Below are 72,089 nucleotides of genomic sequence, written 5' to 3' on the forward strand. Positions count from 1 at the left end.
CAATAGATGTTGAGAGTGTGTGTGTGTGTGTGTTTGCGTATAAACTATTTGAGTCCTTATGTAACAGATCTTCTGAGTGAGGGTCGTACTCAAAAAGTTGTGCTGAATAAAACCAGTACTGTGCTGAATTAAACCAGCACTGTGCCAAGAAGCCTCATCCATGCTGGGATCTGACTTAAGTAACAAGATCCTCAAACCTATGAACTAAGCTTACTGATGTCACAGGGTAAGAATTTAATGGGTTTGGAGAAAGTATTTTGCATGTAGGCAGAATGCGAATTTTTTGTGACCAGAGAGGGAACTCCATTTCCAATTTCACACTGTCTTCTAGGCCCTGCCACTTTCCTGTTAGGAGGTGGAATAGATGTACTCGCCTTTTGAACTTGGTTGGTCCTTTGTAACTTCTTTGATAGGTAGAATGTGGAAGAAGCAATGTTGTGTAATTTTCTGCACAAGATCATAGAAGGTAATACAAAAAAGGTGATATTCTACTATTTCCCTGAAATATGGGCCTGGATGGTCCTAAAAATAGTTCACGCTAATGTCATGGATATAGTACGCCAGCTGTCACTGGTTCTTCTTCTGTGGACTTAGGAGAGACCACTCTGTTTGCACTCTCCCCAAATCAAATTCATGGAAGGTCCGCTTCTCTAGGTACTTCCTGGATGGTTTCAGTAAGATGACACGGAAACCCAAGGAGTTGACTTTGACCAGTGGGAGGCAGGAAAGATCCAGCAGATGATTTGCTATCCCTTTTCTCATGATGGGTTATTCTGGGTGAAAAAAAGAATGTTCTCATGCATCTTCTCTAGAGACCTCAAATGACTGGGCTAAGAGTTTTGAGTTCTTGCAAAACTATGTCCAGCTCAGTAATCTTACTTATTTATATTTGTTCTGTATCATTTCTTGTTTTACTTACTTGATTCTTACTGTTATTCTCTATGTTTACACCACCCCAAGAAAGTGTTAATACATAAAATTTTGGTTTAAGATCAATTTCCTGGGGAGACCAGGCTAAGAAAATATTTTTATCTTTAAGAAGCTAAAATTCAGTTGAATATGTGTGTGTGTGAATACAACATATATAAATCGGTAGTTAAATCAGGAGATACTGACTTGAATAAAACTACTTTAATCCAAATCTCTACACTGTCTTTTAAAAGTTGTGTGACCCCCCGAAGCTTCAGTTTACCTTTATGAAATTCTGATAATTCCATTTTTTATCATTGTCTTAAGGATATTTAGGTGGCTCTATTTGAGGCACATAGAAAATTGATTGCAATATAATAAAATCTTAGCAACTTTTATATTCCTTTTTTACTCTCATTACATCATTATTATTTTGGAAAGATCCTAGTCTACATGCTGTCTTCCTATACAACGATAAAACTGATGAGGTTACTATTAGAATGCTTTAAAACGTAATGGCATTATCTTGGTAATATGCACTTTAACTGTTAACATTAAATTAATTATGAGCTAAATACAGTCATATATATGTTAAGCTACTCAAAATCACATGATATGCAAGTTAACATTTTTTATACTTTGTCTCTATGTATTTTACTACATGCATTGGAATTGAAGATAATCATATATTTAGTTATATAGTTAGTGCTACTGATTTTAGCTTCAAAGTCATATTTTCTTTCTAATAATCTTGATTTAATTTTTCTAAGTGTAATGTGCAAATCTAAAACTAAACTATTATTAATTTACTATTACAGTCTTTATCGGGGTACTTTTCTTCTATGGCCTTGTTTTTAAAAAATCACGTATCAGTTTTTATACTGTTTTCATACATTTGGTACATCTTATTCATTTTATATCCCTGTTTCATTCAGCTTAAGTCATGCTGCAATGAATTACCCTAGACTATGAGTAGCTTATGAAACAAAGGTTAATTTTTTACTCATGTTACATGTCCATGGTGGGTTCACAGTGTCTCTGCTTCATGTCTGTTTACTCTGAGAATTAGCTTCACAACGTAATCACAGTTTGGTTAAGGCTGGTCTTGTGACAAAGAGAAAGTAACTTGGCAAAATCACAAGTTGGCACTTTTGATTGACCAGAGCAACTTACATGGCCATTTTGTAGTTCAGTACAAAGGAAATGTACTCTTCTCTGGTATCACCACAATTCACATGATGGCACCTAATTTTTGTGCATGGGTAGAGGATAAGGCAGTAAAATTTTTCACAATTATACAGTCTACTACTCCCTTCTGCACACAAAGTTCATAAAATCTTTTCTCCAGGGGCACAACCCAAAAGTGTCATCAAAATTCTGCATAGGTTCAAAATCTAGGATCTCATGAACAGATATATATGTGTTTCCTCTATATACATAGCCTATAAAATTAAAGAACAAACTGACTACATATTAGGAGGAAGGATGTATCAAAGGGGAATCATGGAATTATGGATTACTTGCTACTCTCATTGTCTCCTCCTTCGGTTTTAGAGGCCTTTGTAAGGTATTTTTTTTTCTTTCTTCCTTTATATAAGGATATGGCCATGATAAGAGGAAGAGGATATAGTTGCATCACTCCATGATCTAAATATGCTGAATAATATTCAGTGGATTATTTTAGGAAAGATTTACAAATAGGGTCTTACCTGAAAACAGTCCACTGTGCTCCTAGCTCCATCCCATGAGCTCTGAGTTTTTTTAGTTTGCTGCCTTAGATGTCAGAGGTGGAGACAAGAGACAAATCATTGATATTATAAGACCCTTGTTGACATCATATCTAGAAATGTGGATACCTCACATTTTATTCTTTAAATATTTTATATTCTCACATTACAACAGGTACTTTTTAGTCTTTTCCTTTGTATATCACTTCCACTTTTGTTTTCCACAAGAGTCAATGATACCTTATTCAAAGAGTAAACATTCCACAATCCATCTCTTGCCTCAGAGTGGCCTTAGAGTCTCAAGAAGTTGTGCAATATCAGTGGATTTCCATTTCCTGAAATTCTATGTTTCAGGCACAGGAAAATGTTAGGATCACACACCAGGAAAATGAAGCAATGGAGTTTCATAAAAAAGGCATGAGATTAAGACCCAGACAATCCAGAGTTTAAATTCTGATTCTAGGGTTTGTGAACTTTGTGTCCATCTCATGGGTCTTCCCTACTGTACTGGTCTGATTTAAGAATAGTTATCACCCTATCTTAGAAGAATACTTACTGCGCTGTGGGTTTGGGTAAACAAAAGTAGCAATTCCAGCCATCTGCAACATAGAGGAATTTAGCAGAATGAGATAATATAATTAAACAAGAAACCTGTACTGTAATTATCAAAAACACTCCATCTATTCATCTGTAATATTACTAGCTTCCCAATAATATTCATATTTTTCAGATGTGTGCGGTTTCTCTGAGTCCAGACATTTCTACCTTCCTAACATCAGAGATGAAGTTTCAGAAGTTATATCTCTTTTGTTAAGGAATTCACCCACCTAAGTCTCCTAATCAGGTGATTGCAGTGAACTTTCTAAATTTCAAGTTAGAGTTCTATGGAAGTTGTCCCTGCTTCTCAAGATGAGTATAGGCTCCTCCTTCATTGGCTAGAAATCAGGTTTTGTAGCTACTTCTCAGTTGCTAACAAGTGGGGAAGAGATGGCAGTGCCACCACCAGGACCGGTGTTGGGATTTCATAGTGATGTAGAGAGTCTGGAATTTGTGCTTCTGACACCTTGGCAGCAATAGGAAATAACGCACATAGCACACAGGCTACACCTTGTGACAAGGTTCAGGTTCTACTATCTGAACTTATTACCCAGGATGAACAGCTAGTGAGAAAAACAGAACTTATTATCCAAGCCACAGAAGAGTATAGTGAAAACTATTCATGTCATTTCTCATATATTTTGCTTAAAAAAAATCACTCAGTCATGTCTGATGCTTCTGCCCCAAGGCCATTTTGCCTTGCTAATAGACTTTCCTGCTCTGGCCATAGGACAAAAATGGTGATCACTTAATGGCCAAAATGCTAAATTGTATCTTGGGTGAGAGGAGGAGCGGAAAGTATTTGTGCTGCGAGGAGGAATAAAGCACAAACAAATAAGCCCCATGTTACAGTCACTCATTTAATCTTTTCACTTGTACTTTGAAACCCTTACCTGGCCATGCTTTCAATGTTGTAAGGATATGGAGCTTCCTTTGCCAGGAAAAACAATCAAAGAAGGATGAGAAAGAAATTATTAATCATTTTGGCAAAATTTCAAAACAGCCCAAAATAAGTCTTAATTCAGGTACAAGAATACAGTTGTCTGTAATTGGATAGCTAAGGAGATTTACCATTGGCAGGATAATCAAGGGTTCTATATAGCCGAGTGATGAATTAGCAAAGCAGATGTTTTCCTGACTTACTAAACACTGAGGAGGGACCCGAAAATGCCTCAAATTTGTGACAAAAGAAGAAGCTTGGATCATAAAAATAAAAGAAGGGCCAAACAGGAAGTATATCCCTGTATTCCAATATAGGGGATAACCACATGAAAGAATGTGTACATATATTGGCATACATCACGTTAAGACAGAACATTATGGCAGGCATTCCTACAGTCATATAACCAACTTAATCTCCAAGGTGATGTAAGCGGGCATAGGAAAACATAGGAAATTAAATTTAAAAAATAGTGGTACTTGGGTGGCTCAGTCCGTTGAGAATCTAACTCTTGATTTCGGCTCTGGTCATGATCTTAGAGTGGTGAGATCCGGCCCCACACTGCGTCAGGCTCCACACTCAGTGGGAGTGTGAGCGAGATTCTTTCTCTCTGTCTGCTTCTGTACCTCCCCCACTTCCAAAATTAATAAATAAATCTTTTTTTTTAAAGATTTTATTTATTTATTTGACAGACAGAGATCACAAGTAGGCAGAGAGGCAGGCAGAGAGAGAGGAGGAAGCAGGCTCCCTGCTGAGCAGAGAGCCCGATGGGCTCGATCCTAGGACCCTGGGATCATGATCTGAGCTGAAGGCAGAGGCTTTAACCCACTGAGCCACCCAGGCGCCCCAATAAATAAATCTTTTAAAAAATATAAATAAATAGATAGATAAATACATAAATAAACGAACATAGTTATGGGTTAGAAGACTACTTGTTCATGGAAAAAAAAAAAAAAGAACGATGTGAGAGAATTCACAGCCCATATTCATTTATAATGTTTAGAGTTTGAAGCAATGTTTTATGTTAACTACCTGGTTGCTAAAGCCAAGAAGGAAATATGATCAAGTGAAAATATGTGTAATACTTATATTAAGACTAACAGAAAAAACCCTCCATAAAGAATCATAAATTTCTCAGTAGATAAAGAATACTGTTTTTTTTTCTTTCCCTACACACACACATATACAAATATATGTTCTCTATAACTCAAAGGATTTTTTGCTAGACCCCAAATTCATGTAGTCTATTAAATAGAATGAAAATTGTAAGATCCAGGAAATTTTGACATACTGTTTAAAAATTGATTTAAAACACCAAGTTTGTAGAAGTTGGTTTAAAAAGGTCAATTTATTAGATTCTCATCTTCTCTAAATGGGAAGTCTCATGAAAACCCTACAGCAAAGTGGCTCTATGAGGACAGTATTACTTAGTGATAATGCATAGTCATGCATTAATTTATTCTTTCATTCATTCAGCATTAATTGTGGGTGTGAAATACGTAGAGATTTATGCTGGAAATAAAAAAATATATAACCATAAATTAGAAATGTGCCATTTTAAAAAATGTCCCTTTGGCTTCAGGAGACTAGTAGAAAAAATTACAAGACTTTGTCATGTGTGTTAAGATGAAAATATGGAGATACTTGTAGGGCCTGAGACAGTACTCAATCTGGGAATGAGGGAAAAATATTTGACAGTGATCAATATATTATTGTGTTCTTTGTTTAACTTAGAATTTTCACAGTTTAGAGCATTCGATTTGATTATTATATTAGTCATATGTTATTTTTATTAAGTATTTTTACACTAATATTCCATGACTTTTACAAGTTCTTAGGTTTAAAAATTGCTTTTTAAATTTTATTCTCTTTGTTAAATATTTCACATGCAATAACAAAATATAAAATAAAACAAAAAATGCCTTTACATCTGTTTCTTTCATTAATTCATGATTGCTTTCATTTACTAAATTTGTCTTGAGACAAAGGTGAACAGGACAGGTCTTGCTTTAGATGACAAAGGAGGAATGGAAGGAGCCACTTGGTATAAGTAGGGAAAGTTTTACAATGTTAGTAATGTTGAGCCTTAAATATGAATAAAAATTTGCCAGATGACAAATGTAGAGACTATGTCCCAGGAATGTAAAGCTTTACAATAACATGAAAAATTATATTTTCACCATAATCCCATTTTTCTTATTTATGGCAGTGCTTTGACAAAGTTTTTATTCAATACCTTGTGATACTCTAGGGAGCAGACATATCCAATTAGCAAAGCTATGACTCTCATCTGTCTACACTGAAGTAATGTTAACATGTTTCTATTTTTTAAAGATTTTATTAAGTTAATTCATCTAAAAATAGTTTTTAAAAAATAATATCTCCATTTTACTGCTGCAAAGTGGATTGGTGTCTTCCTGTAATGATAACAAAATAGAGCAAATCAAGTCTGTTGAATACATGATATTAAAAGAGGTTGTAGGGGTGCCTGGATGGCTCAGTGGGTTAAGCCTCTGCCTTCGGCTCAGGTCATGATCTCAGGGTCCTGGGATGGAGCCCCACATCCATCTCTCTGATCAGCAGGGAGCCTGCTTCCCCCTCTCTCTCTGCCTGCCTCTCTGCCTGCTTGTGATCTCTCTCTCTGTCAAATAAATAGATAAAATCTTAAAAAAAAAAACTATAAAAAAAAATACAAGAGGTTGTATTTAAAGACCCATGGGCTGGTGTTACTTTTAGGATTAGCTTAGGTGTCAACAAAATAACACTCTGGGTTTCCATTATGTTAAATATGTCATGAGACAGAAAAATCATACATACTGAAAACGAATGGAGTCTCATGTTAAGTATACACACACACACACACACACACACGTGTGTGTGTGTGTGTGTGTGTGTATAAAATAAATAAAAAGAAGAGCTCTAAAATATATGTTCATTAGCAAAGGGAACTGTTAAAAAGAAGACCAAGTTATAGACGTGCTTCTTAGCTGCTGTATTGCTTTCATGGGCAGAGAATATTTGAATACCAATTGTTAGAAGTAGTAGAGGATATTTTCTGTGGATTCAGCATCACTAAGTATTATCAAAAAAATTGGGTGACATGTTTTCAAACTTAGAAGGAAATGCTGTACATCCTGAATTAATAATAGCTTAGTATTATTAAGGTATCTTTCCATACTTCCACATTTCGAAAAATAATTTTCATCTGCTTTATTATTCAGAATCACTACTTTATCATTCAATAATACATCTTTGTTCCAAATGAATTTTATGTTGTATAGTTTTTTTTTTTTCAATTTTGCAGAAGAAAAATGTTTCTGGTCATGTTTACAGATCCATTTTGTCATGAGGTAAACACCTTTAAGTTTTCTCCTGTCCTCTTTTACTCACCAGTCTGCACATTCAAATATGCTCCAAGAAATAATTTACTGAAGGATTTTGCAGTAAACTTTTCCTTAAATTATTGTAACTAAGATATACAGTATCTTTATCGTTTGTTATATATTCCAACTGATTCAACATGCCAGTCTTCATATTTCCTAACATTCTACAATTCTTTCACTTTTATGTCCTCTGTTTTTAAGTCCGCTCTTATTTTATATATTATCCAATCGATTTTCAGAGCAATAAAGAAAAAAAAAATCCATTCTATTAAAGCAACCACAACCGTATTGGCTTCTTCTTTTCTGTAGATTTAACTTAACTGCATAAAATTTCCCTAGGGATGCTCTGTTTTGTTTGGTTTATAATTTGAATAAATCTTCACTTTCAGAGTTACATAGATTTTTCAGTGGTTGAGGTTGACCATGGGAGATTCCTTGCCTCTCTCTCCCTGGTTCATATATCTGTCTCGATGCAAGTAGGTCTTTTGTGCTGCACTTGGTGTACAATCCACTCAATTTGTCCTTCTCTTGCTAGAATATACGTTTTTGTCCTTTCACCATGTTGGGAAGGAATTCTGATGATCCTGTGTGCAGTAGTCATGCAGACATCTTACTATGCAAGTGGTTACTGCTCTATGATAAATCATATACCGTTTATGTACTAATGGCCAACAAGAGTTTAGAAATCTCCATCTCTTTCTGTTTTCCCGTATTATGTTTGAATTCTCCTGCAAGTCATCTGAAAGCTTCAGTGCCTTACTTCAGATAGATTTTTTTTGGTAATTAAACAAATCTTATAATCTCTGTCTCATTCTGAGCCAGGCACATAATAGTACTAAACAATCACTTGTGATTAAATGAATGAATGGATTGTTAATATTTTTGTGTAGGTATGTTTGTAAAGCACACCCTTGAAAATCCCAAATTTAACATTTATGATTCTCAGCATTTGGCAACAAATCTTAAAATATGTTGCAATTTGTATTTTTGCACAGAACACAAATATGTTACCTCTATATTAACACTTAGCTGTGGTTAACCAGCCAATCCAATAATTTTTCTACTAGATCCTACATTTTTTATCCTCTATTTTCTTTTCTTTTTTTTTTTTGTGCCTCTATTTTATTTTCATATTAATTAGGTGACATGTTACTTTTTAAAGAAAATAAAGTCCTAAAACGAAGTCATTTGCACATGACTTCATTAATATTTAAGTGATCTCTAGTAAAATATATTTAATAAAGTCATGCCTTTTTGGGGCGCCTGGGTGGCTCAGTGGGTTAAAGCCTCTGCCTTCAGCTCAGGTCATGATCCCAGGGTCCTGGGATCGAGCCCCACATTGGGCTCTCTGCTCAGTGGGGAGCCTGCTTCCCCATCTAACTCTGCCTGCCTCTCTGCCTACTTGTGATCTCTCTCTGTCAAATAAATAAATAAAATCTTAAAAAAATAAAAAAAATAAAGTCATGCTTTTTTAAATCTGAAAATACAAGCCTAAAATAAAGAGTAACAAGTTAAGTGTTTGCTAATATAATCTATATGTCATTTATGACCTATTTATTGTATCTCATGTTGCCAGTTTACTCCACAAAGTTGCCAAAATGAAAAAACACTGTAAGTATCTTTTAGTTTACCAGAAACTAAAGAGATAATAAAAATAAGCTTTTTTAGACTTTGATTTTTAAAAAAAGCTTTATAAAAGATATTTGGAGGAAAAAGTTGGTCTGATATCTGACAACATACTATAATATATGATATTAAGATTTCTTTGTTTTATTGTGGTGTGGTAATTGTAGTGAGTTCTGTCAAAAATATGTTTATTTTTAGGTGTGGCATATTGCCATACTTGGAGTTGATGTTTGCTACTTTCTTTCCGATATTTCAGGAATGCGCATGCATACAGACACACACACTGTACAGACACACACACACACACATACACACACACTCACATGCGTATATATTTATATATGTCCACATGAATATATATCTCTATGTTCACAAGTACATAAATATATTAAGCAAATACAACAAAACACCAGCAAGTGATTTTATGTTTTGGGTGTGTTGGTGTTCATAGTGTCATTCTTTGAACTTTTCTATATATATTTAAAATTTTTCATAACAAAATCCGGTGCTCTCCTAATTTTATTAATCTATCACCACTACCCATTATATTTTCACATATCTCTTACCACTTTTCCTTTTGATTCTCTCTAATGATTGCTTCAAAATGTATCCAAATGACCCAAAAAACCTAGCTTACTGTGACTCATTCTATTTGGGAGGTACCTTCAAATTCATGGAGAATATTAAGGCTTCAGGCATAATCTCCCACAACTTTCATTTCTAGTAAAGATCATGACCCTGCGTATATTTTGAGTCTCTCCTCTAACCATCCTTTCCATCTAAGGGATGGTTTTATTTACTTAAAAGTAAATAAATAAATAAATAAGAACTGATTGTTTCCATTTATTTTCTTCTACACTCTGCCCGGCATGCTTGTCCCTGTCTTTCACCTCATTAAATATTTTATTAAAAAATGGAAATTTTGTTTACTTCTTCCGGAGTAATTTCCCAGAGCTCAGTCTAAAGTGTAAACAGATAATGCATAATGAACGATTACCATTTTTTAAATTGTTGTAGTTTACTTCATGACCCGTGATATAATGTGTCATGATAAAAGTTCCATAGGTACAGATTTATTTTTCAATTCACGCTTTTTTTTTTCTTTTAAAGATTTTATTATTTGACAGAAAGAGAGATCACAAGTAGGCAGAGAGGCAGGCAGAGAGAGAGAGGGGGAAGCAGACTCCCCACCAAGCGGAGAGCCGGATGTGGGGCTCGATCCCAGGACCCTGGGATCATGACCCGAGCTGAAGGCAGAGGATTTAACCCACTGAGCCACCCAGGTGCCCCTTTCAATTCACACTTTTAAGGTATTTTTATTTCAGGATCTTCAATCTGACATCCCAGGCTATCAGGGTTTGTCTCAGCAGCATTTCATTGTATGGATATACCTCAATTTATTTTTTTCATTAGTGGGTATTATAACTATTTCCCAGTGTTGTCTACTGAATAAAGAAAGCTGCTGCAAGCATTCATATACATGTCTTTATATGGGCATTTTTTTATGTTTCTTGGGTAAACTATTTTTAACTTCATAGAAAACTCCCAAAATGTTTTCAAGAGTTGTTGCTGCACCATTTTATACCCCTGCTTAAAAAGTATGAAATTTGTTTCAGTCTCTTCAACACTTAGTACTTCCAGTCTTTTAAAGTTAGCAAGTTTTTTTTAAACATTAAAAAAATAAAGTTAGCCAGTTTTGTTGGTATCTTGTGGTATCTCATTTTTATTTTATTTGCATGGCCCTGATGACTAACAATGTTAGCATATTTTTGTTTGCTTTTCACCTTTGATACATCTTCTGTAAATGTTTTATCAATTAGTATTTTAAGTATTTTATCCAACATGTGAACTTTCTGGTACTATAAAAGCTCTTTGGGCTTTAGTCCTTCATAAAACTAGAAATGAAATTTTATCTTAGGTATATATCCTTCCAACGTTCTGCAAAGCAATATCATTATCATGGCAGTTGTGTTAAGAGAACATTTTCCCTGGATTCCTCAGTATTCTTACGAGGGTTGGATAGTCTGAATTTAAAAAAAAAAAAAAAAAAAAGCCAAGCTATAACAAAGATAGAGAATATCTCAATGTTTTTAAAGATTTTATTTATTTATTTGAGAGAGAGAGAGAGAGATAATGAGAGAGAGCGAGCATGAGAAAAGAGAGGTCAGTGGGAGAAGCAGAATCCCTTCCTAGCAGGAAGCCTGATGCAGGACTCGATCCCAGCACTCCAGGATTCGTGACCTAAGCTGAAGGCAGTCGCTTAACCAACTGAGCCACCCAGCGCCCAGAATATCACAATCTTTACATCTGCAAGATTGTGAAAGCTTAGATTTGTTTACATCACAGAAGTAAAGACGAGGTTTCTCTCTCTCCATTTCCAGGGAGTAGGATAGACGGATATATTCACAGACAATATATGATCTCTCAGATTTTTTAATTTCCTTCCCTGTGGTCCAAACTGAGTGCACATGCACATGAAATTTCGGCTTTCGGGTGCCTTGTGGGCATTTGGGGTATGGTGAGCCAATGCAAGTTACTATTTTGGCTGGTTCTATTTTGTTTTCCTTTTCTGTGAGTAATGTGGTTTATTCTCTGACCCAGAGGTGTGGTATCTCTGAACATTTCATAAAACTGACAGGTTGACTTCTCAGCTTGTAAGTAGGGTCAAATTTCAGACTTAAAAGTTTCAGACACAACTTTAGGTAACAAGAATAGAATATCAGAGACATGTTTGGAAATAAAATCAAAAGAAGACAGAAATCGTTAAGTAACTGTTGCGTAGGGTATACTGACCAGTTGTGGCACTAGGCAGTGTGGATGACATTAATTAGAATGGTAGACAGAGGCATATACTAGGGAAAATTTGCTGGAGACCAGGACCATGTAATATCAAAAAGTGAATATTCTGAGAAAAACTTCTTCTTGGGTTTATTGTTGTCGTTGTTGTTCCTGAACATTCCTCCCATTCTGGCAAAGGAAACTGACAAACTCTAATAAAGATGGAGAGCACCTCCCCACCCACCTCCAGAAACATTTGCTTGAACTTCACAGTTGAAAAATACTGGAGCTCTCCTCCCATCCTACCCAAAGAGAACTTCGTTACATTGTAGAAATTAAGATAAGGGTTTTCTTTATGTATTTTCAGAGAGGGACAGATATGTCTGCTTGCTCCTGTATCATCTCTGAATCTCATAATTTTGGGGTTCCTCTCCTGTGTACAACAAACCAACCAACCAAACAAACAAACAAACTATGTGTGCAGGTAAACCTCTGGTCCTCACTGTTGCTCTGTGGGAGATTGGAGTTTGTAGGGAACTAACATAAAGTTCTATCCTGTTTGCATTTTTTGTCCCATGTAATAAATGTCTGTTCTTTGACAGAGACACTGGATCTCTATATGAGAGAACAGATCACTTATTACTCACAGCAAAATATTGTGTGTGTATGTGTTTTCTGTGTGTTGCATATATAAATATACGTGTATACATGTATTTATGAATGCTAGTAGAATTCAGGCCAATGCCAAGATGTGAATATCATAATGTAGCATTATCTTTGGGTTCCTTGAAATTATATTTCCCAGATTAATATGTCTATATTCCTTGCAAATGTTCTTTTATGAAACTCTTCAGAAGAATGATATCTTTAAGACATTTACCTATTTTTTTGTCACAGTTTTCTATTTTAAATTCAAATAAATTTTGCTACATTGATTATTTGTTATAGACTGGTAGATCGTTTGCACAGTACAAATTTGAAAAAAATTGTTAAATAGGCTACAAAGAAAATCAAATAGATAATTATTCTAGATTGAGCCTAATTCCTAGATTGCATCTAATTTAAAATAAGTATAATGTTTTCATATTTAAACATGGTTTTAGATTTTTTATATATATATATTTTTTTAATTTTATATTTTATAAACATATAATATATTTTTATCCCCAGGGGTACAGGTCTGTGAATTTCCAGGTTTACACATTTCACAGCACTCACCATAGCACATACCCTCCCCATTGTCCATAACCCCACCCCCCCAACCCCCCTCCCCCCATCAACCCTCAGTTTGTTTTGTGAGATTAAGAGTTGTTTATGGTTTGTCTCCCTCCCAATCCCATCTTATTTCATTTACTCTTCTCCTACCCCCTTATCCCCCCATGTTGCATCTCCTCTCCCTCATATCAGGGAGATCATATGATAGTTGTCTTTCTCCGATTGACTTATTTCGCTAAGCATGATACCCTCTAGTTCCATCCACGTCGTCGCAAAGGGCAAGATTTCATTTCTTTTGATGGCTGCATAGTATTCCATTGTGTATATATACCACATCTTCTTTATCCATTCGTCTGTTGATGGACATCTAGGTTCTTTCCATAGTTTGGCTATTGTAGACATTGCTGCTATAAACATTCGGGTGCACGTGCCCCTTCGGATCACTACGTTTGTATCTTTAGGGTAAAAACACAGTAGTGCAATTGCTGGGTCATAGGGTAGTTCTATTTTCAACATTTTGAGGAACCTCCATGCTATTTTCCACAGTGGTTGCACCAGCTTGCATTCCCACCAACAGTGTAGGAGGGTTCCCCTTTCTCCGCATCCTCACCAGCATCTGTCATTTCCTGACTTGTTAATTTTAGCCATCCTGACTGGTGTGAGGTGATATCTCATTGTGGTTTTGACTTGTATTTCCCTGATGCCGAGTGATATGGAGCACTTTTTCATGTGTCTGTTGGCCATCTGGATGTCTTCTTTGCAGAAATGTCTGTTCATGTCCTCTGCCCATTTCTTGATTGGATTATTTGTTCTTTGGGTGTTGAGTTTGCTAAGTTCTTTATAGATTTTGGACACTAGCCCTTTATCTGATATGTCGTTTGCAAATATCTTCTCCCATTCTGTCAGTTGTCTTTTGGTTTTGTTAGCTGTTTCCTTTGCTGTGCAAAAGCTTTTGATCTTGATAAAATCCCAATAGTTCATTTTTGCACTTGCTTCCCTTGCCTTTGGCGATGTTCCTATGAAGATGTTGCTGCAGCTGAGGTCGAAGAGGTTGCTGCCTGTGTTCTCCTCAAGGATTTGGATGGATTCCTTTCTCACATTGAGGTCCTTCATCCATTTTGAGTCTATTTTCCTGTGTGGTATAAGGAAATGATCCAATTTCCTTTTTCTGCATGTGGCTGGTGTTCATTTATTGAAGAGGCTGTCTTTTTTCCATTGGACATTCTTTCCTGCTTTGTCGAAGATTAGTTGACCAAAGAGTTGAGGGTCTATTTCTGGACTCTCTATTCTGTTCCATTGATCTATGTGTCTGTTTTTGTGCCAGTACCATGCTGTCTTGATGATGACAGCTTTGTAATAGAGCTTGAAGTCCGGAATTGTGATGCCACCAAATTTGGCTTTCTTTTTCAATATTCCTTTGGCTATTCGAGGTCTTTTCTGGTTCCATATAAATTTTAGGATTATTTGTTCCATTTCTTTGAAAAACATGGATGGTGCTTTGATAGGAATTGCATTAAATGTAAGATTGCTTTAGGTAGCATAGACATTTTCACAATATATATTCTTCCAATCCAGGAGCATGGAACATTTTTCCATTTCTTTGTGTCTTCCTCAATTTCTTTCATGAGTACTTTATAGTTTTCTGTGCATAGATTCTTAGCCTCTTTGGTTAGGTTTATTCCTAGGTATCTTATAGTTTTGGGTGCAATTGTAAATGGGATTGACTCCTTAATTTCTCTTTCTTCTGTCTTGTTGGTGTAGAGAAATGCAACGGATTTCTGTGCATTGATTTTATATCCTGATACTTTACTGAATTCCTGTACAAGTTCTAGCAGTTTTGGAGTGGAGTCTTTTGGGTTTTCCACATATAGTATCATATCATCTGCGAAGAGTGATAGTTTGACTTATTCTTTGCCAATTTGGATGCCTTTAATTTCCTTTTGTTGTCTGATTGCTGAGGCTAGGACTTCTAGTACTATGTTGAATAGCAGTGGTGATAATGGACATCCCTGCCATGTTCCTGACCTTAGAGGAAAAGCTTTCAGTTTTTCTCCATTGGAATGATATTTGCGGTGGGTTTTTCATAGATGGCTTTGATAATATTGAGGTATGTGCCCTCTATCCCTACACTTTGAAGAGTTTTGATCAGGAAGGGATGCTGTACTTTGTCAAATGCTTTTTCAGCATCTATGGAGAGTATCATATGGTTCTTGTTCTTTCTTTCATTAATGTATTGTATCACATTGATTGATTTGCGGATGTTGAACCAACCTTACAGCCCTGGAATAAATCCCACTTGGTCGTGGTGAATAATCCTTTTAATGTACTGCTGAATCCTATTGGCTAGTATTTTGGTGAGAATTTTTGCATCTGTGTTCATCAAGGATATTGGTCTGTAGTTCTCTTTTTGATGGGATCCTTGTCTGGTTTTGGGATCAAGGTGATGCTGGCCTCATAAAATGAGTTTGGAAGTTTTCCTTCCATTTCTATTTTTTGGAACAGTTTCAGGAGAATAGGAATTAGTTCCTCTTTAAATGTTTGGTAGAATTCCCCCAGGAAGCCGTCTGGCCCTGGGCTTTTGTTTGTTTGGAGATTTTTGATGACTGTTTCAATCTCCTTACTGGTTATGGGTCTGTTCAGGCTTTCTATTTCTTCCTGGTTCAGTTGTGGTAGTTTATATGTCTCTAGGAATGCATCCATTTCTTCCAGATTGTCAAATTTGTTGGCGTAGAGTTGCTCATAGTATGTTCTTATAATTGTCTGTATTTCTTTGGTGTTCGTTGTGATCTCTCCTCTTTCATTCATGATTTTATTTATTTGGGTCCTTTCTCTTTTCTTTTTGGTAAGTCTGGCCAGGGGTTTATCAATCTTATTAATTCTTTCAAAGAACCAGCTCCTAGTTTCGTTGATTTGTTCTATTGTTTTTTTGGTTTCTATTTTATTGATTTCTGCTCTGATCTTTATGATTTCTCTTCTCCTGCTGGGTTTAGGGTTTCTTTCTTGTTCTTTCTCCAGCTCCTTTAGGTGTAGGGTTAGGTGGTGTACCTGAGACCTTTCTTGTTTCTTCTTTTTTTTTTTAATTATTTGACAGAGAGAGATCACAAGTAGGCAGAGAGGCAGGCAGAGAGAGAGGGGAAAGCAGGCTCCCCGTGGAGCAGAGAGCCCAATGTGGGGCTCGATCCCAGGACCCTGAGATCATGACTTGAGCCAAAGGCAGAGGCTTTAACCCACTGAGCCACACAGGTACCCCTTCCTTTCTTGTTTCTTGAGAAAGGCTTGTACCGCTATATATTTTCCTCTCAGGACTGCCTTTGTTGTGTCCCACAGATTTTGAACCGTTTTGTTTTCATTATCATTTGTTTCCATGAATTTTTTCAATTCTTCTTTAATTTCCTGGTTGACCCATTCATTCTTTAGAAGGATGCTGTTTAGTCTCCATGTATTTGGGTTCTTTCCAAATTTCCTCTTGTGATTGAGTTCTAGCTTCAGAGCATTGTGGTCTGAAGATTCTTTAATATGTAGGGAATCATCCCAATCTTTTGATACTGGTTGAGACCTGATTTAGGACCCAGGATGTGATCTATTCTGGAGAATGTTCCATGTGCACTAGAGAAGAATGTGTATTCTGTTGCTTTGGGATGAAATGTTCTGAATATATCTGTGGTGTCCATCTGGTCCAGTGTGTCATTTAAGGCCTTTATTTCCTTGTTGAGCTTTTGCTTGGATGATCTCTCCATTTCAGTGGGGGGAGTGTTAAAGTCCCTTATGATTATTGTATTATTGTTGATGTGCTTCTTTGATTTTATTATTAATTGGTTTATATAGTTGGCTGCTCCCACGTTAGGGGCATAGATATTTAAAATTGTTAGATCTTCTTGTTGGACAGATCCTTTGAGTACGATATAGTGTCCTTCCTCATCTCTTATTATAGTCTTTCGCTTAAAATCTAATTGATCTGATATAAGGATTGCCACTCCTGCTTTATTCTGATGTTCGTTAGCATGGTAAATTCTTTTCCACCCCCTCACTTTAAATCTGGAGGTGTCCTCGGGTTTAAAATGAGTTTCTTGTAGGCAACATATAGATGGGTTTTGTTTTTTAACTGCAAGGCTAAAGAATCATGGGGAGAAAGCTGTGAGTTCCGTGCTTTGCTTTCTCCTCCTTTGGAATTCCACTGCTCTCCTTGGTATTGAAACTGCTGTCCTTGATAGGTGAACTTGGTCCTGGCTGGGTTTCTTGTTGATCTTCTGGGGGAGGGGCCTATTGTAGTGATTCTCAAGTGTCTTTGCCCCAGGCGGAGTTGCACCGCCCTTACCCGGGGCCGGTCTGAGTAATCAGCTCAGGTTTGCTTTCGGGAGCTTTTGTTCCCTGAGCGCTTTTTGTAGAGTTCTGGAGGGCGGGAATGAAGATGGCGGCCTCCCATTCTCCTGCCCGGAGGAGCCGAGAGCCCGGGGCCCCACTCCTCAGTGCGCCCTAAGAGAACAGCGCCCAATTACTCCCGTCACCCTGGCCTCCGTCCGCGCTCCAAGCTGACCGAGCCTGCGACTGTTTCAAGGTAACCCCGAGTTTAGAACTCACTCCTCGGCTCTGTCTCTGTAGCCGGCTTCCCCGTTCTAATACCTGTAAGCTCTGCGACACTCAGACGCCCCCGATCCTTCTGTGACCCTGCGGGATCTGAGGCCACGCTGACCCCGCATGGGCTTCACCCCGGTTAAGCCTCTGGAGCGATGTCCCTCAGCGGAACAGACTTTTAAAAGTCCTGATTTTGTGCTCTGTTGCTCCGCCGCTTGCCGGGAGCCGGCCCCTCCCCCCGTGTCTATCTTCCCATCGCTTTGGATTCACTTCTCCGCCAGTCCTACCTTTCAGAAAGTGGTTGATTTTCTGTTTCTAGAGTTGCTGTTCTTCTCTTCGATCTCCCGTTGGATTTGTAGGTGTTTGCAATCTTTAGATAAGCTATCTAGCTGATCTCCTGCTACCTGAAGTAGTCTCAGCCTGCTACTTCTCCGCCATCTTGACTCCTCCCCTGGTTTTAGATTTTTGATGTGCCATTAGCTGTACAGAAACAGTAAGATTCTTGTTATAATTGTGGGCACCTTTATTTATTTTCTGAACAACCCTGGTTATAATTAAGACTTTAATATATTATTTGACATACAAATGTTTCTTCTGCATCATTCTAAATTATATTACCTCTATCACTGCTCAGGGTCAAGCTGATTTTTGCAGGGATGTATTTTTTGTTTCTTTTTAATTGAAGTCATTAAAAATAAGGAAAATAATGATAAAGGCTATTGAGTTTCCAGAGCCCATTTTGCTTAGTGTACAAAAACTTTATTATATGGCATGATTACTTAAGATTGCCAAGCAAAATATTTTATACAATAAAATAGCATAATGACAAAGCTATTTAAGTTCAAAGAACTTCAAGAATTCTCATTGCATTTATCTACAAACTCAATTATTGTCATATGAAAAATATCAGTTACCACATCCAATGTTTCAAAAATAATTTAATTTAAAACTGAGTGCAGAAAACATTGAACAATGTTTTTCAAAAAAGAAGCTAAGTGCACAGCTATCACATGACACAACCATTGTACTTCTAGGTGTTTATCCCAGAAAAAGAAAATAAAACCAAAACTTATGTTGACAAAAATACATGCACATGAATACCTATAGCAGTTTTATTCACTAAAGCCAAGAACTGGAATCTATCCTGTGGTCTTTGACAAGTGAATGGCTATAGAGTCAGGGGTTTATCCACACCATGGAATGCCACTCAGCCAACGAGAAGGAAGTAACTACTGATACGTGGACCAACATGGGTGAATCTGCAGAGGATGATGCTGAGTGAAACAACTCAGTTCCCAAAAATTGCATACTATATACTTCCATTCACATAAAATGTTTGAAATAAATAATGCCTAGGAGATCAATTTGAAAATCTTAGTAAGGGGAATCTAGTTTTAAGAATTTTCCAAAGCTGTTAACGTTTGTGTAAATTCAAAGTCGGGTAGGTATAACAGTGATATAGTAAGTAGTTCCGACAGTAGTGGCAGAAAGAGGCCTCAAAATTAATAGCACAATAATGATGATTACACCTGTAGTCAAAAGACTTAAGTCTTATGTCTTCAATTAATTAATAATCGCCCATATTTCCTAAGGCTGATTTTAATTGAAAGAAATATAAATTTTTATCATTCCAGTAGATCAATATCAGAAAATATTCTCAATTACTATTTTTAAATTTAATTATCCTTCTCCTTTTCTATCTCTGTCCTTCTGATGATCAGTACTATATAAAAGAGAACTTCCCTGGATATTTTTAACAGGTGGGAAACATGTTGGCTGTTCTAGCTTACACAATTACCCACTGAGTGTAAAATTAGCAGTAATATCCTAAATTATTGTGCCTGATTGTTACTGAAACCTTATCCCAGATAACCTTTCATGATGATAGGAAATTACCAGTTTTAGGGAGTCCCAAAATAACTTCATCTCTTCTAATTTAATTTTAACAATGTCAGTGTCCAGGCCTCAAAAATGTAATCCTGATTTTAATTAAAGTAATTCTGGTTAGATAATATGTTTGCAGATTAAACAGACATGCTTTATTACTTCTAAATCTTCATACAAACATAGTGAATTAAAAACTTAGAACTCTGCAAAAAAGGATTAGAACAATAAATTTATTGCTGAATTTGACTGTAAGATTGGTTTTGGGGATGGTTCAGATTGATTCAATCGTCTTTGGAATTAGATTTTATTAGGAAGATTTGTGAATTAAAGGAGGATACACATTATTTTCCATTTCTCCCATTAAGAGGTGGGTTGTATTTTCACTCCCCCTACTACTGGGCTTGTCCTGTGACATTCTCTGATTAACAGAATTTGGTAAAAGTGGTACCGCTGAAAGTCTTAGACTAGGCATTAAGAAATCAGCAGTTTCCACTTTTGCAAGCTCGGAATTTAGCCCCCTCTAAGCTAAGAGAAATTCAAAATACTTGGAGAAGCCACAAGAGAACAGGTCAATAGCTGTTGCTCATTTCCAAGCCAGTGGCTAGTTAGCATGGCCTGCCAGATGTGTGCAGTAGTCACTTTAACATTCCAGCACAGCTGAGCCTTCAGACAACTGCAGCCTCATTAAACATCACATGAAGCAGAAGGATTGCCCAACTGTGCCCAATTAACCTACAGAATCATTTGTAAATAATAAATGGTTCTTGTTTTAGTCTCCAAAGTTTTAGGGTGGACTGCCATGTGTAATAAGTAACTGAAATTGGAGAAAATAGATTTTCTGAATTCCAGTAGCTTCTTTGACATAATTAGCTACATACTTGGTTAATTTGGATCCTGGAGTTTCATAGTATGCAAAAATAAAGAAATACCCAGCATATGAAATAAACAGTTTAAGAATGTACCACCCCTTCTGGTGAGAAGATTAGAGCAAAGGAAAGATAGATATAGAATCACAGGAGGAAGCAAAGTAATGGAAACAGCAGATAGATTTAGCTTCTGGTACTTTTTCCCTTAACATCGTGTGTAAGGGCAACAGAATGACACTAATGGGGAGAGATTTCTCTACAACATGGAAATGGTGCTATTGTTCTACAAGGAAACCAGTATGTTTCTGCATGCCCCTGGGAGGTATCGGAGAAGCTAAGAAGGCTGATGAACAAGCGTGGGGTCAGATAATGGAGGTCACAGATGCTTGAATATCATCACCAAGAATTCCAGCCTAGACGGGAGCAGGTGTAAGGCCTATACAGAAGCTGGATGGAACTGCTACTTATCACCAGCAGACTCAATTAGGACCTAACATAAAGCTCAAAGAAGCAAGGATGATAAGATACCACATTGTAATCAGAAAGGACCTAGAGAAAAGAATGTGAACAAGAAGCATTTCCTCCTCTTAACATTGCTATTAGAAAAGTCTAAAGCCATCCTTTATCCACAGATTATATCAAGGGGCAAGTTCTCTAAATAAAACACTTTTCACTTGAATCTCGAATAGACTGACTTACCATAAAGAGTCTATTTATTTGACAGAGATGGCAATGCCTTATATTAAGCTTTGTCCACATATGCTGTATATTAGATAATGCATAAAAAGTTAAACCCAGAATAACGTAACTGTGGCACAACATTGGATTTGCGTAACTGGAAATGGGTCCTGCAGGTTTTATGTGTCCTATTCCATTTATTGGCAGAAAAGGCAGAGAGCTTCTCGTAATCAGTCTTTCTCACCTTGGGGTTGTCTACTCACCATGGATTTCATTCATCATTAAAATAGAAAAACAGGGGCACCTGGGTGGCTCAATGGGTTAAAGACTCTGCCTTCGGCTCAGGTCATGATCCCAGGGTCCTGGGATCGAGCCCCACATCGGGCTCTCTGCTCAGTGGGGAGCCTGCTTCCTCCTCTCTCTCTCTCTCCGCCTGCCTCTCTGCCTACCTGTGATCTGTCTGTCAAATAAATAAATAAAAATCTTTAAAAAAAAAATAAAATAGAAAAACACCTAGAAACACAACTACAAACTTTGTATACTCTGTTGCATAGCTTTATCATACATCTTTGAACTGCTTGTTGGTTACTTTGTAATAAATTATAGCAAAAACAACCTAATCCAAGTATAGGTCATGGTTCTCTCTGATCTTTAAAGACAGATAAACTCTTAAAAAGTTTGACTGAATTATACTTTTATTTGTTAAGATTAAATACTCCTTACAAATGAATGAATTGGGAATGCTTCAAGAACTAAAAGGAATTGAGGAATGCCACAATTTTGGGGCACATCTGACTTGTTTTCTGTGATCTTACATCCTTGTCATATAAACACGAAAATAAATCACCATACCCAATACTCTTTAAGTTTTGCAAACTGTATGATATTTATATTATAATGCAGGTGGTGCAGTTGTATAAAACATACAAAGTTAAAGGTCACAAAGCTAAAGTTCGTGAAATCTACATTCTTGAGTTGTGATTATGGGTTTTTTTCCTCCTCTGTAAATACACATCTAAATGCCTTTGCTGTCTCTCCATTAGTAGTGGTGGCATTTGAGTGAAAAAACTGATGAAAGTAACTTTTAGATAATCTTAAATAGGAGACAGAGAGAACATATCTAGGAAGTAGAATGTTGAAGAAGCCAGGAGACCCAAAGAGGGATGGTGTAAAGACTGCAGAGAGAATTCTCTGCAATGAGACATTGTTAGGTAACATGGAGAGTAAAGAAGGAATTAGTAGTTGAATCATGGAGGAGACAAAGTGGAACCTTGAGTAAACTAATTTGCAATTATTGCAGATTATTGATGAGGTATTGTAAAGAGAAATCTAGTTATCTAGGATCCCTGAAATGCTTTTGCTGGCAATGTCTTTCCTTCACTGCATTCTCCCTTTAAATGGCTTCAAAATAAATGTCCATCAAATAAGAGAACCTAAGTGTATGTCTCTTACATGCAGCTGAAAGAATGACATTGCAGGGACGCCTGGGTGGCTCAGTTGGTTAGGCAGCTGCCTTCGGCTCAGGTCATGATCCCAGCGTCCTGGGATCGAGTCCCGCATCGGGCTCCTTGCTCATCGGGGAGCCTGCTTCTCCCTCTGCCTCTGCCTGCCATTCTGTCTGCCTGTGCTTGCTCTCTCTCCCTCTCTCTCTCTGACAAATAATTAAATAAAATCTTAAAAAAAAAAAAAAAAGAATGACATTGCAAAAATCTAGTCTCAGGAGGGCACAAAAAATATAAATTATGAACAATGTGACAAGTTACTTTGTCTTTGATTCAAAAACTAGTTCAAATTCATATTAAAATTTTCAGTTCTATACTTTGAATTCTCATTTAACTTTTAAAATGAATACTCAAAACTATAAAATGATTTATTAAGAGGATTTCTAATTTGAATATGACCTTTGAGTCTTTTACCTTTACAAACACAATTAAGAGAATGATAAAAGAAACCAAAGAAAAATTTCAGATTTCATTTTTAGTAACCCTAGAAGACAGATAAAATCAAAGACTCCAGATTTTGGTAAAGGTTACTCAAAAGACCTGAGTAAGATCTTTTGAGTAAGGAAATGCAGAAAAAAAAAATCAAGAGATTATGGACATACAACAAAAATGTTGAAATATTGCCATAAACATTTAAATTTATTAAAATAAGTTACTATGTTTTCAAAAACAGTTAGTGATGTAATTTTCTCTGTGAAGGAATATTATAAAGCAGAACTATATGGATATAGAGAAGAATTAGTGAGACAAAAGCAGATTATAAGTGAGAAAACAGATTTAAGTAGAAGTAAAAAGGAGAAAAATCCCCCAAGATGCTAACATAAGAAGGACAAAGAAGAATACAACTATGGGAAAATCTTGAGAGACATGAAGCTATAAAAGAGAAGAGTACTCAAAAATACGTGGATAAAATGAAATTGTTAAATAGGATTAGAGAGAAGTTTCATTTCAGTCAACAGTGGACTAGTTGGTAAAGAGTACTGTTCTATTTGGAGATGCATGAAATGCCAGACAAGAGAAGCAGATGAAGAAGAAGCTGAAGAGGGAGAGGAAAAAAAAAAAAAAAAGGAGAAAGCAAGCAGAGGGGGAGGAAAAGCAGAAGCAGAAAAAGAAACAGAAGAGGAGCAACAAAACAACGGAGATAACACTTGACCAAGCATTAAGATTTTCTGTACAGATTTTCATTCCAAATGTCTAGCATTCAAAGAAAAACAAGTAAATATAAAAGAGTAGTTACTTGACCAAAACACTAGAGTAGTATAAAATTTAAAAACATGGAAGATGCGGATAATGGGGTGCCCAGAAATGTACATTAAATAACCATGTTTCAAGGATTTGGGGAAAAAAAAAAAAAATGTAAGCAAAAAACAGGAGATTACTTAAAGAGTAAAATGGATCTTTTCAAGTAGAAATTAAGAATTCTATAAATGATATTAAAAGTTAGAAATGATCATACGGAAATTCATGATGTGGAATATAGAGGAGAAAAAAAATCCAGAGTGTCCTTTAAGTATAAAGTGATACTAAAAGGGAAATAAAGATTATGAGGTATAGGGCTACCATTAAAAAGGGAGAGAACAGAATAGGGAGAATAGAGAGAAGAGAATAGGAAAGGAACAAATAGCCAAACAGATTAAGGATGAAAATTTCCAATACTGTTAAAAATCATTAAAAAAAAAAAAATCCATCTGCAGATCCAGCAGTCTAATTCCCCCTGTGCCTAGTGAGGATAAGTATAAAGAAAATAGCTTCCAGACACATAAGAGGAAATGAGTAACATACAAGAGGAAAAGAGTTCAAAAAGAAAAGGAAAAAGTTAACAGTTTTACAGAAACAATGTGTATTAGTCCGTTTTTTTGGCAGTATATGTGCACGTTTCAGTTTCAGTGGCTTATCGCAGCCATTCTGTATTTTTCTATTTCACAGGCTCTTGTAGGTCAGCTGTGGTTCAGCTGATCTGAGCAGGGTTCATCAGCCAGACAAGTCTGAACTGCAGACTTCTGATAGGTAAGATTTATTTCTCCCTTCGTTCTAGAGTCCTGTCAGGCACAGCCTAGCTGAGGAAGCACGTTCTTCCCCACATGGGTCATAGTAGCAGAAGAAACCATGCCAGATCATTCAAGCACATCTGAAGGCTTACTTTTAGTCTTCTAGACAAACATTTGATTGTCTAGAGCACACCTGGCATAGTTAGGTGGAAAAGTATACTCTGGCTGGTTGGCAGAAATGATAAAATCGCAGGCCAAAGGTCTTTCTCTGTAGGGGGCAAATAATGTATTGAGAATAATTTTCCAAGCTACCTCATAATGGAAGCTATTAAACAATGATATTATATCTTTAAAATGCTTAAAGAAAATAGCTTCCAATTTACATTTATATATCCAGAGAAAACTCCAAGAATATTGTACATGAACTTTTCTAGCACAAATTCCTCCAGACATAGATCAAGCGACTAATAATGACTAAGGTGGCATAACAAGAAATATTGTTTTTTGGGGGTGTGCCTGGGTGGCTCAGTGGGTTAAACCCTCTGCCTTCGGCTCAGGTCATGATCCCAGAGTCCTGGGATAGAGCCCCACGTCGGGATCTCTGTTTGGCGGGGAGCCTGCTCCCCCCTCTATCTCTGCCTGCCCTCTGCCTACTTGTTATCTCGCTTTCTCTCTGACAAATAAATAAATAAATAAAATCTTAAAAAAATGAAATATGGGTTTTGATTACTGTATATATTTAACTGAATATATTTAAGGATGACATAATGTGGGAATTAAAGTGACTGAGCAGACATGCAAATATTTAAGCTCTAAAAATTTTTAAAAATGGGGTAGAAGGAAACAATTTGGGAGATATAAGTTTTGTAGTTGTCCACTTTATAACTGCATGCCAAAAAATTTATTTAATCTGGACAAATGGAAGATCTCTCCTATTGAAACATCTCAGCTCCTGCAGTGAAGAAAACACCTGTATAGTTCATTTCTATTTGAAAAATCATTTAAATGATCATTTTGTTCACACTCTCCCTGATGACTGAGGAGTTAGTATCTGTATTTTTGACTAAACCTTTTCCTAAGCGATCTATAATGGTTCATAGGGTTTTTATCATAATTTAAATACCACCATCTGGATCACCTACCAGCCAGTATGTCACTGTGGAGCTTATACAAGGAACACCAACAACCTCTTCCACATTAACTTTTCATCCAAATTAAAAGGCATGGTGTACCAGAAGTTTAAGATCGGGTGTGAGTGTCTGGGCAAGCTCAAGGATGCCAAAGCCTCACTCTCACGGAACCCATTGTGGTGTGGATTTCTTTGAAACACTATTCCACCTTGGATCGGACTCAAGGGGTTTTCATTGCTTCTGTTATTTTAGAACTCTACTGGTAACACTGAGGCTCCAGTGTGGGGAGGTGAGGGTGCCAAAATGCTAATTATGCACCCCTCTGCACCATAAGTGGGAGAATCTTACCTGTGTTGGGATTTCACAATGAGAGTTGTAAAATACCAGCCATCAGAGAAGCTAGAGTATGTGATGACACAGAGTTTTCATTAGCTTTATCACCGTATTCACAATGGAAAATTATATTAAATGATAGCAGAAATAGGCATTTCTCAGTGTTGCTTATATTTTACCTCAAATTAAATAGTAGATACAGGGTAATAAATGAAATCCACCCATGCCTTTCACATACAATAAATAAATAAATAAATAAATAAATAAATAAAGTGGACCAGTATTCTATATTACCATATAGAATAGTGAAAGGAAAAGAAAAAAACATAGTATTTGTAAAACATAGGTGATGGAGGAGAGAGTAAGTAAGGCTCCTTAGTGATAATTACAAATTGTGTCTAGTGTGTGTCATAGTATGAAAGGTATCATACAATTGTAATAATAAAGATAACCATAAGAACCAAACTTTATTAAGTAGCAGAAGTTATACTGCAAAAAGAACAATTCAGACAGAAAGATTTAAAGAAAACATAATATAGGAGAAAAATAGCATAATATATGATATGATATACTCCGGTGTGATCATATGTCATGTTCATAAATATAAATAGGTTAATCTCATCTTTAAAAAAGAGTGGTTTAATTCATGTGACAGGGCCAGCTTGCCCTTCCCGAAACAATCTTTCCTTTCCTATAGTCCTCACATATATGGCTGATACCTCATGGAGTAACCTTGGAAGCCATCATTCTTCAGCTCATAAGTGAATATAAGTAATATATCCTCTCTACAAATGGTGCTAAAGCAGTCATGAAAATTGTTCAATTATTCGTATTTGTGAATAGTTTTACCACTACACCATGGAAACTATATTTGGTGTCCAAAATAAAAAAGACAGTATCATCTAACACAGCTTCATGAAAATAATTTACTTAGAGATTTATGAAATATATTTTGACTGCTTCAGTAAGCAGATAAAAATGCATAGACCTTTCATAACCGTGAAGTCACAAAACAGGCATTTTAATTTCCTGAAAACAAGAGAAAATCCTTTTATGTACAAAATGTAGGCGATTTTTAGTGGATCACTTCCTGGAGGGCATACGGAGAGCAGGTTTTCCAAGTCTAGAGATTAATATATTTAATAGTCTGTGGTCATGTGCAAAGATGGAAATACTGCTGTGATATTACGTTTCTAAGAAATCTAGATAGTAAAATAGAGTCAGTGCTACCAACGCCTTGATTGTCTTCACACTTACTTGATTTCAAAGACAGATACAAATGGAAATCTCTTTGTATTTTAACAGATTAAAAGTATACTTGGATCACATCGTTGGATTCTGAACAGTATTATCAAATCCAATAACATCAGTCATTCCTTAGCTTTTGAGAACAATGTTAAATAAAGAGTATGTTGATGAAGTTGCTTTAAAGTGGTAAATATAATGAAGTTCATTTGAAGAAAAAATGATGGGAGATAATTGATATACTTCTTGAACATGCAGTCAATGGCAATATACATATGTTATTTAAAAATATGAAGGCAATATCAGAGAAATTACCATAAGGAATTGTAATTGCTTGCCTCTGGGAAGGGAGGTAAGATGAGGAAAAGTAAAGCTGAGAGGTGATTTTTTTTTTTTTAATTTCCTTTTTCTTTGAAAAGTCTTTTAGAACTAAGAGACTATTTCAGATATATGCAATGATAAAAATAAAAACTAACTTATAAAAAACTCAAAAGTTTACCATATATTATCCTTAATAGTGCAGTCTCTGGCACACACTTGAATTAGAATTCTGGCTCTTCACCTCATAGCTCTCTGTACCTGAGCACAGAATTTATCTTCTTTGTGGCTCAATTATCTTAATTATACAATCAGGATAATAATGGTGCCTACCTCAAAGGACCTCATGCTTGAGTTAATATATGGAAGTGATTTAGTCTTTGCTCTGCACATAATTAAGTTCTCAATAATTGTTAAAAATCTAAATGTTGATGTTGATAGTTCTATATAATGTCTTTCTCCTATAATTATTTCTAGAGAAAAAAATAAACACCTTAAGACCCATTCAGATGCCACATTTCTCTATAAGAACTTTCTTCATCTTTACGTAAAAGTGATCTTTCCAAAGACAGTTTATCTGTATTTGTATGCTAACAGGCACAATTAGACCAGTATTGTTAAGAGGCACTCAAGCCTAGGAGATTTAAAGGATTGCCAGCAGACCTTGTCCCTGATGTAGGAGTCAAGAGTGAGAGAGATTTGCAGTTTGAAAAATTTTTAAAATGTTTTCATTTTACTCACTATTTTGGCCTAACAAACTACAGAATGTAAAGTTTGACAAATTGTTTAGAAAGTACACTGCGAAGTCATGAGGGAAAGGTGACACAAGTTTTTTAAAAAGTGTGTTAAAATGAGCTAGAGTTGTTCAGTATGACCTTTATTTTTCTTGAAAATTGATATATCATTTCCCTAAAGTTAATGTAAAGAGAGCTAAATCAATGTTTATAAAAATTCCAGAATAAATTAATACACAGTTAATTAAGTTACTGTGTTGTAAATATTGCAGTTCTATAGTAGTCAGAATTGATATTATTCATATTGATGTAGGAAAGACATTAGGGTTCGAAGCCGATGGCCAGGAAAGAATTCTTGAGACGTCTTTGGTGCAAAAAGGTGATTTTATTAAAGTATGGGGACAGGACTCCTGGGCTGAAGGAACGGCACTGGGGTCATGAGGAGTGGCCCATTATGTAGTTTCAAGTTGGGAGCAGGTTAGGGATAACTTAAGTCCCTAAGGAATTTTGGAATCAAGGTGTCCAGGACCTTGAGGGGGCTAGCTATTGTTGAAAAGGTCATTTATTACTGTCTAATAAAACCTTAGTCATGAGTCCCTTCAGATTTCTTTCGGTGGTGGACCATATGCTTAGGGGATGATTGCCAATATGTATCTTGGGGGATTTAGAGATAAAAGACATTTCTAAAAGAATTTTTGTATGTTAAGGTAGACTTACAGGATCCTGGAGTCAGGCTAAGGTTGCCTTTTGCCCGTAGCAAAGGATTAACATTGAGGCAGTTGAGTCCCTAGAGGAAGGTCACTCTGCCTGCTTCAAAGACTTGTCTGTGGGATGTAGGTAGTAAGGAAATTTAATAATTTTTCTTCTGCCTTTGTTTCCCACATCACACATCACATGGGTGCATTATTTGATGTGTGATAGTATCACATTTAGGTAGGTTTTGCAGAATCTTTCAAAGCAGTGAAACTTTTTTTTTTTTTTTTTACATCGGAAGGAAAATATAACTGAAGGAAGCAATATAAAAGTGAGCTAAAAGCAAAAGATAGGACATGACTTTAGAAAAGAAAAAGATTCACCTTAATCACTGTAGTGCAGAAGGCTAATTATACTCCATGATATAGTTAGCATAGCATAAGTAGAATAAAATATGTATTACAATTATTCTCTTGGAAATGACATAGCACATTGTCCAATTTCTGAATTAGGGGACATATGATTTAAGCTGGTTTAAACTCATTAAAAACTGTTTTATAACAAAATTGATCTTTTAGGCAACCTTTTTTTCTCACTGAAATTAAGAAGGTGGTAAGATCTTGCTTTAAATTTCAGAATGTTTCTAGATTATCTCTAGTATATCTTTAGTAAGACTGTGTAAGAACTACCATCATATAGCTCTAATTTCTCATAATGTTTTGTTTATAAATGTTTTATTGATGTTATTTCCTGTGGTGGTAATGAGCCAAACTGATCCAGTTGTAACTCACTTCCAGAACTATCTATCAAAGAGAACTATAACATATGTGACAAATGAAAGTTTTTTTTTTTTTTGAAAAATAATATTGGAATAGTAACTCTAATCTGATTAAAAATCTGACACAAGTGTAGCTAGAAATGGGTAACTTTAGAAAAGCTTTATAAGTTAAAGAGATTGAACTCTTTCTATAAATAGCACAGGACAAATGGGGATGGGAATATCTAAAACTCTCATCTTCATAAGTAGACAGATTAACCTTTAGTAAAATATTTGTGGAAGATGAGATTAAATCTTTCTGTCAACAAGTCAGAGAAAGAATGTAATTACAATTGTGTTCAAGGGTCAACTGTATATAATAAGTATATTTTCTCTGAAAACAGAACTCAGTCTTGAGGTAATTCACTTTTAATGTCTGCATAGATTTAGTGTGAAGATGTCTCCTTAAAAGCTCTCTAGAAGAGAAAAATCACAGGAATAATGAGTACGCTAATTCTGCAAATTTTCTAGGCTATCTAGAATTGAGCTACCTTTTGTAGTTGTTGGAATATGATCAATATGTTGGAATACACGGATGTGACAGAAACACACACTAGGATATTTACCAGGCTGTATTTCTGTAAGATCTAACAACATTAAAAGAAAGGATCTGATCACACCTGACAGTGTGTTACCATTGAAAATGATATGATATCATGAAAACTGAAATGACTTGGACTAGCATTTTTAATTGCCACACTTAGTTAATGTGACTTTCAAAAGGCTGGTACTCTTTTTTTTTTTTTTTTAACAAATACAACCACTAATATTTTGCTATAGAGAGGGTGTTATGAATGAATTCACAATTTCCAACCTTTATAATTTTTGCCAAATAATCAACCCAAGTACAATACTTACTTTAATAAAGATGTCATTAAAAGACTGACAGGCATTTTCCAGTGAGTATTACATTTTGTTTTGTTTTTAATAAAGGAAAGTTAAATAGTAAGCTTCAAATAGAAATACGTGAGTAACAACAACAAAAAAATCCAATTTAATATTTAGTCAACATATCTGATTAGATTATCAAGATTCACAAAAGATTATCCAGCAGTTTTGCTGTCCTAAAAACTTTTAAGTAATCTTTGAAGCATTGAAATTTCAATGGACTTCTTAACTATGACCTAGCCCTACAGGTGGAGATAATATTTTTCTTCCATTTATTCATTTATTTCAAACAAGGTCAGTGAGCATACAAGACTTTTATTATAGTTTAAGTGGAGTTCCATGAAGAGAAAGAATAATGTGTTATAAAATGTTGGCTTAATATTACTCTTCCAATCGAAAATAATAAAAATCAAAATTCAAAATAAATTAAGCAAATTAAAAAATTGATAACATAACCAAGAAAACCAAATGTAAAAACAGTTTTCACCTCTTGCCTCTGAAATTTTCTTTGTCATGCCTGCATTTTCTTATTGCAAACCCACTTTCTCCACATGGCAATTTAGATACTCTTAGATAGTCACTGATTCCCATGTGCACCATTTTGTTACTCCAGGGGTAAGACACTTCACTAACTGCAAGTACAATAATCCAGAGAGGCATACCTTTGCACCACTTATTCTGACCAGAATACTAATTTAATATATTCAATTATATGTGAATTATATAGATCGATCTGGAACAAAGAATAAGGATATTATGATTGTCAAACCCATCCCAAATTAGCATAATTGGAGATGTGCTGGAAAAAGAAAACAACCAGTTACTATGTGAGATAAGTATTATAAGAGGAGATCAATCAGCTAGTACTTTCTACTATCCTTAGTAATAGAGAAACAAACTTGTATAGATTTAAAAATTAGAGTAATGCTTTTAGGAAAAGGAGCTATTCTTTATTCAATCATACATGTATTTCAATCCTAACCGTTGTGGGATGACAGGACCTCTTTTTTTTAACATAATAATACTAGAGCTATATAATAGAATTTTTACATTTTGTGATGTTGACATATATGATTTATTAATAGTACTAAACAACAGATAATTAAACTGAATAACATGACAGCTATTAGCAATAGCAAGAGTAAACTATTAGACCTCATTGGAGATTTAAAAGAAGATGTGAATATGTAAATGAACTTAAGTTTAATAAATCATCATTATTTCCTTTTCTTAAATAGTCAGATTAAATATTATAAGCATGTAATTTTTTTTTACTTCAGTAATTAAATATCCAAAGGATTTTTTGAAACTAGGATAATGACTAAATAGTACATCAAAAAATTCTTAAGAATAGAGGCACCTGGGTGGGCTCAGTGGGTTAAAGTCTCTGCTTTCAGTTCAGGTCATGATCCCAGGGTCCTGGGATCAAGCCTGCATCGGGGCTCTCTGCTCAGCAGGGAGCCTGCTTCCCCCTCTCTCTCTGCCTGCCTCTCTGCCTACTTGTGATCTCTGTCAAATAAATAAATAAAATCTTAAAAAAAAAGTCTTAAGAATATTGGAAATTATTTCGAGAAATAAGGGCAAAATAATAACTTCTCCCTATACAAGAAACTTCCTTAGTACTAATTCTCATGGAAAAAAAATTAGATAATTAAATAAAAGGTTTTTTTTTTTTTTAAGATTTTATTTATTTATTTGACAGAGGGGAGAGAGAGAGAGCACAAGCAGAGGGATGGCATTCAGAGGGAGAGAGCTAAGCAGACTCCCTGATGAGCAGAAAGCCTGGCATGGGGAGGGGGGATTGGAGCTTGATCCCAGGACCCTGGGATCTTGACCTGAGTGGAAGGCAGACTGAGACACCCAGGTGCCCCAACAAAAGAGATTTTAGAAATAATGATAGTCACTACTGAATTTAATAGGAAAAATCAAACAACAACAACAACAACAAAAAACCCCTCCTCCTTTTCTGTTATTGTAGATGAACTGGTCTTGTTTCTATGAAAAGTTACTCCTTCCTATTGTAAACTAGATCTCATCTTCTGTCATCTTTTTTTTCAAGAATCACTCCAACAATATTCCATGTGTCCTGAAGCATCAGTTTTTTCAATTAAGACATTGACCAAGTGTTCACAGTTGCCCATTTCTTACCCACTGCTTTGTCTTGATCAAAAATTAGATTTCTCTCTTTCCTATAGGCTTTCGAATGTCTCTTCACCAAACCTAAGTGAGCACCAAAAAATAAAAATAAAAAATAAAATTTAAAAAAAGTGGCATGTGCTGCCCACCTCAATCAGGTTCTCCTGTCAGAATCAGCTGAGCACAGTGAGACCCTTTTCCTGGCAGATAACACTGGTCCCCATGCTTGTCCAGCTTCCCCTCCAAATTTTCTGCTTATCTCTGTTTGCTGCCTCCTTTATCTCATAAAAGAAAATTCTTTTTTGTTTGATTTTGAGATACTTGCAGATTTCTGAAATTAGAGTGTTCACTCTCTTGTAGTAGTCTTTCATTCCAATTAAAATTTCTCCCCATCTAGATTTTAGATTTGTTTTTGTTTGGCAACAACATGCTATTTTTCAACCCATTTCTAAAGAACTCTGTCTTGACCTTATATTCTGTCTAGCTACTGTACCAATTCTCTCTTTTCAAAATAAAAATCCTCATAATGACATTTTTCTTCTTCCATTTAAAATGAAATTCCTTTATTCTCATATCGCCCACACTCTACCCCTCTGCAAACAACTCTGATATCCACGTACACACACAAACTAGGTACTCTTCAAGATCTAGTGCTATATAAAATATATATTTCTTAACCTTTTACTATGTGTAAAACTGGTTTTCTTCTTTAGTTTCTTTTTTCCTTCTTCCTTCCTTCCCTTCTTCCTCAAGATTTTATTTATTTATTTGACAGAGCAGGAGAGCATAGAAGGGGGAGTGGTGAAGGAGAAACAGACTCCCCACTGAGCAGGGAGCCTGATGTGGGGCTAGATCCCAGGATGCTGGGATCATGACCTGAGATGAAGGCAGACGCTTAACCAACTCAGCCACCCAGGTGCCCCAAATTTCTGTATTTATTTTTGTCTGTCATTAATGAAGTGGGTTTGTTGTTGGTGGTGGTGTTGCTTTTTGGTCCTGTGGTGTTTTTTATTTGTTTTTTGTTTGTTATTGTTCTGTGTTCTAACATCATTTTTTCCTATAGTTCTTGGATTTTTATTGTACAATTTTGCATGGAATGGCATTTTTTTTTTTTACAGATATAGATTTTAACCTGAAAATGAATAGCTATAATAATAACGAGCATTTATTTGGGACTAAAGAATTGCAATTCGGGGAACACAGATTCTAGTAGAAACCTAAGTAGTGTCCTGCTTGTAGGGGAAAGCAGAGGGTGTTAGGAAGAAAAAGAAGGGGTGCAATTATATGATTTGAAAAGAAGAAAAAATGTTTTCTATGGGTGTTAACAAGCTCAGCTACTCTGGGTCATACATTGATTGACTTCTGATTCTGTCTTTAGAAAGCCCACAGTCATCAGTCTCATGATTAGGACATCCATTCTGCTGACTTGTCAAAGAATTGCTTCAAACAATAGCCATATTGCCCAATCCAAAGATTTTGGCCCAGTTCAGGCAGGCAGGTTAAGGCAGTTGCTCTATAGTGACCTCTTTAGCTTTATTTTTAAATCACTTCAGTCATGTCAGTTTTTCGTAAATGTGTGTATCTCATCACAGTGGAACTGACTGCACACACATAAAAGTTATGTCAGTATGCAGATTTATGAGTTTTTTCAATTCCATAAAAAAATAACTATCAGTTTAATTCAATAACAGTCCTCTTACATTTTGTTTCTCTTTTAAAAGATTCAAATATATACAGAAAATTAAACAACTATCTTTCTGAAAAATAAAAATAGTAACATCAATTGCAAACAAAAGAAAGAAAAGAATTCAAACATTATAGTCAATGCCATTAAAAATTTTATAGCTTCTTTGTAAAGTGATTTGTAAAAATACTGTAAGGAATGTAAATAGTTTATTTAAATTTGAATACAATTTCTTCTAGGAATTTTTTTTTTAAAGATTTTATTTATTTGACAGACTGAGATCACAAGTAGGCAGAGAGGCAGGCGGGGGGTGGGGGGGAAGCAGGCTCCCCCCTGAGCAGAGAGCCCAATGCAGGGCTTGATCCCAGGACCCTGAGACCATTACCTGAGTCGAAGGCAGAGGCTTTAACCCACTGAGCCACCCAGGCACCCCTCTTCTAGGAATTTAACCCATGATATTATAATGCATATCATTTATTGAGTACATTCATTAGGCATCAAGTGTGATTTGATATTTTAAATATAATAACTACCACAAGGAGAGTTCTTCAGATTCTGAACGTAAGTGATATTTTTAAGTAGGAAAAAGCTCCCAAGTTCATGCAGCTAGTCAAGAACTGATTCATAATTTTAGCTTAGATTTGTTTGATTTTATTGCTTATTCTTATCTTCCCTTTGTGACTACACCATGTTTTATTTAAAGGGTTGATTCAATAAATCAACCGGTATATTTTACTACAGTATTTTCTGTAATATTAAAAATCAGAAAAGCTAAACATCTAATATAGAAATAACTTGATAAATTTTTAGCTAAATATCTAATATAGAAATAACTTGATAAATTTTTAAATATTAAAACTACTGGTAATATTATACCTTGTACATTGTTCACCTCCCCTTCCAATTTCCCCCAACTGCCTTCTCCTAACTCCCCATGTCCTCCATGCTATTTGTTATGCTCCACAAATAAGTGAAACCATATGATAATTGACTCTCTCTGCTTGACTTATTTCACTCAGGTTGGGGAACCAGGTGGTGGGTGTTAGAGAGGGCACGGACTGCATGGAGCACTGGGTGTGGTACAAAAAACAATGAATACTGTTATGCTGAAAATAAATTTAAAAAATGAAAAAAAAATTATACCTTGTACACACAATATAGAAACATTAACATTGTTTATGCTACAGTAAAGATTAAGATGGAAATAATATTAGCTTTATTTTACAGACACTATGGAAGCACAAAATCATTAAACAAATTGCAAGTGTGAAAAGCTGCAAATAGTTGGTACTATAGAAGATTTTAAAACCAGTATTGTGAGAGAAGGGATTCATTTTTTTCAAGACCAATAATATAGAAGTTGACCTTTTGCAAAGCTCCATGGAAACCAGCCAGAGCTGACTCCTTAAAGCAGTGAACCTGGTAGAGGTCTGAGGTAGAGAATCAACTCACCCACTCTGTCATGAGAGATATAATCACAAATTTAGACTTTCCCATTGCCCATTATATTCTAAGGAGTGCATAGAAATCTAGCAAGGGTGGCTGTCAGATTCCTGATTTTTGGGCCAAGTGACTTTTAAGATACTAGTGATTATATTATAATGCTTGTTTACACACACACACACATATATACCTAGTTAACATTATTATTTTTACTTTAAGTAAAAATTCATCTCAAAAAGTTTAATGTTTGAATAACTATAACAGAGAGATGATAAACTGAGGTTAGTCAAATTGTCCTGCAAATATAACTGAAATTCTGTTTCACTGTGGACACATACAAATGCACAAAATAAGATTTAGATTATATATCAGAGTTTAAATTATGTTTTAGTCTGAACTTTTAAAATGCAACAATTTTGGAACTGGGAATTACTTTAGAACTTATATCTTATTAATTCATATATTACAGCTCATATGTTAAATTTTTAAAATTAGTTTAAATTTCATAGACTACACATGCTAAGCCCTGCTATTATTTAAATTTAAGACCAAAATAATTCTTGTAAAATATGCAGCCTGGTAGAAAGAAATGCAGATGGCTTTGTTTGAAAATCTGTGTCATTAGAGAAATATTCCAGATTGACAGTAAAATGTGTTGATAGAGTCATAACCAGAGTCAACTAACTTTACCAAGCAAACAGGAAAATGATGGTAGTTAGGCTGAGGACTGAGAAGAAATTTCATTATTTATTAACTTTTTTTTGGCATAAGGTATTAATGAGTGAGAGTATTGTGTGTATATGAGTGTGCATGAACACACATAAGCCATGTATGTTTTATAACTGCAGAAAGAAGAAACTATTTATGACTCCTTTACAGTTATGAATGCTTTATTTAACTTGTCCCTGCATTTTCCCTAATCCTAAAATAGTATTGCTATCCCACAGATTGCAGTATATCATGTACAAAAATATAATAATAACTCTGAGAGTTTTGGAGGATTAAGTTATATGACAATTATTTGTCTGGAATTATGCAAACTGCAAACATAAGATAATGTCAGGTTGGATTGTGGCATCAGTTTTCCATCTAGTAAATTTGATGTTTGTTGCTATTTTGAGCCAAGGGTATTTGGAAATAAAACTCAGAGAGTGAGTCCTTTTCTAATTTTATGTACACATGATGAGTTTTTTTTGGACAAAGGTATAAGTATCTTTGGACACCAAAATTTGGATAGGAGAAAAACCTTTGATTCTAGCTATTATAATGTTACCAAGACTAGATTCTTTCTTGCTACACTATACAACAACAACAGTAACAAAAACTGGAAAGATATATGAAATAACTCTTTTCACACATTGGGAAAAGGCCATTTATGTCCTGATATCAATGAGTGGGATAGTCAAACAAGGTGAATTCTACAACCACCTGTCTTTCTTGTTGGAAGCCTTCTCCAAATTGCAGTGCACAGATGGGGAATTCAGCAGAGGGAAGGTTTTGCTGAGTAGATACAGAAATAAAAAATGCAAGGATGCTAGAGTGCCTGGAATCCGCAGGAACAATACTGGACAGAAGGGAGCTACTCAGAGAAAGGGCTTAAAAGATTTTTGTAGCGAAATCACTTGAGTCTTTGGCTGGAAAAGAAACTGCACATGTGTAAGGTGAGATTTTAGGAGGGTACCAGAAAAAGCTACTGGGCAAAGGTAGCTGCCAAAGGACTATAATCTGAAGAATCAATTCCGAGACGGCACACAGAATAGGAACAATCAAGTTCTGATCAGCCGTAGTGGAGAGATTCTGTATATAATTGAAAATTTCAATAGAGTCCTGAGAAAGTTCACATTTAAATAATGATACCAATTGGCCTTAATGTTAGGGCTATTCTCTCTAGTCTTTACAGTTTCCTAAATGTAAGATATGTCATCTGTGAACAGATAGTTTTTCTTTTTCCTTTCTTGTTTGGATGCCTTTTATTTCTTTATTAGAAATAATAAACAGGTTCAATGAGGTTAAAGAATACAAAATAAACATACAAAAATCGATTGTGTTTATACATACCAACAATGGAAATAAAGAAACAATCCCATTTACAATAACATCAGAAAGAATAAAATGTTTAGGAATAAATTTGACCAAGAAAGTGAAAGACTAGTACAATGAAAACTATAAAATACCGATGGAAGAAATTAAAGAAAACTCAATTACATGGAAAGTTATTGTGTGTTCATGTATTGAAATACTCAGTATTGCTAAGAAGCCCATACTACCTAAAGCTTTCTACAAATTCAGGGTCATCCCTATCATATTCACAATGGCATTTTTTATAGAATAGAGAAAAACAATCCTAAAATTCATATGGAATCACAGAGGACCCTGGATAGCCAAAACAACCTTGGGAAAAAATAAGCTGGAGGCATCATATAACCTCATTTCAAAGTATATTATAAAACTACAGTAATCAAAACAGTATGGTATTATCATAAACACAGGCATATATACCAATAGAACACAGTAGAGAGCTCCCAAGTAAACACAAGCATATACAGTTAACTGATCTTTGATAAGAGTGCCAACAATACACAGTGGAGGGGCACCTGGGTGGCTCAGTTGGTTAAGCATCTGCCTTCAGCTCAGAGTCCTGGGATCAAGCCCTACATAGGGCTACTGGCTAGGTGGGGAGCCTGCTGTTTCTTCTCCCTCTGCCGTTCCCCCACCCCCATCCACTTGTGCTCTCTGGTTCTCTCTATCTCTCTGTCATATAAATAAATAAAATCTTTTTAAAATGCGTAATGGAGAAAGGATAGTCTTCAATAAATTGTGTCAGGAAAACTGGATAGCCATATGCAAAATAATGAAATCGGATGCTTCTCTTACCTCACTCACAAAAATCAATTTAAAGTGAATCAAAGGCTTAAACATAAAAACTGAAATTATGCATATCTTCAAAGAAAACATAGGGGTAAAGTTTCATGGCATTGATCATAGCAGTGGCTTTTGTATATACTTCTAAAAGCCCAGATTAAAAAAAACAAAAATTAGAAAAGTGAGACTGCATCAGAAATAAAAGGATTCTGCACAGCAAAGGAAAAAATAAGAATGAAAAGGCAACTGACAGAATTGGAGAGAATATTTGTAAACTATGAATATGATAAGGGGTTAATATCCAAAATATATAAGGAACTCCTACAATAAAAAATAATCCAATTAAAAATGGGCAAAAGACTTGAATAGACATTTCTCCCAACAAGACATACAAATAGCACAATGATTTGTGAAAAGATGCTCAACTTAACTAATGAGTGGGGAAGAGCAAATCAAAATCACATCTTACACCTGTTAAGATGGCTATTATATTATTATTTGTTAAGATTTGTCAAGGATGTGGAGATTGAAACCCTATATACTGTTAGTGGGAATGTAAGATGTTATTGATAAAGGTGGATTTGCTTCTGCCATTTTGATTTGTTTTTTGTATGTGTCACATCCTTTCTATTCCTCTATTCTTTCTTTCCTCTATTTTTTCTTAAGAGTATACTTACTAGTATAATGTTTTCCTTCCTTGAATTACATTTGCACTATATTAGTTTGAATCTTTTTCTTAGTGGTTGATCTTTAGTTTAAAATATACTTCTTAGTTTATCAGATTATGTGTCAGATTTATGCTAACATATCCAGTATAATGTAGAAATGTTATTACTATACAACTCTATCCCTCTTTCCCTTTTGTTGTACTGTTATTATGCATATTCTAAATTCATTGTAAACTCAAAACCATATTGTTCTAATTTTTACTTTATGTGATTTTATATCATTCAAGACACATTAGAAAAGATGCTTTGTTATATTAACTTTTTTATTTACTCTTCTCTGTTTCTCTTAATTGCTTCCTGTGCAATTTAGTCACCATCTGCTATATATCCATACTCCAATAGCTCTGTTCAAATCCACTTTCTTTGTGCTTTGTTATCATTTGGCAATAACAATTTGTTATTGACAACAGTTTGTTGTCAAATATATTATGTGTCTACATATTATGGACCCAACAGTATAATTACGTACATATTGTTTTATATAGGTTTTGATCAGTTAAGGAAAGAAAGGAGAAGTACACATTTTTACTGTCTTTTGGAGTTACATAATCACTTTTAGCAGTGCGCTCTCTCTCTCTCTTTTTTTTAATGGAGTTGATTTATAGTCTTAGGTCACTTTATTTATCCAAAAGAATGTTGTTTGGTACTTTTTGTAGTCATATCAGTCACCAACAAATTCTGAGGATGTCTTATTTTGCCTTCATTTTTGAAATATAGTTTTCCTGGATATAAGATTTTTGGTTGACAGTTTGTTTTTTATACTTTGTATATGTCAACTCACAACCTTCTAGATTCCATTATTTCTAATGAAATGTCAGTTGTTAATTTTATTGGGTTTCCTTGTAAGTGATCAGTCATTTTTTGCTTGATGCTTTCAAGATTTTGCCTTTCTCTTGAAATACTTTACCCCCTATGATGTATCTGGATATGGATCTCTTTGCCTTACTTGGAGATCATTGGGCTCCTTAGGTATTAGACTTAATGTTTTTCATCAGATTTATAAAGTTTTCAGCCATTTTATCTTTGAATATTTTTGGGGGGGGGTTCTTTCATTCTATTCTTTCTTCTTGGAACTCCAGTTAAACTTATGTTAGTGTGTCTAATGAAATTCCATATTTCTCAAACGTTGTTAATTTCTCTTTATTTTTCTCTTTGATTCTTTTTTTTTTTTTTTAAAGATTTTATTTACTGGGGCGCCTGGGTGGCTCAGTGGGTTAAAGCCTCTGCCTTCAGCTCAGGTCATGATCCCAGGGTCCTGGGATCGAGCCCCGTATCGGGCTCTCTGCTCAGCAGGGAGCCTGCTTCCCCCCACCCCTCTCTCTGCCTGCCTCTCAGCCTACTTGTGATCTCTGTCTGTCAAATGAATAAATAAAAAAATAAAAAAATAAAATCTTTAAAAAAAAGATTTTATTTATTTACTTGACAGAGAGACACAGCGAGAGAGGGAACACAAGTAGGGGTGAGGGAGAAGCAGGTTCCCCACTGAGCAGAGAGCCCGATGTGGGGCTCGATCCCAGAACTCTGGGATCCTGACCTGAGCTGAAGGCAGAGGCTTAACGACTGAGCCACCCAGGCGCCCCCTCTCTTTGATTCTTAGATGCATTATTTCTATTGATCTAACTTCAAGTTTGCTGATTCTTCTGCTAGCTCAATTTTACTATTTAGTGACTCTCGTATTTTTTTTTTTAATTGTGCTTTTGTATTTTTCTACTTGAGTCTCAGGGTAGTTCTTTTATAATCACCATGTCTATTGATATGCTGTATTCTGTTGCAGGTTGTCCTTGTAACATCCTTTACTTTTTTAAGTATGACTCCTTTGAGTTCTTTTAACTTAATTATAATAGCTTCTTTAAGGTAGTTATTCATCTCCTAAGCTTGACACGTAGGCTGTCTCAATGGCCGTTATTGTTGCCTGTTTTTTTCCTCCTATGTGATTTGCACTTTCCCCTTTCACTGCGTTTGTCATATAATTTAAGAAAATTTGCCAATCTGACATTTTAGGTACTACTTTGTAACAACTCTGGATTGTTGTCATTGTTGCCTTTGTCCTTGTCTACACTGACCAAAATAGAGGTTTATCCTGCTGAGCTGTGGAGGGAAGGAACAGGTCTTAGCTCAGAGGACACTGGCTGATCCTATCCAAATGTAACAAATATTCTTGAATAAGTAGTTCTTCTTCTTCTTCTTCCTTTTTTTTTTTTTTTTTTTTTGGTATCACAGTAAGATAGTTCTCAGAGATTTTAATTTGTTTTTATTAAATTCACATGTATTTATGGTTGTTTATCTGGAGAGATATTCCATGAAGTTTATCATGACATCATTCTAGAAGTCATTCTCCAAGATAAAATAGTTTTAAGATACTAATACCATCCACCCCAAAGCAGGTATTTTTCTTTTTGATATTGACAAATTGATTCTAAAATTTATGTATAAAATTCTAGAAACAACTAGAGTAGTAAAAAAAAAAATCAAACAAAAAACCACAACTTTTTTAGGGAAAAAAATGAAATGTTGGAAGAATTACATTCCCTAATTTAAGACTTTTTTAAAAAATTTTCGAGTCTCTCTTTTTTTTAAACATTTGAAATTTTTTTTTCAAAGATTTTATTTATTTATTTGAGAGAGAGAATGAGATAGTGAGAATGAGCAAGAGAAGCGGGAGGGTCAGAGGGAGAAGCAGACTCCCTGACGAGCAGGCAGCCTGATGTGGGACTCCGGGATCATGACCTGAGCCGTAGGCAGTCGCTTAACCAACTGAGCCACCCACATGTCCCAATTTTAAGACTTTCAATGAAGTTCCAGTACTCAAGTACTGGAATAAGCATAAACATAGATACAGATTAATGGAAGTAGGTAGTACCCAGAAATAGACCTGCAGTGTATGAACAATTGATAATTCAGAGGTATGCCAAGGTAAATATTTTCAACAAAATCACTAGAACTCATTAACACCTATGTGGAGAAAAATGAATAGCAGTTTTTATTTTATGATAAAGAAATATTACTTTGAAATTTTCATAGACCTAAATGTAAATGCTAGAATTATATACCTTCTATAACACTACATAGGAGAAAATTTGGGGTAAAGATCCATGACAAATCTCTCTCTCTCTCTCTCTCTCGCACACACATGCACACAAGAAACTTCTATTCTGTGACAGACACTTAAGAAAATAGGAAGGTACATTATGCATTTGGTTTATTAGCTTCTTAAGATTAGATTATAGGGATTCTTTATATATTCTGGAACCAAACCTTTTTTTCAGATGTATCTATTTTCAATATTTTCTCACAGTCTGTGTGATAAATTATTCAAATGGTGTATGTACTTTCTCAAAATTAGAATCTGTTCGTCAAAGGTGCTCCTAAAAGTACTTTTATCTGGAGTATATTAAGAATCCTTAAACTCAGAACAGGCAAAAGAAAATATCAAAATAGGTACTCTGCATCCTGAATGTGGATGTTTATAATTAATAATAGCCCCCAAAGCTATTCTTAAGAGAATACTTAGTAGTATAATGTCATCATTATATGACATTGTATGACATTATATACATCATTATATGACATATGTCTTCTGAACTCAGAATAGGCAAAAGAAGATATCAGAATAGGCACTCTGCATCCTGAATGTTGGTTTATAATTAATAATAGCCCCCAAAGCAGAGAAAGTAAAATTAAATATCGTCAATTAATGAAGAAACAAATTTCCATGTACTTATAAAATGGGGTACTACCAAGCAATAAAAGAAAACAAGTTAACTGCATACATTCAGCAACATGGATGACTCTCAACAGCACTGTTCTAAGTCAAAGAATCCCTATAGAAAGTAGCACATGCTGTTTTATTCCATTTATATGAAGTTTTAGGATAGTCGAAATTATTCTGCAGTGACAGAGAACAGATTTGTGGTTGCCTAGGGCTGAGGATATGGGAGATTGACTGCAAAAGAAAATTTTGTGGTGATGAAAATATTGCATCTGCATTGTTCTGATGGCTAAATGATACTTATCAAATGCATTTGTCAAAACTCATAGGACTCTATAATTAAAATTAGTTCACTTTATGTTATATAAATTACATCTCGATGATGATTTATAAGGTAAAACAAAAAAGTGAAATAACAAAAAATGTTGCTTTTGGAGAGAAAGCAGAAGTTATTGAATGTCTAACCATATCAACACTTGATCACTATGATTAGAAATCATAGTGAGAGAGATAAAAGTAAAAGACTGTATAATTCAGTCTGAGGAATTGAATATGCACATAGGAATGGAAATGTTTAAGAACACTTACAAAAACACTAAAAAATCCAACTACTGGTTGTATCAAGTAAGGAAGTCATTCAATCACTGATGTATTAGATTCCTAATTAGATTTCTCCTTTCCCTTTTTTCCAAATATAGAACTTCAAAATTAATAACCACAACAGATTCTGTAATTTCGATGTCTTTAAAAATACAAAAAACTGAAATAAAAACACCATTCTAAACAACTTTCAGGAGATATCGTTATTCACATTTTTATGTAATTCCAAAATGTTACCTTAAAATAGTGTATGTCAGTTGTAATAAACATATTGTCTTAAACATAAATCATTATTGCAAAATATTTGTCAAGGTATATCAAACTATTTTGATGAAGCATGTTCTTCTTCTGAAATGAATCATTGAACACAAATCAAAAACTAATGATGTACTATACAGTGGCTAACTGAACATAATAAAAAAATGAAAGGTAGGGGCGCCTGGGTGGCTCAGTGGGTTAAAGCCTCTGCCTTCGGCTCAGATCATGGTCCCAGGGTCCTGGGATCGAGTCCCACATTGGGCTCTCTGCTCAGTGGGGAGCCTGCTTCTTCCTCACTCTCTGCCTGCTTCTCTGCCTGCTTGTGATCTCTGTCTGTCAAATAAATAAAAAAATCTTAAAAAAAATGAAAGGTAAATCAAAGTGATTATATTTCAAACAGAATATTTTTCCAGTAATTTTGTTTATAAATTCTAAGAATACAATTCTCTGTTTTTAATTTGGATGATTTCTATAATTCAAAGACCAAAGGACAAATTTGTCACTGTATTTTGAAAATCAAATTAAAGGTCTTATAAATGAAGTTATTTTTTTGCACTGAAGAGGATAAGAAAGAAAATATTTTTTCCAATCTAGCGAGATGAATTTTGAAATTGGATCACATTTACCCTCATTTGTCAATATTTTTTATATTTTTGAAACTCATTGTTTTAAAGTTTCTGGTAGTTTATTTGATCAAATGTCCCCACTTTTTACTTAAAGATATGATAAAATATACAATGATTCCTTTAAAAACATTTTTAAAAGGCAGGTAAAAAAATGTAAGGTACCTTTGCTCTTGCATTCAAAATAATAAATGTTTCCTTAAAAAGTATATTTTAAAGATACTTAAGCCTTGAGAATAATTAACTTGGCCTTAAACGAAACACTGACTTCAAGAGGGTTCTTTTGCAATCTCCACAGCTGTCTCCCCAACACTGAATACATAAATATCATTCTGGCACTATGGCATACATATAACAGCATCAATATGCTGCTTTCTGACTATCAATATTATTCATGAACTTTTGCAATTAGTTGTGCTTAAAATGAAGACAGCTGTTAAAGTGGAATCTTTTATCATATGCATGCATTATTAAATTTGCTCCAAAATGGCAATAAAACTGTGAGTGATTTCCAGAGCAGAAGAGCTTCTTAAGAAAATAAACAAATATACAAAAAGCAAGCATTTATTGAGCACTTTCTCTTAGCCAGACATTTTGCTAAGTATGTTATAATAAATTACCTCTAATCCTCAGAGTAATACTTCAAGTCAGATATTTTCTGCATTTCAGAGAGAAGAATACTGAAGTGTTAAAATGAAAATGGTTTTCCCAGTTTAAACATCTAGTAGTTAGCAAGACAAGCATGTGTCTCCAGGTCAATATGCCTCCAATATTTGGGCAAGGCCCAACATCCCTTCATCCTCACTGATTCTCTCTTCATGAATGGCTTGAATGCTTAAAACTAAAAACTGGGAAAGGAAAAAAGAATTAAGTAAATTATGGATGCTGCATTATGGGAAAAAAATGGCCAAGACATTTATGAGATGTCCTATCAAAACTTATTATCCTCTATTATTCTTTTAGAAAAGTAAAGAAATAGATTTAAAATTTTAAGTTGAGTACTGATTAATGAAGAAATTAATGTTTCTCCTGAGTGGGTGAAGAGAAAATTAATCATTTTTATCAAGTGTCTAAGAAATCAGTATTAGAGGAAAATAAATTGAATGACGAAGACCACAAACATAATTGAGAAAACTGATTGACACATTTCAGGAAAGAACTAGATAATTAATAGTGGTATAAGCAAATAATTTTGCAGCATAGAATGCTTCATTTTAAAAGTATATGCTAGAAGTATAAAATAGTGTAATTATGTTTAAGCTATTAAGCAAGAATTGCATACAAGAAAATAGAATTTCAAACATGGAGATAAATTCCAAGATTAGATACTGCATTTATTACTCATGTATTTTGGAGATAAGTTTTGTGCAACAACTTGAAACCTTTTAGTTTGGCTTCTATATCCACTACTTATAACTTAATACAATTGAAAGAAATTCAGGAAGTAATCCATATTGCTATCAGTAAAATAAAATATATTTTAAAACTATTAAGATCCATAACTAAAAAACATTTCTAATATTGAGTTCTGAGCATTTTACAAAGCTTAAATTGTGATACAAATGTGACTTATGAATTCAAATGCATTGAATTGCAAATTCTATGTCTGTTCATCCTAATAGTCATTGTAAAAATACCATTCCTCCTGTTCTCTAGCTCAGCAGGAAATAGTAATGGGTTTTCTATATGAATTATGAAAATTCTTAGAATATCTGTAATTCCACATTAATTTCAATGATTTTTTTACCCTCCTGGAATAGGAAATACCAGTTAATATGTCAGCTACTCTTAAGATTAAAACAGCATTACATTTAGCTAACACCAAATGTTTGATTTGAAGAAAACTATTACAATGTAAGGGGTATATTTATATTTTAAAACACAGACATATTTCTTTTGGCATGATAAACTATAGGTAGTGGTAAATATTTTTAGATATTAATGACTTCCTGTATATCCATAGGAAATAATACTATCACAATTTGAGCATGTTTTAAGTTATCAAGATCTTTTTCATCAAAATATTGGTCTTGAGTGCCTTAATCCATGAACTTATTTACTGTACCATTATGGGTTATTACTTTCCTTAGTAATGTGACATTTGTGAAAATTGGTTAACTCTTACTTAAAAGCTATTACCCTATATGTGTAATATCTGAATTGTAAAAGTATTTTTTTTTAAAGATTTTATTTATTTATTTGACAGAGAGAGAACACAAGTAGATGGGGAGTCAGGCAGAGAGAGAGAGAGAGGGAAGCAGGCTCCCTGCTGAGAGAGCCCGATGCGGGACTCGATCCCAGGACCCTGAGATCATGACCTGAGCCAAAGGCAGTGGCTTAACCCACTGAGCCACCCAGGCACCCTGTAAAAGTATTTTTTAAAAAGTAGTTCAAGAATCTTTCTCAATGGAATATGTGAAAAAAGGGAAACTGTCTTGTTTGATATGGCCCCATGTAGGGCTAATTGGTTCAAGTGGGCAGGCCCTCTAATGACTGTATATAATTTGCTAAATGCCTTTACTTTCTAGCCCTAGTACAGTTTAGGGGCTTAGGTTGTTATGAAGGCATATATTTATAATAATAGGTTTCCTCATCTATAGATCTGTCACAGCCCACAGAATTCTACATGCAAAGATGGTTATTTCTAGGATTCTTCCCAACCTTGCTCTTTGACCGGTAGTAATATGCAACAGCTTTTTAATGAAAACTAAAGTAACATTAAATTCCCTTCAATAGACACGAATTAATACCAAGATGAAAGGATACTGATCATAAAGAAAAGAAGAATGAAAATACCAAGAAGCAAACATGTCATTGTGAAATATAAACCTTTAAATTAGTTAATTGATTTGGAGATGAGTAAGGGAGAAAAATTAGTTAGAAAAGAAAAGGCAATTATTTTTTTTTTTAACTCCGAAGAATTAAGTTGAGGATAGTGAGAAGGGTTTCTTCACCAGAGTCCTTGCCACCCACATGAGCCCTCATACCTGAGCTTCAAGATAGTCCTTCAAACCCACCATTATTCCTCACCACCAAAATCACCCTCCCAAGCTATTGTCATTTCCCAGTTATATTTCAAATAACCCTTTGTTTTATCTACCTGCATCCATTTAGTCTTTCCCTCCCCAACACATTCTCTAGATTACAAAGAGAGTCTTCTCTCTTATTCATCTAAATTAAAACATGTACATCCTTACTGTCTGATATGTGGGCTCAGCTTTTCAGAGAAGTCTTTCCTGTTCCCCTTAACTGGTTCATTTTCCCCAAAATAGGCTTATTGCATTATAAGCTTCTCTGATACAGAATTTGTTTAAATTTATTTTTAATTAGCATTTATCTCTATCACTAGATTAACCCCAATAATGACTAGAGTCATTTTGGGGCTCAATTCCATGAAATAGGTGGGACTTAACATGGTTCCAACTCTTACTGAGCTTATTGTCAAGAAACAGAGTAACTAGACTAGGGCTTTATATTTAATTAGAGCTCACTAAATATATAGATGACCTTTGAACGATATGAGTTTGAACTGTGCTGGTCTATTTATTTATGGATTTTTGTTTTATACTACAGGACTGTAAATGCATTTTTTTTTCTTTCTTAAAATTTTCTTAATATTTTTTTCTCTAATGTTATAAGAATACAGTATCTAATACATATAACACAAAATATTTGTTAATTGGCTGTTTTGTTATCAGTAAGGCTTCTAGTTAACAGTAGACTATTAGTTGTTTAGTTTCAGGGTGTCAAAAATTATACATCGATATTTTGGCTGCATAAGTCAGCACTCACAACCCGCACATTATTCAAAGGTTAATTAACAGGGAAAGAAATGAATAGCCATTAACTCTCCCAAGACTGAAACATAGACTCATTTATGTCCGGGTCTAGCCCACAGAAGGAAATCCAAAAGAAACAATAAATAAGAACAATCAAGTTTTATACGTTGGTTTGAGAAATGGTGGCACCTCCCGCTAAAAGTTCCAGTAGCCATAATGTGAAGAAGTAAACAAACGGCCAGTTGGCAGATGACAGTAAAAGTCAAGTTTGTTGAAAGCACTACTTATTCCAGAGTAGTATGGGGAAAAAAGTGTTTCAGTGGTGACCAAGGAACAGTATGGCCATGGAAGAAATAGGAGTGGAAATATCCAGGGAAGAAAGTGCTGACATATGCATCAACGTTGCCCGTGTCAAACTATTACTCAGTTTTATAACAGCCAGGAGGGCTTGGCCACAATGAAATACTCTGTAAATCGCATTCTTAAATCTATGAATGACCAGTAATAACTGGAATTTACCAGGATGATAGTACTGAGCAATTCCTTTAGAAAAAGCTAAGAGAGGAAAAACTGAACTTTTATCAAACAGCATGCATGTAGGTGGGGAGCAATAGTGGAAGAATGCATTATTTATATCTTCTCTAATGCATTTCTGGTTTCAGTCAGCAATGGTAAAATCTTCCTTAAGGAGTTAAATTTCACATAAATACACATCTAAATTTCTAAAGATACATCTAAATATAACATGCATAATTTCTCCCACAAAAAAATTCACAGACCCATAAAATACCACACTGCATTTATTTTCTCACTGTCAGTCATTATTGAAGATCTCTAACTTAAATCGGAGGTCATATTTATTCCTCCAGAGGCTTAAAATGTCAGAAAAATTTAGTTGATTATTTTAGTTTTTAGTTGATTTCATTTAGTTAAGTTTCATTTTCCACTAACCCTGAGAGATAGGGACCAAGACAGCAATATTATCCATTGATGACTGTCTAATAAGCATCTATTTCTTTCTTTCTTTTTTTTTTTTTAAGATTTTATTTATTTACTTGACAGACAGAGATCACAATTAGGCAGAGAGGCAGGCAGAGAGAGTGAGGGGGAAGCAGGTTTCCCGCTGAACAGAGAGTCCGATGCGGGGCTTGATCCCAGGACCCCGATAGAAATGGGAGAAAAGATGTCTGATTTTTGCATATACATTTTGAAGGGAACTAGGGTGTGACATTTGCCTATGGACCTATGAAAAGGTGCTGGCCACTTAACTGAGAAAGGTAGTAGAGTGCATACAGAAGAGAAAGTGCAGGCACTATTAAAAATGGTTAAATTTAACTGAAGGTAGCTAATAGTTTGCAGAGGGGCCAAGGGAAATTTCTCAGATTTTTCCCATATGACAAGAGAATAAGATCCTATTAAATAATATCAAAAAAGATTTGAGATTTGAGAACACATAACTAGAAGTTAAGAGATATTCTTAGGATAATCAATAATATTAGGAACTGAGATATGCTGAGGTGAAAATCAAAATGCAGCACTGTAGGATATTGACATGAGATGTAGTAATTGTCACGGGGTGGAACCATGCACAGAACTCAAGTAATTAGGTTGGAAGAAGAAAACAGGGAGAGTCTGAGAGGTTTTTTTAGCTAAATTACAGAAAGATAAGGAAACAGCAAAAGAGAAGGAGATAGGAAAATTTATAGTTTGAAGTGGAAATTATAACCTAGAAGTAATGTTATACAGAGTTGAAAACAGTTAAAAACTGAAGAAAGCTCATCGGATTTCTTAATTAGAAAATAGGAAGCAAATTTCTGCTATGCATTTAAGAAAGTAGAAGCTTTCTGAAGACAAATTTATTTACCCTCTCACAAAAAATTATTCTTATTATGGTAAACATGTTGGACATTTGTACATTAAGTAAAATGAGTGTGAGAGACGAGCACAAGATCAGTGCTTTATTCTTCATGTATGCATGCATCAGACAGACCCTTGATGGCTTTTGGTTTCAAAGTCTCAGCACAGAAACGTGTCAGTCACAGAAGGATTATCCAGCCAGTATCCAGAAGCCTATGATGTAAACAAATGTGAAACCGTACTGAGAGAAACATATTTTGAATGCACTGCTGAACTAGCAGCAGCTGTCTTGAAGTAATGGCTTAAGGAGTTACAGGCTCAGTTGTCAACATTTATAGTGTTCTTCCCAGAAGCAGTAGCATTTTCAAACATTATATTGGCAGTGACACCTATACAATTTAAAAAGAAAAAAATTCACTGGATTCAAAATACACAGATAGAATGACAATTTCATTCTTTATAGCTCAACTTTTTGAATTCCTAACATTAACTTCCTTAAAAGAGAATTGGTTCATTAGGGACATATGTTCACATGTTACTTAAATGAAGAAAAGTGTCTTCAAACCGTATTAAATGTGACCAAGAATTGTGAAGAAAATGTATGAGTAGTCTATGCTGAGACTCATCAGCTTTCTCTTTAGTCCAGAAAACTAGATAAGAGTTGTTCATTTACTAATTGGGGAGCATTGTAAGTTTGTTACCAGGGGGGCACTTGGAATGAGAGGGGAGAGACAAAAAAGGCAAAGGTTTGAACAAATGTGAAGAAGTTAAAAGTTCAGTACGATACTGTGCAATGTAATAAGAATATTGAAAGTGGATAGAAAAAAGTAGGTGAGCGTTAACGTTCCTAGAAAATAATGGTATAATGCTTCATGTTCTCTAAGGACCTAATTATGAGCTGTTCTGAATAGTGCACCTCAAGTATTGACAGTCTGTTTATATTGGTTCCTAATTAAAGACTCTTCCCTCACACCCCCTAAAAAGGTTTAGCAAAGACATCCTTCAGCACTAACAAGCATACTGTGAAGCCACATGTTGGGAAGCAAAAATAAATGAATTAAGAAAATAGAGTTTAAATATCTACGTAGACTGGAAGAGAGAAACTTCTCTATAACTTTCAAGCGAAACAATCTTTTTATTTATCTGTCCAGGTTTCCAGCCATATTTTTTTATATTTCCCATATTGCACATAAAGCTCAATCATATATTCTTAAACTCCCAGAACAGCATCTATGGTGGGGATGTTTTTCAAAAATTATAATCTTGGGATCAACCTTTATGAAAACAGTTTCATTCTTCAGTTTCTTTGATGAATGCTTTCAATTCAGTTTCTTTGTAGTCATTTCTAAATATTTTTATGTGTCACATGAAAGTGAACAGGAAATGGACAAATTTCTAATTGTATCAGTTTCATGCAGGTAATAATATCATGTCTTGGGAATGTTTCATAAAAGAAAGGGAGTAATACTAACAACCTGGGGGGAAAATTTATGGTCTAATACTTGGATTTCATGAGGGACTAAATGGCAAGAAAAGGAGTGTCAACAATGGAGATAAATTGCAGGAGTATATTTGAGCCTTAGACAAGTTGCTACTTTATGTCAGTAGTTTTGCTGGACTTTGTAGGCATATCACTTATCTCTAATGCAAACAACAATGAATATATTTATATTCTCATTTTATATAGGCCAGGATTTGAACAGTCTGTCAGACTGCAAAGCAGCGCTCTTAAAATTTTCACTACTCTAACATTTAGATCTAATTCTTTACGAAGCAAACTCTCTCACAAAAATGTGATTCAGCACAATGGCTGTTCCCCTTGGTTTCTTCTAAATGAATTCAGCATCATTTGTTTGGTTTGAAACAGTGCTGATTGTTTTCATGGCTGGTATTAACTCAACCATATCAGCTGGATCAGTCTTACTAGGATTTGATTTTTAAGCAAAAAAAAAAAAAAAAAAAATTTTTTTTTTTTTTTTTTTTTTTTTTTTTTTTTAGGTTTTGTATATTTATATTCTGCTATGTTCCTTTGTATTGCTCTTGTTTTCTGGTGTTTAATTAATTACTCATAACAATGAACATCATTCCACCTATTTGATCATATTGTTTGCAGGATTTACCTTGTTCTTTTAAACATTACAAAATATTTAAACATTATAGAAACAGTAATATTTAAAAGCTGTAACACATTAATGGCTTCCCACAAGATGAGCTAAAGTACTGGTAAGGATTCTCAATTTATAGATCATCCTGAACTAAACAACATAAAAATACATTTATCAATCTTGGGAGGTGGAGAGGAAGGCATATTCCGGACCTACATTCCCAGCATCGAAGTCTACATTCAATAGATAGAGTAATTTTCACCAGATTGTTATGTGTTCTAAAGAAAAGACACAATCAAGAGCCATCCACCTATAGAATTAAATCATTTAAAATACAGCAAAGCTTTCTATTCCTCACTGCAAATGTCTTTCCAGGGTAGTTTTACTGTGGTGACATTTGGCTGAAATGAGACCATTGGGATCCAAACATACTCCCAAATGTAAGTAAAATTTTTCCTTTTAAAATGTTAACATGTTTTCCAGTCCTTTCTTACCATTTCATACTGAAAATGAAAGCACAGTTTTCTTGATTTCTCTGCCAACAGGACCTAATTTTAAGTATTTAATTTTCTGAATGTATGTTATTCTTCTAATATAAACATAGAATTAGAATCATAGAAACAAAATGGTTTAAAAGGCCTTTGAGAGTTCACCAAACTTATCTGCCTGGAAGTTGGCCTCTTCACCAATCCAGGCATCTATTTATCTATATTATTTTAAGGAAAACATTTCCAGAGAATATTACATCAGCAAACAAAATCCCTGTAGAACAACCTCTGAGAAATTTCCATAATTACACTTTTTAAACACTCTCCCTCCTTCCCTGTGTCCTTTGCTTCCTCTCTCCTTTCCATTCTCTCTCTCTCTCTCTCTCTCTCTCTCTCTCTCACACACACACACACACACACACACACACACACACACACGCTAACCTTTTCTAATATGTATTCTGAAATCTTCCCTCCGTTTTTTCATCCATGTTTCTTTCTTCTCCCCTCACATTAACAAGATGTAGTAACAGTAGAGTTTGAAGATTACCTCCTTAGCCCATAGTAATTTGGTAATTTTTACACACTCTCACACACACCCCTCAAATAGTGAAGCTAATAGCTCCATGCGAATCTTGGTCTTTATGGCTAACATGAATATGCTTGATTCAAAATACTCTCCAGGGGCCCCTGAGTGGGTTGGTGGGTTAAGCCTCTGCCTTTGGCTCAGGTCATGATCTCAGGGTCCTGGGGTCAAGCCCTACATTGTCTCTCTGCTCAGCAGGGAGCCTGCTTACCCCTTTCTCTCTCTGCCTGCCTCTCTGCCTACTTGTGATCTGTCTGTCAAATAAATATATTCTTAAAAAAAAAAAAAAAAACCTTCAAAATGCTCATCCATAAGCAGCCAGACCTCAAAAAACAAGAAGAACTTCCTTTTATTCATTCCTTTTGTACATATTACTACCTGACATTTTTTTCAGGTTGGTTTGGCATTGAACAAGGCTGATCTCGAATATGTCTCTAACCTCAAAAAACACGTACAGTGTATTGTTTTCCCTTTCAGTAAATCTGTGTTATTACTCTTGGTTAATTCAGTATGTTACTCCAAAATCAAGAAAAATAATTGATTAAAAGCTGACGTATTTTAAGTTGCATTTGTCTTAACTTACTAGAGTTAAAAGAGAATATAAACAAGACAAATGCAGGGATGTTTTGATTGAACATTTATCATTTGACAGCACACAATTAAAATAAATTATGTCCTTAAAAGTGTTGTGTTCTTTTAGAAGTGATATCATAGCAGAATGATAATTCAGACATTTGAAGAATATGTATGCACTAGTCAGTAAAGTTACTTATTTCTCATATTTCATACCTAGACCTATGTTTAATATTTAAGAACTAGCTGTTTTTTGCCAACATTATAATATTATGTTCCTTCTTTTTGAAGGTAGAGATTAAATTTATCAATTAGAAATCCCCATTCTGTATTTCCTAGAAGAACGATAACCTTAAGAGAATATAATGCATTTGAATTGACTTGAATATAATTAAATTTAACTGCAACCTATGTTTTCCTTTTAAATAAAAGCTTACAAATGGAAAATTACGTGACAGGAAAACATTTAAGTATGGCTGGTTCTGTACCATGTTCTCTGAAATGTGATTCGAAGGTCCCGAGTGCAATTTATTCTATCTAAGCAAAAATTACTATTAATGGTTTAGTAGATGGACTGTTGATTTGTGCCATTGCTCAGAGATTTTTATTGTCATAGAGTCATTGAAACTACCTTTGAAAATATTCACCTTCCTTTGTATAAATTCGTTTCCTAAAATAGTTCAAATGTACAAGCAAAAACATTTCCGCTTCCTTGTAAAATAAAAATTCATTCCCTACTTACAGGCTTAAGATTGAGTTTTATGATTAAGATACTTATCTTAATAATAATTTTCTCACGGACAATAACTCCAAAGGGAACATGACATAATTTGACTGCTTAAACAGCTTTGGAACATATGAACTTTCAATGTTGGGATTCTTTTGATATAATATTCCACTTCGATGAAACGTGAAACACAAAGATTATTCTCACCATGTACTTATCTAATAGATCATCTTTTTTTCATAGTAATTACATCATCAGTCAGATACAATAAAGTAAATATATTGAAAACACAAGAACAAACTAAAGATGGATTAAACTCTACTTTAAACTGTAGCACAGACAGCATCTGTCCCAGATCTGCCCCAATCCCTGGGCAGGTAGAGCTAGGGATGACAGTACTTTTAATTTTGCATTGCTCTTTCTGGTTTTCCTTCCATGCATGTTGATGAGCTGCAGGAAGGAGGTCATGGAAAGACTGAGCAGCCTGGAGTCTGATTCTTCCCACTTAAGAAATGGGCCCGCTTGCCCACCATTCTTGTTCTCGCTCCCTCTGCCCATTTTCCAGTTGTGCCTCTGGTTTCCATCGATGATGGGGCTCCCACCCCCCAGCTAACATCGCTTGGCTCCATGCCTGTCTGGGGTAGTAGTTTTACTCAACAGGTCTTTTCCTAGCCTCCCACACACATGCTCTCTGATGGAAAGGTGCCTTGTCATTCCCAAAAGAAGCCCGTGGGGCACTCTCCCTAGCTTCTTTGCTGATCAGGGTCATCCAGTGCCATGGTTTGGGTAAAAAGAACTCTGACACTGCCTTTTGAGGAGCAGGCTTGGAAGGAGGGGGCTTCTTCCCACCCACTGTCACCCTCTGCCTCATCAGGTCCTGAGCAGTCGGGCCATTGTCCTGGCAGGTTCCTGCGGCCACCTGTCCTATCTTTTTTTGTACCAGTTAAGCTCTGGGGCCCCATCTGTGGTCATTTTGTCTGAATCTCTGCCTTACTCTTTTATTCTACCAGCTGTTTTACATAATGTTGCTCATGGACTATTTATGTGGGGGAGAAGAAGTGGAAGTAAACCTATAAATATATATTTTAAAATAAGATAAATCTTGGAAAAAGTACTGCCTTTCTTTATGTGTGTGTGAAGAACTCTGTTATGAAAAAAATTATAAAGCTTTCTTTATGTAATTAATTTTCATAATTGTTGCTCAGTTTTCATCTGCTGTTGTTTCCCTCCATTTGCCATGTTTATTCACAAAGGCTTGGTGTATTTTTGCCTGCATTTAATCTTTTGATGTCTACTTTAATCCCTACCATTCCCATGCTGCTTCAGCCTACAGTGATCTCCATTTTTTGTGTTCCTGTCTTACAATATATGTTGTAATTAGCTAAACGAAGGTAGGGATCATTAGAAAATAAGTCAATCTGAAATATAATGATGTTATTTTTTTTATTTTGCATAATTTTTCCTCTTTTCTCTCAGAGTTTTCAGTATTATTATTGCTAAATGTTAAGATTCACTGTCATGAGCCTTTAATTAGGAAACTTCCCCCAAAGCTAGTATTAGTGAATATTAGAACACATGGTGCTTCTTGAACTTTGGCATCAAAAAATTAATAATTTACCCTGAATGACATCTCCAGTCATCATTAGGCAGGAAATTTCTAGTTTTATTGCTCTCTATGTGAATTGTAGCAATGAACTACTAAATCATGGTCACCTCAGGTTATATGTCTTCTTCTTTTTATTTTTTTCTTTAGAACAACACATTAAGCAACTCAATTCAAATTATGTGTCATTCTAATTGGAACTGGAGAGCAATTAACTTTTGTGTGGCAAAATGTCAAGTGCTTTTTTTTTTAACTCATCAAAAGGAATTTGTCAAGAGAAGTCTATAGCTTCATATAAATTACAGTTGTTGCTATCATTGGTCTCTGTTTCAATTAGCTTGTGAACTACTTTAAGTGTGGCTAAGGATAACAACGAGGAAATTGAAGAAGCAAAAACTGTGTTTTGCCTCTTGGCATGACATCGCTTCTTAAGAGTCAAAATCAGTGCAAGTTTCAATTCATGTAAATAGATTTTCTCCATTTTATACAAAAAGAAAACTATAAAATGCCCAAGTTGTATTTTTCTCACTTTAGTTCCAATATCCCTAAATTTTATCCCCAAATTAATAAATATCCAATATCCAATATTGGGATATTGGGATATCCAATATCCCCAAATTTTAATCCCCAAATTAACAAAATCTATTTATGTTTATAAATTATAAATCATTATAGTTCATAAACCAGCACTGTAAATCTAATAGCAAAGGACTAAATAACAGACAAGAAATTGCCTAAGCAGTATCTATATTATCTTCCTCCACTTCATAGTTGGATATATTCCCTAGCTTTCTGTAAATTATAATTCAAAGGAAGTTTTTTAGAAAACTGTAGATCTTTCTTTTCTTTTTCTTTCTTTCTCTCTTGCTTTCTTCTTTTCTCTTTCTTTCTCTTCTTCTGTCTGTATTCCTATCACATTGTAATGTCTGTATACCTATCACAGTGTAATGTTAAAGTCTCAGATTTATTGAATTTTAGTGAAAAATTGGAGAAATGTGACACAAAGTATATTTCCTAATAGACCCAAATAGCTTTAGTTCTTCTGTAAAAGAAAGCCAAAAGTGGATAAACTTTTTTCAATAATTAATGTTTCAGTATTTTATCATTTGGGAATGATTAAGGTATTAAATGAATATCCATCATTAAACTTACCTCAGTGTAACTTTAAGGATACAAGTTACCAAAAAATATCTTAGAAACTCTTTTTACATAGACATATTGCAAAGCATAATTATTATTTTGTTATTTAAATTCAACAACCAACTTAGAGTACATCATTAGTTTCAGATGTAGTGTTCAGTAAATTGTCAGTTTCTTGTTATATCCAGTGCTCATCACATCACGTGCCCTCCTTGATGCCCATCAATTACCCCATCCCCCCACTGGACTCCCCTCCGGCAACCTGCAGTTTGTTTCCTATAGTTAGGAGTCTCTCATGGTTTTCCTCCCTCTTGATGATTTCCCATCCTGTTACTGTCGAAAAGTTCATTAATAAATTTTTATTTACTTATATCCATTTAATTTACTTATTCATAACAATCATGTTTAGATTGCTCATAAAAATCTTGTAAGACCTTAAACAGCTAGCCATCATCTTAAGTTATCTTTCTTGCTCATAAATTCTGTAACAGGGATAATGTGTTTGACTTCTAGCAAAGCTAGGTAGAGTATAAGTTATATGGCTGCATTATATCTAGTGATGATACCTCTAAAGATATTCTGGTTTTAATTAAACTCACAAACTTATGTAAGTTTTTATTTACGATTACTCTAGATCACATGAACTTGAAAAACTTTTGAGTTAGTTTCTATATTTCTGAGAGTATACTTAATTTATATAAATACCTCATTTTCTTTCAGCCAAGTAAATAGAGCTCTCTACAAATTAATTTTAGCAATACCATCCAGAGGTAGAAAAAGCACCACACATCTATAACACATACACAGACATAGATAAACATGCAGACAAATACAAACAGAAATCTTTCAGTTCTTGTTTTAAAAACTTAGTCATGAAGGGTGTGATAATATGAAACTCACTAGTTCATAAAAGAACAATTTGGTCCAAATTATATTTCTGGCAATGGAATAAGTTCACATTAACTGATAAGATGATTTAAACTCTTTACTAATATTTCTGGAGAAGACTTTTTTTTTGTAATTTTATTATTTTTTTCAGTGTTCCAAGATTGATTTTTTGTGCACCATACCCATTGCTCCGTGCAATAATACCCACCACCAGGCTCACCCAACCCTCCATCGCCTCCCTTCCCAAACCCTCAGTTTGTTCCTCAGAGCCCACCGTCTCTCATGGTTCATCTCCCCCTCTGATTTCCCCCAACTCCCTTTTCCTCTCCAACTCTAGAGAGGACTTTTAAGATTTCTTTCATTTACCTAGTTTCCAAACAGCATCTTCTCCCCCTCTCCTACCCCCATAAGAATTAGCTAGTTTCCCAGAGAAGACAGGGAAGAACATTTATGTCTCAAAAGCACAGAGAAAGAATACAAGTTCTTCCAAGAAGGACTTCTGTTTTCTGCAACCAGAATTTTTACAGTACCTACAAGCCTTCTGAAATGAATAGGGGAGGTTTGAAGAATGTTAAAAAGGACAGATGTTTTATATTTTTTGATTCTTTTTGTTGTTGTTGTTCTTGTAAAGACTCAATTTGTAAGGCAAGTTACAGGTTGTCCTCAGTTTCTAGGAGTTTTGTAATTCCTCAAAGAACTGGCTTATAACCTGGGTGATATCAGGGGTCACCAAACAAATATATCATCTTTAGTTTGCTTCTTTATGTCAGAAGTTCTTCAACTAAAATAGAAATCAAAAGATTTCCATGTTCTAGATTTAGAGTTGTTTGCCTTTGGAATGTTTTTCTTAACCTCTGGATATGTAATTTCATTTTAGCTTCAGGGAAAAGGCCTAGAAAAGTTTCTATCAGGCTCTGAATATCAGCTTTCAATTTGGCCAACTTCTGACCATAGTTTTATTTAAAAAAAAATCCTTTTAAACATCTTGTCAAGTCTTAGCCAAGACAGACATCCCTGGCATTAATGAATGATCCCTTGAATGCAAGAGGCACCCCCAAAGAGGATGAAAAAGATACTACCCTCTCATGTTCCAGAGCCACTCTCAAAAGTAGCTAAAAGAAAAAGAAACAGACAGTTCCCCTGAGAACTGTCAACAATCAGAATGGCCCGAGACTCAAATGGAATACAACCTGCATTTCTGTTGACAGAATCTAGCTACAAGTTGAGTTAAACCCATTTTTTGTCTGGTTATATCTTTGGCTCCCCAAACTGATGGTTGAGCTGCCTACATATACAAGAATAGACCATCCATGTGCCCAGACAGGCAGAAAGCCAAGTCAAGTTGTTAGGACACAAGGTAAGACAAGCAGGAAGACAGTTCATTATCTCTAGGAGAGAAAAGATTAGCAACCAATAGGCACCTCAGAACCATACTGACAAGAATCAGATTTTGGAAAGGAAACGACAATGTGAAATTTTACCTCCCTTTCTCTACTAGGCACTATAGAGATCAAGAGAACTGACATTAGAAAGAATTCTCTCTCTTCACTGGCTTCAGCCAATTTTCCCACGATCCTACCTGTAGGCTCTGAATTGACTGTGGTTTAAAGAAGAAAGTTTACCTCCAGTATCTACTAGAATTTGACATGGTTTTCTGTTAATTTTAATTTTTAGTTTCCTCTCAAATGTTTATGAGAATATTGGTAACAACAGAGAATTCCTTAGAGTACCATCAACCTTTGAAGGGCCCATATCTACCCTCAAAGGAGTCCCCATGTGGGTGCTTCGAAGGTAGATATGGGTACATTCAATTTTCTGTCAAAGGATTTGATGAAATCTTGGAGGCCAGTCTTTTTTCAAGTGTTTAGGAAATAACTGCAAATGAAACACCAATTTGGGGGTTAATGTTTTGATTATGGACCGGACCCATAGGAAGGTGCAGTGAGGGAGGCCCACATGTTTTAAGTTTCTGTCCTTGGAGCTGCTGCAGTTTTAAGGGCACTAACTTAGTGGACTTTTATTTATGGCCTTATGGTCTCTTCAGAGTAAAGACACAATTCAGGTAAGGATTAATAGTCTGAGTACTCAGGTAAATAAGGATAAAGCGGAATTCTAGAAGTCTTACAGTCTTTTGTTTTAGGTGATTCCTGTGTATTTAATTTTTCATTAGCTTTTTGCAATGGTTCTTTCAATAAATCTATCTTGGAATCTTGAAAGCTTTTGGATCCTTCTGCATGCCAATTAAAATAGATATCCCATTCTGTTTGTTTGGTTTGGGAAGTTTTGCTTTCAAGTGAGTTTCTCAAATGAATGATCTTTTCTAATTGGAATATTCTCCATAATGACCATTGTGATTCTAGGTTGTTTTAGTAAGATTTTGCCATTTTTGTAGATATCTCCAGCTTCCAGGATCACAGTTCTCAGATATAAGGTTAGCAGGTGTGCTGGGAGATTGAGCACTCGATTCACAGAAACGTGAGAATCTCCTTTCTTTACCTAAAACTTTGGGTCTCTTGGGGCCAGAATAATATCTAACAGTGATGTGCTCTTATGTTGGGGATTTTGCGGTGTTTTACAGTGTATCTTATTGCACAGAAGAAATTTTCTTGAGATTGGTGTGTGACCCAGTGTCAATCTAACTCATTCCATGACCAGCATATTCTAGCATGGGAGTCTTACAGTTACGTGGAGAGCAGTCTCAGTTTTTAAATGCTTGACCTGTGCCCACCAGTTTTGCAGTTTTGGCTTCCAAGATTCCCATTAACAATAGAGCTATCACTCCTTTCACTTGAAGATTTCTTTCTAGAGGTAGATACTATATTGGCTCTTAATAGTCTGTCTTATGCCTACTTCGATTTTGATTTTGATTTTGATGGTCAGATCAGTCTGAATTTTTTTGTATTAATTTATTTCCCAAAGTCCCCCAGAAGTTTATGCAAGGATTTACCTTGAGCCTTTATGAGTCTCCTAAGAACTAACCCCCAATGTGGACATTGGAATTCCCTCTTCCTGAGTCCTCTAATGGCTGAAGCTTACTTATGTGGGCTCATAATATAACTACCTTACAGGTTCCAGAAACATTCTGAGAAATTTAATAAACCCAGAACCTTCCCAGGACCCCAGAACCAGGGAATATGTATATATATAAAGTGTGTGAATCTCCTTAGCAGTCAGCTCTGGATCCCATTCCTCATCTCCAAACACTGTTAAAAAACTGATTAAAGGGGGCGCCTGGGTGGCTCAGTGGACTAAAGCCTCTGCCTTCGGCTCAGGTCATGATCTCAGAGTCCTGGGATCGAGTCCGCATCGGGCTCTCTGCTCAGCAGGGAGCCTGCTTCCCCCTCTCTCTGCCTGCTTGTGATCTCTGTCAAATAAATGAATAAAATCTTTAAAAAAAAAACTAATTAAAGAAGACAGTTGCAGTGATACAATGAAACTTTTTTTAATACTTTAAGGCATTGACAGTTTCCTTTCACAGAACTTCAAAATGGGGTAGAAGGCAGAAAGTTCTTTTATGGGATAAAGAAAAAAGAACAGGAAGAGAAAAATAGGAAAAAGAAAAAAAAAAAAAACTATTGTCTTGGACCAAATAGTCAACTTTGTTTGGAGTACAAAGGCCCAGAGTTGGTTTGGCATTTGCAGATTGACTGGTTGACTGTGTTTCTGGCAAGTGGAGCATCTACAGGGACACAAATGTTGACTCAGTTTCGATTTGTTGACATGATGCCACAGGCAGGAGCGACTCCATCTTGGGCTTAGTTATTTCAACATATTTGATAATCTGTAGAGAAGTTTCAACTTAAAACTGAGTATGTGGCATATGAAAAAATAGAATGTGTAACTTTGTTATATTGGTATACAAATAGGCACAGTTGTGGATGATTTATTATAGAATAATACTATATAAGTATTATAGAAAAGTCAGAGTCAGAATATGCTTCAATTCTATGTTTAATGTTCTTTCATGTTTTTTAATAAAGCCATTCGCATTTTCATTTTAATAAGTTCTTTGTTTGGAAAATATATTTTTCAGGTATTAGTCAATTTAATTTATATTTAGTTATAATTATACCCATCTTGGTCCAATAAATATTTAAACATTTTGAGACATAATTTAATCCATTTACTTAAAAAATATGGAAACTCTTCCATTCATTTATTCAGTGAGCATGTATTGATCACCAATTTGGGACAAATTATCTGGAAGGATTAGCAGTTAACCAGAAGTGTAGGCCCTCCCCCCTAGCAGGATGGAAAGATACTTAACAATAAATTAAACTGTTTATATACTTTTTACAAGAATGGTGTGGTATTTAATAAAGATGCTCAGGTTTATAAAATAGTGTATAATAGGTATCTGAATTGTCTTGAAGGTCAGTAAAAAGTTCCCTGAAATATGGTTTTAACTGAGAGCTCAAAAATGTGTTAAGAGTTAACCTAAAAATGATAGTGATGAATTGGGGCAGAGAAGAGGCTGCCGATAAAACAATCCAAGAAAAAGAAATGTGAGGATAAAATCCCTGGGGGAGGAAAATACTACATTCATTATAGGGATTGAAAAAAGACTCAGTATGGTGGTTGAATGTGTCTATAAATTACCGATAGATTGATGCTGGAATAGAAGAGAGACAAAAGCCAATTATTTAGGGAATTGTAAGCCAGCTTAATAATTTGTCTCTTTATGTTAAGAACAATGAGCAGAAAACGTCTAAAGGTTCATATTTACCAGAATTTTTCTTGATGCAGCTGACTTGTCTACACTTCAAATTAGATCAGACATGAAGGGGAATTTATTGATTCACATTACTGAAAAAAATCTATGATTCATACATGACTGTGAAAGACTGAATATACAATTGGACACTAGACAGACCATATATAAAAATAAAACTCTGACCCACAGCTTGCAGGAATTTGCCCAATAAACCAACCCATCATCTGTAGTAACCAGCCCAGGAAGCCAGTCTGCCATAAATCAGACTTGTGGGAGGCCAGATTGCTATCTCTCCTGACAATCCAGTAACTCCTACAATATTCAGCCCAAAATGGTGAGGACTTGATGAATCACTAGAAGTGTCCCTAATTTTTTGTCCCCATTTCCAATTTAGGACCAACCACAGAAAGCCAAATATGTACCCCTGACCATTCTGGCTAGTCCACCTACAGCTTCTCTTTTTCAACACCCTCCACTTAGAGCATACTTGAAGTCTTCCCTTTGGTCCCATATAAAGCTTTCTCACTTCATTGCCTGGCTTTGTGTCTCTGCCAAAATTTAAGTGATGGTGACTGACTTCTTTCCTGTAGGAAGTCTGAGTAAATAGCCTCTGCTTTCTCTTATTTGCCTGACCTTCGTTTATTTCCACAACTGGATTCACTGACTCACCGAAGCTGGCAGTAATCTCTCTTTTTGTTCTCTCCCAAATTTTCCACCTCTCTGGTCAACTTTCTTCCATTTTGTTTTCTTTCACAAGACCAAGATGTCCACAGATAAGTGGTATCAAGTCTAATATCCTACAGATACACATCACAGATAAAAACTAAATATATATTTAAAGACAGACACAAAAACATGTTCAGGATGATCGCTATCTCATCTTAGGGCACAGGTCCATTCCTGAGCCAAGAATAGTTTCCAAGAAGGTAATATGTTACTGGGGTTTATGAGATGATTTCTGTATAGGTTTACTATAGGAAAAAAAATGCCTGGCTTTATTTCAATTTTAGGTAAAGAACAAACATGTTTTTAAGAAATGCAAGTGTGACTTGTGAAATAATTTATGAAAAATGATTTTTGTTTACCTCAAGTTCAAATTTTGCTGGGCATCCTGTCTATGGTGTGGCAGCCCTACTCACATGGCATGAAAAGCAAAGCTGTCATTAACTCATGTAACAGACTGTGAGGTTGTTCAGGGACAAATCCAGAAAGGAAAGGTGCCAGGCTGAAAAATAGAAATATGTCATTAAAATTTTTAAATAAGAGAGATATTCAGATTTGAAATTTGAAAATCTAAGCCTGGTTGCTATGTTCAGAGAAACTAGAGGAAATAAGGAAGGATATAGGATATTAATGGGAGGCTGTCACAGCAGGTAAAATAAAATGTGGGCGATTGCGGCTGGGATGATGGCACAGAAATAAAGACAAATATATCAGGCAAGTGGGGCATTAGAATCAGTAGCAGTTTGGGATTGTTACTTATTAATTAATATGAGTAAATTTAGTCAGATTACAATAGAACTGTTAGAATTTAAGAGAATTTAGCAAATGTACTGGATGCAAGGTCACAGTGGAAATTCAATTTTATTTTTATAAAGCAACCATAAACAACTCAGAAGTGAAGTGTATGACAGTAGAGTGGCATCCTAATCACAACATGACTAAAAATAAGTAAAATAAAATTTGGGTAATATTTCTTTACAGTAAGATAAAAAGCTTTTGAAAGTAGAGAGAAAGTGTCAAACTAAATGCAGATATGTATCCTATTTGTTGATCAGCAGCATTAATATTATAAAGTTGATATCCCCCTATCTCCTGAAATTATGATGCAACCACAATCAAAATTTAAGCAGGTGTTTTTGTGAAAATGTACAAGTTGCTTCTAAAAAAATATGGAAATACAAGAGACAAATATAGCTAAGGCAATCTTGAAGAAGTACACAGTGGTTGAATATACTCTGCTAGATTTTAATATGTATATTAAAATTAAAGGAGTTCAGAGAATTGGTATTGACACAAGAATAAACAAACAGGTTGATGAAACAGACCTAATAGAGTCCTGAAACTGATCCAAGTACACGTGGCTACATTATTCAGAATGAGCTAACTCTGCAGAATAGTTAGGACTATTCTTTTCAATAAAGTGCTCTGGTTCAGTAAAAGTTCAATAAAGGACTGAATATCCATATGAAAAGCATGAAAAACTTGACATTTGATTTACCACAAAATCAAAACCCGTAAGTTGGTCTATAGATTTATATGTGAAACAAAAAAGAAATAAAATGTGTGGATGATGATATGCACAAAGATATAGTAATTACATACATGATAAGAAATACTTAAATAAGACACAAAAATTACCAAACATGAGACAGTTGTTTGACATAGTAAAATTAAAAAAATATTAAAATAAAAAGTACCATTATGAGAATGAAAAGATGAATTATGGAGTGAGAGAAGATATTTGAAATACATAACCAACAACAGGCTTATACCTAATGTATTTTTAAAACAGTTCCTACATAAAAGCATTCATACATAAAAGGCAGAGAACAAGTAGAAAAAAAAGACAGACATTAAGCAATCACTCTGCAAAAGACAATACCTTAGTGGCCAATAAAAATATAAAAAGGTAACCATTCTATTCTCATTTGTTGTCAGTGAAAAACAACTTAGTCACACTGAGATACCCACCAGAATAGATACAGTTTTATAAAGTTAACAGTCTTAAATTTTGGCAAGGATGTGCAGTTAACTGGCATTCTCAAACACTGCTGGTGGGAGTATACATTGGTATAAATGTAATTGCTACAAAAAAAAGAGAAATGTTTATTGTTGCTTACTAGAATTGCAAATGTAAGTTTATTATGACTCACTGATTTTACTCTTATTTATAACCAACAGAAATCCATGTAAAGTTGCAATGAAAGACGTTTGCAGACATATTTATAGAAATGTTATTTATAATAATCCAAAATGTGAAATAACTAAAATGTTCATCATATGGAAATTGACATTAAATTTTGTATATTTCTTTTATATATATGCATGTATCTATAAACATATATATGCACACACATTATATACATAACACATATATATATAGTATTATGTTTACTATGTTTTTGTATTTCATTTTATACAATGAAAAAGGAGAAAGCACTCCTACACACATATATGCACACACATACACAGGTACATATCATAAAAAACTGAGTGAAGTAAACCCTACCCACAAACACATTTGTATAATTCAATTACATAAAAGTCAGAAATACAGCAGATTAGGCTATGATTGTAAAATTCAGGGTAGTGAGAAATAAGGAATGTTCCAGTATCTATCATCTTATTCCACTTACCTATTGCAACAGAGTAAGCATGGGAGCTCCAAGATGTCTCTTCTTTTCCTTGTAATTTTTTGGATCGGTAGTTCAGAAATGACTTGACTAGGTGGTTCAGCCCTGATCTGCATGGCCTCAGCAGGGTTTATTAGGGTTTGAAGATTTACTTATCAAGTGATTACTCAGTTTTCCTTCGGCCCATCTCTGCTCGCATTATATCTCATTCTCCAATATTAGATGGCTTTGACTTACCATAATATGCTTGGCTCGGAATGGTTAAACTTTTTACATGGTAGCAGTCTTCCAAGAACAGGTCTTCTAAAAAATTAAGAAGTATAAGCTGCCACTCTTATGGCCCTGCTCAGAAGCTGGCACCAGCTTTATTTCTGCCATATTATATTGGTCAAAGTAATAATAGAGACTTCCCAAACTAAAGAAGGGAGACATCGGGGTGCCTGGGTGGCTCATTCAGTTAAGACTCAGCCTTCAACTCAGGTCATGATCCCAGGGTCCTTGGATCGAGCCCCACATCTAGCTCCTTGCTCAGCACTGAGCCTGCTTCTCCCTCTCCCTCTGTCTGCTGCTCCCTTTGCTTGTGTTCTCTCTTTGCCAAATAAATAAATAAATAAATAATCTTTTTAAAACGTTTAAAAAAAAATGAAACAAAGGAGACATTTAATGGAGGAATAAGAAGAAAGAAAGTGTATTCCTTTTAACCTCGCATAAGCAGGAACAATTGGGAAGAAGCTTAAAAGATATTTTTGGAATGCAATTAATATTTTATTTCGTTATTGGAGTAATAATTACATAAGTTTGTTCAATTTGTTATAAATCAAATTATAGGCTTAAAATATGTGTTGTGTGTGTGTGTGTGCGTGTATGCTGTAGTAAGTTTAAAAAAAGTTTAAAAAATCAGGTGCTAGCTAAAGTTACTTTTAATGAAAAATATTAGAAAACTTGAGCAAGTTAAAATACTAATTATAAGGGTGATATAATAAGAAAGATTAAACTATTCAATGAATATTTGATTCCTCCAATATCACAGACATTTTTCAATACTTAGACATTTTAAAGATACAGGAAAGAGAGAGACACACAGAAAGAAAGAGAATCCAGGATCAAAGGGGAGATGAGAATTCATCCCAGTTTCAGGTATAGTGGCAAGAAGTTAAATGAATTATATCTATTTCTTCTATAAATTAAGAAAAAGTTTAAGATAATCACTAAAATTCCAAAACTTGGTGCAATATATAATTGTACAGATTTGAGAAGCTCATTGTCCCACAAATGAGACAAATTCTAAGAATTAAACATAGGCACATCACAGACAAACTCTTGAAAAACAATGGTAAATAGAAAATCTTGAAATCAGGTAGAAAAATATATATGACATTATCTCAGAGGAATAATCTTCCAGTGACTGCAACTACTAATCAAAAACTATGTAGTCTAGAAGAGTGCAAAAATGACTTTAACATTGAATGAAAAACAACAAAAAACCTGCAGAATTCTATATCTAGTAAAATATCCTTTAATGATGAAAATGAAATAAATATATTTTCTGCTAAAGCTAATCTAAGATTAGTTTTGTCACCATACCCACATTTATAGTGAGGGTGATTTTTCAGTCTGAATGGAAATAATACCAAAGTAAACTCATATTTTTAAAAATGAATAAAAAGCATATCAGAGATAAATTCCCAGATACATATGAAAAGACTAGGTTTTCTCCTATTTTCTTTAAAAACTACATAGCTACTATATCAAAAATTCTAACATTGTCCTGTTGCATTTGTAGTATTGTAGGTTAATTAATTAGGTTAAAGAGTGTGCAAGTAGGGAGGGGCAGGGGGAAAGGGACGGGCATAAGAAAAGAGAGAGAGAGAATCTTAAGCAGGTTCCACACTCAGCACAGAACCCAATGTGGGGCTCAATCTCAAGACCATGAGATCATGACTTGAGTCAAAATCAAGAGTCAGATGCAACTGACTAAGCCAACCTGGTGCCACTATGGTATTGTAGATTTAATACATGTGCTAACTATAACATAAAAGGACCGTGAAGGATGGAAATAAATCTATATGATTGGAAGTTTCTATTTGTGTGAAGCACTACAGTTTTACCTTTCAGTAGACCATAAAATTTAGAGATCCGTATCGTGCTATCTAGAGCACTGTGAAAATATGTAAGAATACATAACTGAAAACAATGGGTATATTAAAATTGAATTCTAAGAAATTCAAAGAATTAAAAAATAGATAAAGAGAAATTAAAGAACAAAGCTAGCATGGATAAACAGAAAACAATACAAAGATAGACCTATATCTAACCATATCAATTATGGAATTAAATGTTAAGGGGCTGTATAATCCAATTAGGATATTATTGAAGTTAGGCTCAATGGACATTTTTTCCTATTATTTTTTTTCTTTCCTTCAGTAAGTCAGAATGTAATCGATATCTATATTGTAGTCTATGAGTGAAAAAATTAATACAGTAATTTATTTACTCTTACTGTTTTATTTCTTAAACAATTGTTTATAGAGATTTATGTGGTAGTCACTACGGCAAACAAACAAACAAAAAAACTCCTTTAAAACTAATCAGCATTTGTGTCAGAACGGCAGCATATTTTCCCCCAAATTCAAAGTCAATTGCTGGGTGCTCAGCAATTATGCAAACAGCTTGGTGATTTACATTTTTGTTAGTCAAAATATAGTAAATAAATAATGCATGTTCTTTACAAAATACCATGTGGATGGTAACAAAGTTTTGTACAGAATCACAAGAATCTGAAACTAACTTTCATGTAATTAGCATGAGATAGTTGCAAAGATAAGCCTGTTGCCACCCATAGAGCAATTCCATCCATTCATCTAATTTGGAGAAAACCTCTTATTTAAATTTCTTCTCAAATTTTGTTCTTTTATGTAGAAATTATGTTTTCTATATTACTGATGTAAACATTTAATTTGTACTGATTTTCCTATAATTTGTTCTTCCTCTTTTTGAATGCTTAGTCAACATCATCATTGTTGGGAATAAACTAGCTCTTAGAATTCTTATTCAAACTTTGAATAAGTAATTATCATCTTTAGGTAAAATATATGGTCTTTCAGATTCATATGCTTGATGCTTTTGGAGATCCTTCATGGTGTAAAATATAAGTATATATAAAAAGAACTTTTAGTTTGGAGTTTTCCATGTTACCTTCTTAAAATGGAAGAAGAAAATAAGTGGAAAATAGTTATCCAGTTATCGAGTTTTTACTTTGTGTGCTAGTTACACATATAGCCTGAATCATTGCTCCAACACCTTGGCATAATGTATAGGAATACAAATTATATTGTTAGGAGATTTTCTTCATGCTACTTAGCAGAAAGTAAGACTTCTTTGACTTTATTGTGAGCATAGCCCTATAAAATACCATCTTAATGACTTAAGGGAGGCTGAGCACTACGATGGTATGATCTCTGCTTATATTTTTTAAGACATCAATAATAAGCTATATGGTGACTCCCTCAATTTACACTGCTTTTGTTTTGTTATCTAGGTAGAGTGGGAGCATCAATTATCAAGGTGTTCATTAAGAAGTCAATATATTCATTTATTTTCATCTGACAGTGTCTGAAATGTGAGTTTATGGTTAGTCTGCTGTGGTGCTCCAGGGCAAGTTTCAGATTCTTCAGCTATAGTTTTCTCCTCTTGTCATCATAATAAGGTCTCTCATCACTTGTGGGTTCAGAGGTTCACCAAGGATCCTCTCAAGAATGATCTCAATTCTATTTCGATTTCTCCCACTTTGTATACAAAAGTCAGCAGACAGATTGTACTTCACTCTGGTCCCCCCCCCCCCCCCCCCCCCGCACAATTTTTTAACAAAGTATCACTAACACTATGTGTAATAGCAACAGATAATTTACTAAAAGAGTTTTGTACATTGAAACAATGAGTTCAAACTGGATTTCACCTAGTTTCTGGCAAGTTTCTGTGTGACTGTCCAATTAAACTTTTTAAATACGAATTTCCAGGTGTACCCATTTTTTTCACTTTTTTTTTCAAACTCTGCAAGACTGTTCACATCCAATCTCTTGAAAATGGCAGTGTTCATCTCTTCTTATAGCTCATAATTTGTTTTGTTCATTTTTTAAAAGTGTAGGTGTCTGAGAATGAAACCTAACTTCCCTTTCAATGAAAATCCCTCTCTGTATATAAGCAAAATGTATTTTCTGACTCAATAGCACATATAATAACCCTAAGAATACATGTTGGAGTCCCCCAAATGTAGTTAATATATTCCTAAATAAAACACTATGTGTAAATTGACCCTTCCAAGAACAGTTTTGATAAGCAAAGGCTGGACTACCTTTTTTTGACATTTTTCTTTAACAGAAAGTTAAAAAAAAAAAAAAAAAGTCCTCACTTGCTCTTGTCTTATCCTGCCAGTAACCAATGAAAAGAGAAGTTCTTAAATGGGAATAGTTACCATCTTTGGTAATAATAAAAACATTTCAGCATAGTGGAATCTAAATATAGTGGGTTTAAAAAAAAAATTTTAACAGAATGACATTGTGCAAGGAGTTCCACAGACCTAATTCCCAGTGAAATAGGTCAAAGTTATTTTTAAAAAACAATTTGATGTTGTCTGTACTAATTTTTGTCTGCTTTAATTTCTTTCATCAGTATTTTATAGTTTTCTATGTACAAGTCTTTCATCTCCTTAAGTTTATTCTTAAGTATTTTATTCTTTTTGATGCATTACTCCACTTATCCAAGGTATTTAAAATAGTCAAACCTGTAGAAACAAAGAATAGAATGGGGTTGCTCATGGCTGCGGGGCAGGGAGGAATGGGGATTTTTTGCTCAATGGATATAAAGTTTCAGCTATGCAAGATGACCAAGTCCTAGAGATCTACGCAGCACAGTACCTGTCATTAGCAATATGGTATTGTGCATGTTAAACTATATTGAGTATAGATTTCATATTAATTGTTTTTACCACACACATACATATATACTCACTGAACACAAAGAAATTTTTAGAGGTTATGGACCTCTAAAGTTTAGTACCTTGATTTTGTTGATATCACAGATATATGTATATGTCCAAACTCATCAAATGTATACATTAAATATAAGCAATTTTTGTTTATCAATTATACCTCAATGAAGCAAAATTGTTTTTCCCAGTTCTCTGAAAATGGTACTAAGGGCTAACAGCAAATTAAACACACTTATTGAAGAAAATGTACTAGATCATGGTAATAACAGTGAAAATTGGTAGCATTTGAACCCTGACCCACTCCCTCCCTGCCCACTCCCAGCCTAGTATGATGGAAACTCTATTCCAGAGTAGTGTAGCCAAGAATACTGGGCTTCCTATTCTATTGTCTCCCAGCTGAGGGATAACATAGTTGTG

The sequence above is a fragment of the Enhydra lutris genome, unplaced genomic scaffold (genome assembly GCF_002288905.1).
Source record: "Enhydra lutris kenyoni isolate GAN:26980312 unplaced genomic scaffold, ASM228890v2 scaffoldscaffold15, whole genome shotgun sequence".
Lineage (NCBI taxonomy): Eukaryota > Metazoa > Chordata > Mammalia > Carnivora > Mustelidae > Enhydra > Enhydra lutris.